Source organism: Volvox carteri, assembly GCF_000143455.1.
Source record: "Volvox carteri f. nagariensis unplaced genomic scaffold VOLCAscaffold_63, whole genome shotgun sequence".
Lineage (NCBI taxonomy): Eukaryota > Viridiplantae > Chlorophyta > Chlorophyceae > Chlamydomonadales > Volvocaceae > Volvox > Volvox carteri.
The window spans coordinates 62,908-114,261 of NW_003307606.1; the positions used below are offsets into that span (position 1 = coordinate 62,908).

At 59.0% G+C, this 51,354-nt stretch overlaps 5 protein-coding genes across 5 annotated transcripts; 2 read left to right on the plus strand and 3 right to left on the minus strand.

Moving 5' to 3' along the window:
- Nucleotides 1-7,027: 7,027 nt before the first annotated feature.
- Nucleotides 7,028-30,958, minus strand: VOLCADRAFT_107323 (uncharacterized protein; the record flags this gene model as incomplete). Its single annotated transcript, XM_002956620.1, has 41 exons — nt 7,028-7,127; nt 7,427-7,464; nt 7,765-7,810; nt 7,960-8,009; nt 8,801-9,066; nt 9,494-9,590; nt 10,000-10,373; nt 10,825-10,878; nt 10,969-11,103; nt 11,304-11,427; nt 11,727-11,957; nt 12,126-12,196; nt 12,860-13,038; nt 13,469-13,566; nt 14,711-14,791; nt 15,333-15,719; nt 16,101-16,283; nt 16,895-18,334; nt 18,944-19,096; nt 19,513-19,694; nt 20,419-20,549; nt 21,090-21,215; nt 21,660-21,847; nt 22,218-22,427; nt 22,759-22,842; nt 23,151-23,243; nt 23,818-23,925; nt 24,143-24,283; nt 24,629-24,709; nt 24,989-25,114; nt 25,601-25,987; nt 26,331-26,375; nt 26,561-26,669; nt 27,523-27,695; nt 27,971-28,110; nt 28,658-28,737; nt 29,174-29,351; nt 29,719-29,829; nt 30,010-30,106; nt 30,566-30,657; nt 30,811-30,958. The coding sequence occupies 41 exons, from the start codon at nt 30,956-30,958 to the stop codon at nt 7,028-7,030; spliced, it is 7,137 nt and encodes a 2,378-aa protein (XP_002956666.1).
- Nucleotides 30,959-31,177: 219 nt separating this feature from the next.
- VOLCADRAFT_110022 (uncharacterized protein) lies at nt 31,178-34,581 on the plus strand. Its single transcript, XM_002956579.1, has 8 exons — nt 31,178-31,473; nt 31,565-31,763; nt 31,831-32,169; nt 32,284-32,401; nt 32,470-32,576; nt 32,696-32,953; nt 33,188-33,294; nt 33,494-34,581. Exons 1-8 carry the CDS (start codon nt 31,292-31,294, stop codon nt 33,999-34,001), a joined length of 1,818 nt encoding a protein of 605 aa, XP_002956625.1. The 5' UTR covers nt 31,178-31,291; the 3' UTR covers nt 34,002-34,581.
- Nucleotides 34,582-35,949: 1,368 nt separating this feature from the next.
- On the minus strand, nt 35,950-37,085 carry VOLCADRAFT_67197 (uncharacterized protein; the record flags this gene model as incomplete). The annotated part of the gene is made up of 2 exons (XM_002956621.1): nt 35,950-36,189; nt 36,687-37,085. The coding sequence occupies 2 exons, from the start codon at nt 37,083-37,085 to the stop codon at nt 35,950-35,952; spliced, it is 639 nt and encodes a 212-aa protein (XP_002956667.1).
- Nucleotides 37,086-37,397: 312 nt separating this feature from the next.
- VOLCADRAFT_119460 (uncharacterized protein) lies at nt 37,398-40,071 on the minus strand (the record flags this gene model as incomplete). Its single annotated transcript, XM_002956622.1, has 4 exons — nt 37,398-38,147; nt 39,129-39,201; nt 39,764-39,828; nt 39,934-40,071. Coding segments are annotated over 4 exons (1,026 nt in total), but the record flags the coding sequence as incomplete, so codon positions are not given.
- A 1,000-nt stretch (nt 40,072-41,071) lies between these two features.
- Nucleotides 41,072-50,402, plus strand: VOLCADRAFT_119461 (uncharacterized protein; the record flags this gene model as incomplete). The annotated part of the gene is made up of 20 exons (XM_002956580.1): nt 41,072-41,183; nt 41,444-41,474; nt 41,692-41,749; nt 41,897-41,986; nt 42,364-42,474; nt 42,860-42,949; nt 43,419-43,513; nt 43,654-43,898; nt 44,163-44,317; nt 44,595-44,843; nt 45,207-45,458; nt 45,713-45,953; nt 46,768-47,460; nt 47,842-48,041; nt 48,418-48,552; nt 48,669-48,958; nt 49,311-49,395; nt 49,441-49,533; nt 49,828-49,932; nt 50,223-50,402. 20 exons carry the CDS (start codon nt 41,072-41,074, stop codon nt 50,400-50,402), a joined length of 3,510 nt encoding a protein of 1,169 aa, XP_002956626.1.
- Between the last annotated feature and the right edge of the window lie 952 nt (nt 50,403-51,354).

The following is a 51,354-nucleotide window of genomic DNA, read 5'->3' on the forward strand; positions in this document are numbered from 1 at the left end:
GAGCTGGAGGAGGAGGAGGCGGCGGCGGGGGGTCCGCAACGGGGCGCTGCGGGGCTACAGCATGTGGGTGTGAGGCGCTGTGGGGAAGTGCTAGCGTGCGACTGGGGAGGGTCGGCTGCATCGGTGGGTGGGGGGCAGCAAATCAGGGTAGGTGGGTCCAGGGAAGGGAACTCTGCTCCTTGGCATCTAGCAAGATAAATTTGAAAGATTAGGGCAGGAAAGAGGGAGGAAGGGGGGAGAAATAAAGAGAGAAAGAGAGAGGGAGAGAGCATTTTCTGATACGACGCAGTGGACACGCAAGACGCTGCCGCTGACCGCCGTCGTGCACCTTGCCGCGCATTGCCGCACCGCACTTGTGCCGTTTTTCATTCTGTGGCCCGCTCTTCTCCATTTGCCATATTTCTTATCCTCTGGCCCGCTGACCGCTACTGTAGCGCAATGGCATGCAGTATGGGCGCAGTAGCCCTGATGCTGCCGCCGCCGCTGCCGCCGGCGGCACCAGTCCCCGCGCGGGGCCCCTTTCGAGCCTCTTCGGTTCCTGCTTTGGCCTTGGCGACAACGGCCCCTGCGGCGGCGGCAGCGGTTCGGGCTCCCAGCGCCGCAAGGACTCCAAGGGCTCAACGGTGTTGGAGCGCTTCAGCCCCGCGGAGCCGCCCTGTCGTGTCCCCGGCAACAGGGCCTCCGGGGACGGTGGACTGCCGTCCCCGTACTGCGGTACTGGCACCAGCAGGGCGTTGGAGGATTGCGAGGGGTTGGTGGTCGATGAGGCACAGGCGATGCAGGACGTGCGGGGTAAGGGAGAGGGTGAGACCGAGGGCACGGAGTTGGATCCCGAGTCGTTGACGGGGGTCGTGTCGGCCGCCGCTGCCCTGTCGGCCACTGGGCCTGTTGTCAGCGACGAAGGCGGCGGAGAGGTCGGCGAGCGTGAGGAAGTGGTAGGGAGGAAGCTGGGGAGCGACGGACGGAGGAGCAGGCAGCGCGCCGACGGCGGCGGCGCTGGTGCTGCCGGTGGTGGTGCTCACCACGGCGGCGGCGGTGGCGGCAAGGTTGATAGCGACGGTGATGGCGACGGCGGCGGCGGCGGCGGTGGGCGCGGGAGCAAGCTGTCGGCTGGCCGGAGTAGCCTTCGGGTCATACGCGGTAAGATCATTCGGGTCATTGGTCGGGCCAGCGGGCTCCGCCTGTTTGCTGTTTGTCGTCCACGGAAGAGAGCTCTTACCCACCCGCCCATGTCCGCTGATCCAGCACTGCAGTGTCGCACTGCCTTCTTTGATGCCTTCACCTCCCCAACTTGTCCCCTTATCTCTCCTCACACGACGCCGTACTCACCCCAACTCCCAACACCAAACCCTAACCAACATTAACCCCTCCCACTTCCCAACCCAAAACCGACACAGGGGTCGGTGCGCTACTTAATGGCACTCACGTTATGCTCAGCACGGGCGAGGAGCTCCCCGCGGATGTGGTTCTTCTGGTGCCACTGGGCGGCTTGGAGACCAGTCTGGCCTTTCTGGACGCGGGGGGCCCGCTGCGGGTCTCCCAGGCCGGCGGCAGCTCTGTGGGCGGCAGCTTCAAGCGCGCCGCTACCACCTCCTTGGCAGCAGCCTCGGCAAGCCTGGCATCCATGCCGGAAACCGTCTCCCGCCAGCTCGACGTGCTGTACAGGGATATCCTGTCCAACAGTCCTTTTGCGCCCAACTTTGCGCTCGTCGGCGTCGGCGCGCGTGCATGCCAGCACGATGCTCGTACTGCCGCCGTACAAGCAGCGTGGTTGTTAGCCACTTGGGGGGATGTGAAGGACGGCGGAGACGTGCCGCCGGAGGGTCGCGTGGGCCCTCAAAATCGACTTCATTGTGCTGGCCGTAGTGGTGGTGGTGGTGGCGGAGAGGGTTTCTGGGAACACGCCATGCCGTCGGGCGGCGGATTCCTACGCCAGGCTTCGCCCGTGGAAGTGGCGGCGGATGTGGCGTTGCGGCTGCGGTGGCGGCGTGAGGCGACGAAGCGAGGTGCTCCCCCGGACCTGTACCTGCGCCGCTACCTACAGCAGCTGCTGGCGGACTTGGGAGCCGTTGTGCGGGTAATTGGTGTGGAGGCGCGGTGTGAGGGTGTTGTTGTTGTTGTTGTTGTTGTTGTGTGGATGTGTAGGTCTGTCTGTCTGTCTGCGTGTGGGGGTAATTATATTACTTTTTCATCATGTCGAATAAGCATGTGCCGATGTCCATAATGTGGATGTCTGGGTGTTGGGTGAGTAGCGGGTTTGAGGGTTTTGTTTGGCTTGGTTTGGAATTGTACGAGGTGGGTGGATGGGTGGATAATGATGAGATGTGTCGGCATCAGCGTCGGTGTCGGCATCAGCGTCGGTGTCGGCATCAGCGTCGGTGTCGGTGTCGGGGAATTTCTTTTTATTTGGGCACCGATGATGTTTCCCCGGCTGCTCCTCAACAGTGCTCCGCTGTGTCGTCACCGCTGCGTTGACCCTCTCGTCCATATCACCCACGGCACCCATTTCACTGCCACCCGGTAATCGCTCTCCTTCCAACCCACATCCCCACTCTGTGTCGCGAGTATCATCCCGTCCTATACCATCGCCACCCTCACGCCCTCCCTCACACCCTCCCTCACGCCCACCTGGCTGCTCCCCACAGGGCCCGTCCAAATGGCGCTGCGGCGTCAGCATCGGCAGTGGTGGCGCCGTCGGCACCGCCCCCGCCCCCGAACAGCTCTCCCGCCAGCGCGTCGCTAAGCTGCTGGGCCTCAAACGCCTGCGTCGCGCTCAGCCAGCCGCTGAAGATGCCTTCAGACCGAGCCCTAAATCCTGCCTCGGCCTTGCGCTGGGTCTCAGTCTCAGCCAAAGCACCCGGGATAGCCCCAGCGCTGCGCACTTCTACAGCTGTAACGGCAGTGGAGCTTTTGCCACCGCACATGCCGCCGCCGCTGTGGCGGCGCTCGTGGGCGCCGACCGCGGCGACCGAGACCGTGGCAGCTTTGGCCCTCTGAGCCGCGAGACCTCCCGCTCCAGCCACCACGGCGGCGGAGTGTGTCTCACTCGGCACATGAGCGCCTCAGCTTCGCAGGCGATGGCTATAGGGATGCGGGAGCGCGGCGGCGGCGGCGGTGGCGGCGGCGGCGGTGGCAGCTTTGTTGATCTGACGCTGCGCTCCGACGGTAGCTTCCCTTGTACGGCATTTGCATCACAAGGCGGTGGCGGAGGCGGAGGCGGAGGCGGTGGCGGAGGCGGTGGCGGAGGCGGTGGCGGAGGCGGAGCCGGGGTTCAGGGTCCCCTGCCTTCATTGCAGCAGCTCGCAGACGGCTACCTTAGCACTTGCAGCTTCCAAGGCTCTCAGTACCAACAGTGCAACGGTAGCCAACAACATCACAGTCACAACAATAACAGCATCAATAACAATAACAACAGCAGCAATATCAACAATGTGTCGCTGTCCTTTGCGCTTGGGTCCAACCCTATGGTGGCTTCTCATGACTCGCAGCTGTATCGCGTCGCAGAGCACCCCGCAGAACACCTAGCTGAATCGCCCGGCGCGGCTGCTTCCACCGGGGACCTGCTGCTGCCTCCGCCCCCGGTATTCCTGCAGCAGCAGCAGCAGTATGTCCTGCCGTCTTGCTTATCGTCCAGTCCGAGCGTAGCCCTGGCAACGGCGGCAGTCCACAGCAGCGCCGGCAGCATTAGCGGCAGCATCGGCAGCATCCGCGCCCGCCTGCTGGGCGGCAGCGGTGCGTCCTTCTCCGCTGGTGCCGGCGGCGGAGCCGCAGCTGCGGCTGCCTCCGCCGCCGGATTGGCCAGCTCGGTCGCCACAACGCCCTGCGTTCTGACGGGGAATAGCGGTATCGTTGACGCCTTTGTCGCATCACCCGCCGCAGCGGCCCCGGGGGCTGCGGTTCAGGCGGCCCTGGGGCCGTCTGGTGTCGGCGCCGGCGCGTCCGACGAGTCAGCGGTGCAGCCTCTCAGCGGCTCTCAGCAGCGGCTTCGGTCGCAGCTGCTGCAGCGGCATCGTTCAACCAGCCGTTTGGCGGGGGTTTCGAACGCTTCGTCCATTCCGTCGGCCTCGGCCTCGCCGCCCCATGGCCTACAAGCCAGTGGCACTCTGTCCATGTTGTTTGGCCGCAAAGTGCCGGCGGTGTCCACGTCACAGGTAGGCCGGGATGTGGTACCCGTAGGGGCCCGTCATGCATCAAAAGCTGGGCCCCGGGGGGGCTGGTGGTGTTCAGGAAGGGGAAACACGGGGATTGTGCTGCGGGGAGGCGTGCTACTGCAATTGCGATTGCAGTGCTATTGCTACTACTAGTGTTACTGCTACTGCTACTGCTACTGCTACCAAGGTTTGTTGGCCTCCAGACCTCGTCCCGCTCATCCGACACCAGCCCGGTTGTGGTGTGATGCGGCCCAGGGGCAGGGGGATTCATTGGGCAGCTGGTGGGGTGGGGTGTGGTGGGGTGGGGTCTGATGCGGCCCCCCGGATGTCCTGTTTCACGAGGGGGGCAGTCCTGCGGACCAGCGGACTGACTCTCAGGGGCACGGGAGCCCGCACGGACTGTCAAGTGCCGTCGCGCTCCGCCGTCCACCTCACCCATGGCATGCGGTGTCACACGGCCGTGACTGTTGGCCACCACATGCCGTGCCCCCTTCCCACCTTCCTTCCCTCCCTCCTTTGGTTCCCTCGTCTCGTCGTCATGAACCCAGGTGAACTTGGACATCCCGCAGAGCTTTCTGACCGACCGCTGCTCACACAGCGGCCGCCCCTCTAACGCTAGCGGCAACCGGCGAGGCAACTACGGGAGTGGGGGAGGAGGAGGCGGAGGCAGCTGCAGCATCGGCAGCATCGGGCTTGTGGGTCGAGCCAACAGCTACGTGCGGCTGCAGCTACTCCTAGCCGCAGCCAGCTCCGCGTCGCGTCGCCGCACGGCCATGACGCCGGCGTCGCCGTCAACGGTGTCGTCTGGCGTGCACAGCTACAGCCCTGGCGGCAGCGGAGGTGGAGGCAGCGGCAAGGTACGGCTGCAGAAGGCCTACAGCGATGCGATGCGGCCGCTGCAATCTGCCACTGAGAGTGCGACGTACGGGAGTCGATATGCCGGGGGCCCCGGCGGCGCCATGGGGAAGCCAGCCGGCGGGCTGGCGACGTCAGTGGCCATTATCGCTCGCGCGCACCGCATCAGCAACGGCACCGCTAATGTTCATGGGAGCGTCAGCGAGCCCGTGGGGGGGGACCTGGTATCGCCCCTGGGATCCACACCCGACTCGCCGTCGCACTTGCACGCCAGGAGTGCGTACGCGAAGATCGCGGAGACGGTGTCGGCGCAGCTGCCCGCGGAGACTGGGCCGGCGACTGGGGTGGTGATGGGAGGCGAGGCGGTGGCGGTGGCGATGGCGCAGGCGAGCGGCAGCAGCAGCAGCGGCAATACGGACTACATGACTGGGGAGCAGCGGTGGGACGACGGCGAGCCGTCGTTCCAATTTGCGGGTGGCGGTAACCCCCGGGTGATGGCGGATGACAGCGTGGGCTGCATCGACGGTGGCGGCCCCGTCGGGCGGCGCCGCGCGCGGCGTCGGTCCATCACCTTGCCCGACCTGCGGTTCGGCGGTGCCCCTCTACAGCGCGAGCTCCCAGAACACTTTTTGCCCGAGGTCGACGGCGACGGCGATGATGGTGACGAGTTCTGTGAGGGCGACGCGCGCGTCAGCGGCGACGGTGAGGGCAGATTCTAAAAAGAAACATCGTGGTGACTGCGGGAAACAGCCACAGCCACAGTATAGACAGCCGACCGGGAGTTCCTGAAGTCCTTGCGGACCGAGGCACGGCTGGAATTTGAAGAGGTGTGTTCCTTGAGGATAGACCGCAGGTCTGCGCGCAGGTGGGCTGTGCTGTGGGAGGACGCGGCGGCCGCAGGGGCCGCTGAATAATGTGTGGATCGAGGATACATGTGGCCCCGTGATTTGCGGCTTTCTTGGTGCGTTTTACGCAACTGAGCCATGATGCGATGTTGGCACATGAGCACGTTTGAGCTCCTGAGGTGCGCGCTGACGGCTCACGTGGCTACTCAACGGCATGGTTACATCCACCTTCCACGACACGCGACACGGGTGGGTAGGCAGGTGGATAATGCGCTGCGAGGAGGTGCTTCGGGAGCGCCTGGCCCGCTCTGGAGTTATTCCGCTGGACCGGTGGGAATTTCTCGAGCTACGAATGCGTGTGGTGATGGTGCCGTGTATAGAGAGCCCCATCGGGACACAGGCCATACATAGCGTCTGGCTGTGTTTCTTTCCGGTTGTGTTGATTGCATCTGGCTGCGGCTGCTGCTGCAATTGCTGCTGCGCTGTATGAGGCGTGGTAGTGCCCCATGCAGCTGCCGCGGCAGGGTTGTGGTGTGGTGTGTGTTGGCCTGCAAGTGGCGGGCCGACGGCGCCCACGGTTTCGAGGAATGCGCGTGGAAGAGAATTTAAAGAAAGCTTCATCTGGAATTGGTTCGGAAGGGAGAGATCGGGCTCGGGAGGGCGAGGGAGGGCGAGGGAGGGCGAGGGAGGGGCGAGGGAGAGCGGAGAAGAAATCGCGAGAAAGGAAGAGCGTCGAGTGCAAAGCGTGCGCTCCCAACGAGCACACGCATGTCAGACATTATGCGTGTTTTTGATACGGTTGCTGTTTTCTTCTAATCCATATACATAAGATCCATATCTACACATAAATAGTAACACAATAATACATGCGCAAAAGAATGGTGTTGTTGCGGAGTACAGGTGTAATGCAACCAAGCAGCGGGGTCAATGTGCCCGTTGCAGTTGCGCGGTTGGAAGGGTTTGGTCGATATTGCTGTCGCGGAATGTGCGGAAGGCTCCACACACCTTCTCTGGTTCCACGTTGACTCATCATGTCCGGGCACACGCCTTTGAATGCAGTAGTAGTTCTGGTAGTACACAGTTCTGAAGTTACGCAGTTGGACAAGTACTGGTCGAACAAAAACAGCGGGATTGCGGGCTACCGGCCCATTGACCCGTGTGCCCCCCGTCACATCATCAGCGGTTTGGCTCGGTCGCCTTTGGTGCCGCCGCCAGGTCTCTTGACTCCTGCCCGATACCCTGGCCGCCAGGCAACACGCCGATGGCCAGCTCCGACCTGCCCCATGATGGGGACCCTGAACGGAGCGGTCCTAGCCACATAGAGCGGCTTTTGTTGGACATCTGCCGTCGCGAGGTCCTTGTCGCCTCTGAGAGGAGGGCCGTGGACCCACGTCTTCGGATGGGGATGAGGATGAGGCAAAACCACCCACCGTGTGTCGGTGTGTTAAGGCGTATAGCTCCGGCGTCTGCTATAGGGCAACAGGGCGACAGACGCTCAAGCAGTTATCGTTAGCCTTTCTCCACTGGCCTGACCCATCCGGGGCGTGGGGGTAGGTCCTCAGGTCGGCCACGAACCTGCGGATGTGGTTTGCGGCACCATGGGGGATGAGGGCCTGTGGCGGGCAGAGCTGGGCGTACAGTGTGCCGGGGGGTTCTTGTCGCCTAGCCTGGCATGAACGTAATGACTGGTGTATGATGCACTTCCTATGAAGTGACAGTTGGTTTAATGTATATGGTTAGGCGTGGTTTGGTGTGCGGTGCCCTTGGCGTGTTTCTGTGTGGTGGCGTGGGTGTACCCCCATCGGCACGGTCTTTCACAATGTCACAGATGCTGGGGTTCCTTCGATTGGCGATTCCGTTCCTCTGGTTGTTACTAATGCTGTTGTGTTGTCATTTCACCCTGGAAACCCCACCGCGCCGAACGTGGATGCCGACCAGTTAAAAGTGGACTGGCACGGGCTGGCTGGGGCGGGGACAAGTTCGGTGCTCAAGAACGGGGAGGCGGCCATGCCTTTGCTTCCCAAGGTATGAGGTTTTTGTTGTGTTGGCGTTCAAAAAAACTGGCGTATTGGGCAGTCGTTTTGATTGTCCTTGATTGACTGACTGACCGCGTTGGCAGGGGTTTGTTAGTAAAGGATAACAGGGACCACAGGCGGCGCTGCGGGAATCGGGAGGCGCAGGTGCAGGTCATCGCCAGGGTCGGGGAGGGCAGGCGTCCGAGGAAAAGTCCTTGGTCCAATGTGACAGCGCAGGAGGTGTGTAGCGAGGGGGACGGACGGCGACATGCAGGAAGGCTACATGCAGTGTTGCGGCAGAGCATGCGGGAGGGTGTGTGGCCCACGACGCGGCATATCGCCTGTATCGCATGTGGTGCGCAGATAGTGTTTTTCACTTTGATGGCCTGTTCACGCGCCTGGCAGCCACTACCGCATGCAGCGGCACCGGCAGCCAGGTATGTTCGACTGGGGCATAAGGGAGGTTGAGAGAGGGCTAATGCTTCGAATTTCTGCTTCCGTGGCGCTTGCCATGTTGGCACTCCAACGTAGTGTAATGGGCAATCTGTGATAACTAAAAGAGCACGCTATGGTATGTACGAGGTAACGGATCTCTCTGAGTTTGGCCTGCGTCGTCTCGTTGCGTCCGCTGATGTGCCATAGGGAGGTTCGTAATTCATCCAGACCCATAACTGTACGACGGTTTATGAAGAAAAATGAAGGCTGCAGGCGGACCGAAATGGCGCCGCCAGCTTGGCGACTGGTCTGCCGCCGGCATTATGGGAAGTTAATTCATGGAGGTGAACTGTTCCGCGTGCTGTGACTGCTGCTGGCATGAACATTGCAATACATGGGTCTGCGCACGACCAAATAAGAGTAAGTGTCGAGCAAATCCAGTTTCGTAAAGTTCTTTGGTCCTCTGCGTAGAGTGCGTGCGTAGATTTTGCGAGCGGACCTGTCCGTCGATCTTGTACCTGGCCCCCGTGAGACGTTGCGATGTGGATATGCGCAGACGTGCTCGGCTGTGTCTGGTTCCGTTCGTTGGCTGGCAGCGTGTGAACATGAGGTGTTTTAGCTTCCATAGACGGACCACTTGGCAATTACGAGTTAGGGACCTGTCGAACCTGTGAGCTAGATTCGAGTGAGTTGCTCTGAGATGCAAGCCACAAGCTCGCGTTGATTTCGAGTGCTCGACACATGGCTCCGCGAAGTTTGCCCCTGCTGCGGCACGGATAGCCATATCGAGGATGAGAAGCACATTTTGCTGGACTGCCCGGTGTACGACAGAGTCAGATCTGATATGGACTTCCCACGCTTCGCGCATATGAAGTGGACAATATGAAGTGGGAGCCTGAACGTTTGGCAAGGATGCTGGAATGTATATGGTCCCACCGCAACTCGATCGTTCCCTTTGGTCGTTGGTATCCTTTATCACTTGCTTTTGTCTGAAGTGCGAGGTAGGATGGCGCTTATAGGCGATCTGGCAGCGCTCGGCTCGTATTTGGGCGGTTTGCAGGTATGGGGAACGCACCCCACGACCATGTAACACACGCACACAAACACACACACACATGGCTCAGGTGGTTTCTCGGCCTGCAGAATTGGCGAGTTGTGTGGCGGTAGCCCTGATGCCCCGAGGGTTGCTTACTGACCCACAGCTCGCTCGTTCCCTCGCGGTTGCGCAGCAGCTGCGGCTGCTGCGGCCCAGTGGACCGGTCTTCCTTGTCCTTATGTGCAATTAGCGGCTGAACGGCGACATTAAAGCAAGCGACGACGGTAGCATACGCAAAAGCATGCGAGCCGCCTTTTACAGCACACCGTTAATTTGGACCAATGATCACGTGCAACCAAAATTCCAAAACAGCCGAGACTAGCAAAGAGAGTTCGTCGCCAATCGAAGTCGCCAAACGTGTGTTAATAGTAACCACTTACATGCAGCGATGCCGACGTCACGGGAAATCCGCCCTTCCAACCAACGTCACCAACGATCGACCGCCCGATACTGACGCGGCTGGACACAAGCGACCATCTTCCCGGCGCCCACATTCCTTCCGCCCATCTTACTATCCGGCGGCGCAGCACAACCGTTCCCAAAGCATCCCCCTACTGCGCTCCCGGTGCCCCCAACCCTAGCTGCTGCCGCACGAGCAACACCTGCTGGCGCTGTGCGGGCGGCAGCGCGTCGATCTGCGCCGGAGTTAAGCTGAGAACTTGTTGCAGCACCTGGGCCTGTTGTGGCGCCAGGTTGGCAGGCAGCTGCACGGTGGCCGGTGGCCCTGCGGCCGGGGCTGGCGCCGGTGCAGCAGGAGCCGTTTGCACTGGAGCAGGAGCAGGTGCCGGCACAGGCTGCGGTTGAGGCTCGGGCGCTGGTGCGGGCAAAGGCTGCGGCGGCGCTTGGGGCGGTGGTGGTGGCGCTGCTTGTAAGATGGGCTGCTGCGGCTGTGGCGCCGGCTGACCCGTTGGCACAATCACGGCACCCGGAGGCGCAGTGTACGGAAGGCCAGTGGCAGGATCGATGAGCATGGGGCCTGAAACAACAGAAGGGGTTGCCAAGGTCAGGGTTTCAAAGCAGCGAGGGTAGCACGAGCCGTAACACAGAAGAGCACGCATGTGGTAAGCACTTCCGACAAGCCTTCAATCGCGAATTCTATATCCAACACTCCCAAGGGCCTTCCCAGGGCGCCTTCCACGCCACTTGGAATGCAGGTCGGCGTGGGCTGCGTTGGACCCCCTATGTCAATGGTGGGCTCTTCCGCTAACGGAAACTGTATACAAAACGTTTTGCCGTCAACAACGCGCCCACATGTATTCAAGTAAAGCCACAAACCAGAACGCGAAACGATTATACCAGGCATGCGAATCCTGCACACAGAGCACAAACTTCCCTTGGGCCAGCAGTAGCACCACCAGCAGCCTGCTCCTATACCCATCACCCACCGCTCATCAGAGTTCTACTTCGATCCTCCCCTCCCGACTCACCCGGTGGCAAGCCGCTGACCACAGTGACCATCTGCTGCCCCGGCTGCCCGGGTACTGTGGTAGTGACAAAGGGACCTCCAGGCCCCGCGGCCACTCCAAACTGGGGCGGCAACCCTTGCGGGGGTTGCTGCACCGCAGTCCCACCTGCCGTCGATGCGGGAACACGCACACTCTCAAGGTCCTCAGTGCCCGCATTCTCATGGGCACCACAGGCAACAGGCGGCACAAAACACTCAAGAGTCACAGTCACAGTTAGCATAATGTGGCTGTAAACTCCATCTGAGAGCAATGTAAAGCACGCTCCGGCATTCGAGTGCCGGCCGAGATAGTCCAGTCGGTAAGGGTTGCCCTGGTCGGTTCCCAGCAGCAAAGTTAAGAGTCCAAGAACGTGAAGCAAGGCAACAGCACCCAGCAAGCCACAACTCAAGTCCATCCAGAGCGCCATCCTCATTTCCCCCCCCCTCGGGCTTAGCACTCACCGGGCGGTGGCGGTGCTATCGCGTGCGGTGGCGGCGGTCCCATCGGCCCACCGCTGGGCTGTGCCGGGGGTCCCATCTGCTGCTGCTGCGGTGGCGGCGGCTGTTGTGGCGGCGGCAGCTGCGCCTGCATGGGCGGAGGCGCCAAGGCCGCGATAGTGGACGGTGGCGGCGCACTCCCCTTCACCATCCCCAGGAGCACTTGCGCCTGTCATGTGGGAACGGAAACCCGGTGTTTTGGGGGGGCGCCCAGTCAATTCGCGTATGTGGCGAAGGGCTCATGTACAGCTCGCTGCAAACCCCCAGCACAACGTCCATCAGGAAAAAGCCACAGCCGCCACACCCCACAGCAGTCACATATTCCTCGGATCAACCACCTCCTGGGTTGCAGCGAGGCCACAGGAGCCCTGCGCGGACCGTCCCCACCTGGAATAGCGCCTTAGTCAGCTGCGGGTTCGCCACGAGGATAGATCGCGCAGCTGCGTGGTTCTGCTGACACAGCGTGCGCATCTGCGATAGAATCTCAAACAGCTGCATGGGCGTCATGCCCGCGATGACCGTGGAGATCTTCTCCTGGGAGGGCCCTGTGTATGGCGCGTTGCCGAGCAACGCGTTCATTTGGGCCGCGGCCGCGCCCGCTGCCTCACGTCCGATTGGCTACGTGCCCCGAGCGAGGAGAGCGCGCGGGTGTGGAAGTGTGTGGCCAGCGGCGGAAGGAAAAGGGTTTAGGGTAGGGAAGAAGGTAACCTAACATTCATCAGGCGAATTCTGCCCGTCCACCGCCGCCCAAACCTACTGTCCCCGTCAGCAGACAGGCTAGCTTACCCTCGTGCCCGGGGGCGGCCCCGGCGCGAGCGACTGCTCAGGTCCTCTCCTGCCCTCAGGTCCCCTGGGCTCTGTTGGAGGTGGGGGCAAAGGTGCACACAGGGGTCTCAGCGGCATAGCGCCGAGGAGCTGGTGGACCAGGAGGCATGTAGAACATGCATACGAACACAGGCACATCCGAATGCACGGGACACACATGCAGGCATGCAGATTTGAAGCTGCCATACAACGGTCCTGGCGTGTAGTAGGGGGTTCGTATCCCGCAGGCATGGCATACAAGACACCTGTAAGGATCCATGTTGGCTTGCTCACACACCCGAGATCCCGGAACCAGATCACCGCAGCTGCATGCCCTCTGTAACGTGCACCTGGCAAGGCTGCGTCACAACAAGCAGTGTCTACAGGCATGCAGTTTTCGCGCAAGCATGCAGTTTCGCGCAAGCATGCGCATGCACCGTATGCACACATGCGACTCGGGCATTGATCGTCTCAGGCTTAAAGCTGTGCATGACCCCGGTAGGTATCTCGTTGATTGTTGATTGTTGGTCCCCATGCCTGGTTATGGTTCAGTGCGCGGCCATCGGTGCACAAAGGCACTTGCCAAGTACACAACATATGTGGTGCACATTCCCTCTCACAAGCTTGGGCCTCAGTAAGATCTGCGATGGTGGTTCTACATTGATACCCTGCTCCCCCGGCTTAGGCGCCCACTCGCACCCCCGCCCCCACCCCACCTTTATCACGCTTGCCACGCGCGTCTTGCGTATGCTCATCCGCAAAATCCACGCGAAGCATCCGCCCATTTACTTCATATTTGTTTAGGTTGCGAACCGCTGACTGAGCTGTCTGGACATCATGAAACTCGCAAAACCCATAACCTTTCGGCTTGCCCGTGTCCTTGTCGGCTACTAGTCTGCAAGCAGCATGGCCGCTAGTCGACTTCCATGGGTGGGCGATCTATGTGCAAGCCGCCAAGGGACGCACCGGAGAGATTTGATCGGCCCTGCCTGGGCGAACGTATCCATAAGCATCTGCTCCGTGACATCGTAAGGTATATTGCCAACTGCATAAGATTAAAGCATCGACGCGATTGACAGCAATATGTCATAGATTGAGTGGCCTTGTAGTTCAGCTTACTGAAAACTGTCGCAGTAGGTGGCCGGTCCATCCCTATCTCGTTACAGTATTTCTTGTCGCGAAATAATGCACCTTTGTGGGAGGGGTGTTTGTTCGTTCAAGGTCTGTATGCAGTCTGCTGGTCAAATTAATCTGCACGTTAACAAATCCTTTTGTTTGATGACCTGATAAATCGGTTGCGCGAATATGCCTGTAGGCCCACTTACGCTTCTAGCTCGGTTTGGAAGTTGTACTTCAGTTGGTTGTGTCTAACGCACAACGCATCTGACCACCTGGCATTCTGGCGTAGACTCGTAGTGGCGTTCTGGCGCAGGGAGCCCAGGGTCACGAATAGAGCCCAAGGCTATTTATTCGTACCTTCTTACGCTCTTCAGTATGCCGTGCCGATTATGGCCGAATCAATATCGGATTATGACGTGAATGCCCTACTAAGGCTTGCATTTGCATATCCTCTCCTTACACGCTCTTTCCTTATGCAACTGTGGACACGCTTTGCGTCTAGAAGGTGGTGCAGGCTGACGAGGGTGAGAGGCCCCCTTTCAGCCCTACTGCTGTGGGGCTGGGTTGATGGGCTGGTCCATACGTGTTGTGTTACTTTGTGTGCAAGTCGTCCGTGCACGGCAGGGCAACAGATGAGGATACGGGAAAGGACGGAGGCAGGGCAGCCTTTCAAATCCATCGAAACAACATCATGCAATTTCAAGGCCTATCTCGGAGTGTCTTACGCCTCCTCCAAAGGGAAGGTCTGTGCCAAAGCCATGCTGGTAATCTTTTGCTAGGTGTACGACACCTGAGGTGGTTTCTGTGTCGTTCTCCCTGGCTGGGTATAGCTTACGGCACCCTTTATGCAAGCAATGCGGTGTTCCCCCTCTGCACAACTCGTGTTTGGTTCCATCTTCATGTGAACTGTATGGCCCACGCCCACATGCCCCGTGTCCTTCGATGCACACGCACAAACTCACACATGTGCACCCATACCAGTACCCCGACGTGTGCGACTATGGCAGCACAATAATGCATTGCAAGGTTGCACACGCGCCTTCCGTTCCTGGTCGTCAACTGCGGCTGTCAAGAACGCAGACAGACCTAAAGCAACGCCCTCAGTAAGAATCGTGCCCAGCACACCCAATTAGCTTGGGGAAGGTTGGCTCCGACATCACCGATTGATTGCCCAGGCACACAGGACAGGTTCCTTAATCCAGAGCCCAAGACCCTTAACCCCCTTCACGGGTGCATTAGCACCCAGGAAAGTGCCACGGTTTGCACTCTTAAGCAAGCCCAACACATTATGTGAAGGCAAAGCTTGCCGCCACCACTACCATTGCTATTGCCACAGCAAGTTCCTGTTATAGCTCCTGCCGCTGCCGCTGCAGCCGCAGCCGCGGCTGCTGCCTGTTCTGTTCCAGTCAGCTCTCCACTCGGAAGCACAGCGGCTCCCCACGCTGCACCTCCACGGCGCCTGTAGACTCCATGTATGCTGTGCAGCGGTAGCCTGTGACGCAGTAGGCACCAGGCCTGAACACGGCCACCTGGTTGGAAGGGTGGAGAGTGGGAAAAAAATTTAATTTCCAGTATATACCGATTGAAGAGGGGGGCCAGTCCCATGATAACCATCGGCCCAGTCAGCCGTGGGATGCTGCCGTCGCAATTTCTTGTCAAGAGGCCTCGTACTTGTACAAAGGCGAACGACGCGCCTCGTTCTCAGTAGCCTACTGGGATGGGTGCACCGTGCAACGCGTTGTTTAGATGTCCTTCTGCGCCATGTAATTAGCACTCCTCATAGGTTTGAGGCGATGCATACTTCTCTGTTGGAAGACACTCGGAAGGCACGAAAGGCGGAAACCTTTCGAGGCCCCTTGCAAGCTGGAACGGTTGACTCCCTTGCAGCTTGCACCCTTTTTCGACCCCCTTCGACTTCTCCCCCTCGCTTACAGTACTGCACAATGAACCAACGATATCCAGGAGGGTTGCACCCCGCGTACATGGCGGTAAGTGGCGTCCAGATGACACATTTGCAGGCCCATGGTCCCCAAGCCCCTATCACAACATTCCCCATACTCGCCCACTCACCGCCAGCGGCACCTCCACCTCGCCGCCCGGCTCCACCCGCGGCACCGCCACACAGGTCGGCCCCACCCAGCAGAACTCCGGACAGGGCGGCAGACCCGCCTGATACGTGATGGGCATCACGCTGCCACCCAGGCTCAGGCCCGAGGAGAGGCCACCGCCCGGCGCGTTGCTGCCGCCCGTGGGCCCAGCACTCGCAGGGCCGGCCGGCAAGCTGCCGCCCGTAGGGCCCGCGTGGATGGTGCCAGCAGCGCTGGCTGCGGTGGCGCCGCTGCCTCCCAGGCCCATCTGGGCTGCTGGTCCTAGGCTGGTGCTGGTGCTGGAGCCCAATATGGAGGTGGAGGCCTGCCAGCTGTTGGGAGCGTCGGCGGACTGCCAGCCATCGCCCACCTGGCGCATGTGGCGTGAGGGATGACGGACAAGGTGCATGGGGAGCTGTGTGGCGAATTGTGTGCGAAACTGGAAAAGCGGAGGACAGGGCTGAGATAGTTGCGGCGGAGGTGAGCAGGGGCGCTCCAAGTCAACGCGAGGCGAGGTGAGTCGAGGCAGTGCGGCGTGTCCTATCGAGTTGAGTGCGGGGTGGGACAGGATACTTGGTTGATCCGCGTGCAGGCCTGCCTATTGCGCACGCGCACACACAGATACATGCATACACACAAATGTGGACGTTCACTGGCGGTGAGCACAAGTCAACAGAACGCAGTTCCTGCCGTCTCCAAACAGCCCCACCAGGCCCCCCGGCCTCTCCTCGGCGGCCCCTCTTTTGCTCACCTCGACTTGCAGCCTAGCCTCCACACCCATATTGTTCCGCACCACCAGCCGCAGCGGTACCACCGCCAGCGAACTGCGCCGGAAGTCATGTCGTACCACCGGTCCCGCGCTGCCGCCGTTGCTAGCTGCGCTGCTGGCCCCGTTGGGCCCCGTCAGCAGCATCCGAATAGGGTTCGTCTGGGCCTGCGAAAGCGAAAGCGGAAGTGAATAGGCATCAAGCGCTTCCCTTTTTTCCTTTTCCCCCCAAGCTTGCAAGAGCAACAGCAGCAGCGGCAGTAGAAGAAGAAGCGCGGTGATGGTGACAGCGATCGGCCAAAGGAAACGTCGCACCGGACGCATCTTAATGGACAAAACAAGTTAAGCAGTGGGCCAGCTACGCAGTGAAACTGATAGGAGGTTTATCAGGTCACCACTGGTGCTGCATCGCTTGGAATTCCTTCCAGAAACAGGCATTTTTAAAAAGCCAGGCCAGGCCAGGCCGGCCTGGCTACCCAACGTTACCCACACCTATTCGAGAATGCCTGCTCTAACGCAAGACGCCTACCTTGCCCGAGCCGCACGCTAGGCGCACGCCATCACATCCATGGCCATGGGTGCACGGCTAAGCGCCTACCTGTCCCCTTGAAATCATGCACTTATCAACACGCCGCTCCTGTGCGAACCCTCGCAAACTCCAGATGTTGTAGATTATATCCCCTCCGCGGTCCCCCAGTCCTGCAGTCCAGCGCCCCGGTCCCACCGACACTTCCATCTCCATCAACCCAACCCGAGCTGATGCCTGCTCGCGGCCTCACCTGCAAGCAGCCGGAGAGGTCGCGCGCCGTCTGTTGGTCGTAGGGCCTGCACAGCCCAATCCGCTGTTGACCCTGGTGGTGGCCCGTCCTTGTGCTCGATGCCACGTGCCACAGCACCAACAGGTCCAAGGGGGGATCGGCCAGGGGAACCACCTGCCCCGGCCGGCCCGGGCCAGAGCTTCCCAGCACCGTGCCTTGGGCCAGAGTCCCAGTTGCCACGCCAGACGCAGTAGGGGTCCCTGCGGGAGCCAATGACCGTCCCATGCCCGCGCCGCCAGCCCCGAAGACCCCTTGCGGCGTGCCTTGCGTGTTGGTTAAATTGACGGGGCCTAGAGGTACCATGCCTCCTGTGACGCCGCCGTAAGGCGGCCCGCGCGGTAGGTTGCCGTCTAGCTGCTGCTGCGGGTGCGGGTGCGAGTGCGGGTGCGGGTGGGAATGGGCATGGCCGTGGGCATGCGCGTGGAATTGGGGGTGCGGGTGATGCGCGGCGCCGTGCGGGCCCAGGCCAGGTCCTAGCATTCCACCGCCGCCAGCACCGGGCTGAAGGTGTGGCAGACCTCCAGGACCCGCGGGAGATGGCGACAGCGGGGACGGAGGAGCGTGTGGTGGTGGTGCAGAGGCGCCGCGAGACGGGGGCGGCACCGTGCTCAACAGGCCGGAGCCGGCAGGAGCTGCTGCCACCGCCGTCGCGGCGGCCGCAGCGCCAATGGTCGCCATCATACTTCTCCGGCCGCGCCGGTAGAAGTGTGCCAACACGCCAGGTCCGAACAAATTCAGCCGCTGAAGGCCCGTGTCGGAGCCGTCAACGTACGGCGGGCGACCGCTGGACCCCGCCACGCCGCTGTCAGCAATTGCGAGCGATTGCACAGCCTCCTCTGCCTGTGTCACAGAGAACTTGGCAGAAGGCGCCGCCGCGGCAGCAGCAGCGGCAGTAGCAGTAGACGTATCCTCCTGCCACGCCGGTGCCGCCAGACCACTCCCGGATGGAGCCGGAGCCGCTCCGGAACCTGCAGCCACCGTCCGTGAGCCCGCAGAATCTGCGGTTCCCGCCTCCCCGGTCCCTGCTGCCGCTGGCAATGGCACCGTCGGGTGTTTGGGTAGCGCCGGCGGCGCGACAAGCTGCAGGAACAGGCTGGCAGACTCGCCAGGCTGCAAGGGTACAGCCAGCGGTAGGCTCCGCAGCAACGTCATCATGGCCGCTGCGCCGGCGGCAGCACTTTCTTCGGCCGTCGACGGCGATGTTGACGCCGGCGTCGACGTCGGCATCTGCTCCGCAGCCGCGCCTACCGTCGACGAGCTCTGGCTGCCCAGGAGGGAGATGGACCAATCAGAGGCACCCAGGCCCGAGGCCAAGGTCGGCTCAGCGCCGTTGCTGGCGCCGCCGTTCAGCGGTGGCGCCGTGACTGCTGCCACCTGCTGCAGGACGACGCGCTCCCCCTCCTGCGCACAGCGCCATCCGCCAAAGGGGGCTTACCAAACAAAAGGGACACCCGCCGACTCGAGACTCGACATGGTGGGGGGAGCATTTGGGTCTCCTACATGCTATACGCTGGGATCGATTTGCTCGTATGGCTCTCGCGTCACGCTAAGGATGCGTCACAGCCATTGGGGATCGTCGAGTAGATGGTAGTTTTAATGCCAGGGAGGCCGAAGACTTCTCAGCTGCACCATATGCCAGGGCTCGCCCTGGCCAACCGTGGTGTAGAGAGCTGAGTTGCTATGCTGTTCATGCGACTGCAGGTGCGTCAGACAGAAATGTACAAGCCCACAGCGCGCAATGCACCAGCCACATGTGTGGGGCTGGCGACTGCAGCTGGTAACGACTAGAAGTTTCCGGGCGGCCGGGTGCGGGTGGGCCCCCTGAGTTGGCATCATACCGCCAAGGTAGTTTGTCTAGTACTGTAGTTTTAACGTAGATCTCAACTTCGCAGTATTATATTGGGTTAACCAACTGGGGCTGTGCGGCTCGCGCGGCTACCGTTGCAGCTGCGGTTGCAGTTGCAGTGGCTTCTGTGGCGGTGTGGGTGCGCGGCGGGCTCAGCTGCTTACCTTGCTGTTGTCAATGCCCAGGCGCAGCAGGTAGTGGGAGAGCTGCGTGGGCGAAGGCCACACTGTGGGGCGAGCCGCCAGCAGCGGCTGCACTGAAACGCTGCCGCAGATGCGCAAGGTGCGGTGGCGCATGCCGCCCTTGGGGCCCGAAACCTGGTGTGGACAGAGCAAGGTTGGGCACAGCGGAGGCAGCGACAGAAGGGGCTGGCACCAGTAACAACTCCAGTTCAGACTGCTTTCCACTGTTGGTCCGCGCTTTACAGAAAGAACGGTATGGATGAGACCTAAGCCGGAGGGCTGCAGGGGGCAGCCTTCGCGTAAAAACATACGAGGAGTGCAGAGCAGCAAAGAGCACGTCCGTGCCATGGCAAGATATCACAAAACACGCCGAGCCATGCCACCCCGCACTTCGCGACGTGCGTGAACCTGTGAGCAGCGCCCATCAATCCCACTTACTCCCACCACACCCATCTCTCTCCCGTGATGGCGCGAGAAGGAATTACTTTACCCCTCCTTTTCTCATCCTCCACGACTTCATTCGCGTGTACCGGCACAAGCACTCCACTCACCGCGGGCTCGCCGTACCACACCAACGGCAGCTTAAGAGTGCCGACGCCGCGTGGGTGGAGCCACAGCGGCCACTCAAGCACCTCGCCCGGGGCCAGCTCTCGACCCGGCCACAGGCGGTAGAGCTGGAAGTTGCCGCGCACGGAAGACGGCACCTTGCTGAGCTGGACCACCTCACGCGGATCTGCGGGACCGGGACGTAGGGGGACCAAGCACGAGGGTCGAGCACACAGGGTTCGAGCTAGGGTCGGAGCGCAAGAGAGCAGGGTGGCAAGAGCCAGGAAGGCGAATGGTTACCCCGGCGATGTCTTAGATTGCTTCTGCGGCACGTGGAATCAGGGGCACCCCTGAAGTTTTCCAGGCGACCGCACGAGCCCATGCCCCGGACGCCTGGGTGCAGATCCGACATATGTACGCATGAAAAGGGTCGTCTGGGCCCGCGGCTCCTCTGAAAACACCGTCAGCCCGTGCATACATGCATGCATGCACGCGCCAACAAGTCGCAGCCAAGCTCTTCACATCAGGACTCGCGTCCTCGCCCTTAGCAGGTTGCCGAGTCGCTGACCCGAGGGCTAGCGGGCCTCCAACTGCGCTATCCCCGGGTGCCTAAGGGGCAAGAAGGACAGGGAAGCGTTGACACTGCTACAACCACCCTCCCGCTCACCCACCCGGCGCTGAGGCAGCTTCCGTGCGTCCACAGATTGGACGATCTCCCTGGAAGCCCCACTGTGTCAGATCCAACCCCTCTTGGAAAAACCCCACACGCGCGTCAGATGCAACCTGTTGAGCCCAGATTCAGCTTCCTTTCCTAACCTCATTGCTCCCTTATTAGGCGTCGGCAGGTGACCCTTCGCTTCTTGGATCTTAAGATTTCCCCCCTCCTCCTCCTCCCTTCGTCCTCCCCCTACCCGTCAGGCTTTCCAGTGGCGGCTTGTTCCTGTTGGCGTCCGTCGCGGGACACACCGCCTCCTGGTGCCCCACCACCAGCGCCAGAGACCGCAGTGGCAGCCCGCCCCCGTTCCGGATGCGCATTATGACCCTGACAGTCGTGGGAGCGGAACAAGACGGACAGCGGAGAAGCGCCACGTGAGAGTCACTCACCATACACACTGATAGGAAAAAACAAAACATGCCGCTACAGCAGCACACTGCATGCACCACGGGGCGCGCAAGGGCGCGCAGCGTGCGGCAATAAGCGCTGGCGGCACGAATCAAAGCAGGACGTATGAGTCAGGGTAAGGCAGGACAGGGGACGTGTGAAAAGGCCGGGTGAGGGGCAGGGCAGGCACGTATCGAACCGGGCAACCGCGCCTCTGGGGACCGCTCCGCTCCAGGAACCAGCCAGTGGGCTGCGTCTATATGGCCAAGGCCAGCCGAACCGCACGAGACCAGAAACTGTGAGTGGCAGGAGAGACCTCGATGGAAAGGGAGCTGGAAAGGCTGCAGCTGGCAGCAGTCGCCCAGGGTGCTGGTGTCTCCCTCTCCCTCAACCTTCAAACTGTGTGCGTGAAAGCTTGTCAAGCCGCCAGGAGAGTCATTTCTGCTTTGCCCTGCCCGGTCGGTTGACGCCTGGCCTCACCTGCACAACTCCCCCGAGTACAGCGCGGGTGGCAGCGGGTCCGATAGGAGCTCCAAACGGGGCATGGTGGGCAGCACCTGGAACAGCAGCCGCCGGTGGGGCGGGTAATGCTTCAGCTGGCCCGGCCTGCAGAATGGAGGGAAGGCGACCACATGATGCAAGGATAAACCAACCGCTGACTTCTTAGATAGAAATGGCAAGTGTGGGGGGGCATTTGGGGCAGAGGCCAGGACAGGGAATGAGGGCGAGGGTGAGGGCGAAATCAGCCGCGGAGGAAGGCGACCCGCAGTACGAGAACAGTGAACGTATTCGGCAGCCACAGTAGCAGGCTCGAGCGGCAGCGGGGGGAAGCCTGCGGAGAAATGCAAAAAAGGTTTTCTAGTCCATCATGCAACGCTGCTGCAGAATGTCTTGGCAACATGACCTTGGCCGCCCCAGCCACCCCTGGTTTCCCGGTGCCGTGTCGTGAATGTCGTGAATATGCGCAACACGCAGACAGGTACGTGGTGGTGCGCGCAGCTCACAAGCAGTTTCATCGCAGGCCAAACCGCACCTCGTACCCCAACCTACCTTGTGCCCTTGGGTCGCTTCCGGCGGCGGCCCTTGACGTCGAAGGTGATGCGGCCATGCGCCACGCCGTTGAGTGTCCACGTCACCCCTGTGATCCTCAGCCACCCGGGTGTGTGCGGCAGCACTCTCAGCACCTCAACCATGGCCTCGCCGGGATGCAACGTGAGCTGCGCCTCGGAGACGGTTATCTGTGGAGGCGATGAGCGGGGGGAGGGGGGAAAAGACGAATCACGAGCAAGTGAAGATGATGCCAAGGGGGGATTGTGAGTCGTGGCGCGCTGAAAAAGAAGGAGAAAGAGACAGAAGGGGGAGGGAAACGGAAGACGGCGCGGCTCATGAGGGGATAGACGACCATCGCCTATGCGTTATTTTATGGCAGGCGAGCTGGCCAGATGGATGAAAGCGCACCGTCACAAAAGCAAGACAGCGCAATCCACCAGAGGTATCGCAGGGCGAGGCAATGCCGCAGCTCGGCCCAGCAAAACACCTGAGCCTGCAGTCACGCCCTTCCCCTCCCCTCCGGCCCGCCGCTCCACCCACGCCGCGCCCTCTACTCACAAACTCGCTGCCCGGCTGAGCTGTGAGCTCCGCCGGCGATTGGCCAGGAAGCAGCGGATGCACGCCGGCCGTCAGCAACACGCTGCTGCCGCCGCTGCTGCTGCTGCGCTCCGCTGTGCTCGTTGCCTGGCCCCCCGCTCCTGCTCCTGCCCCTGCCGCCGCTGTATCGCCCTCGGGTGTGAACGAGCAGATGAGCCGAACATTCGACACCTAACACGGGAACCATGGGGTACACAACATCGGAATCAGCCACCAGCCAGGTTGCACGTGCGCCGTGCTTAAGCAAGTACCGTGTCTCAGGCCCTCAGCCAGTCTGCGGGCAGTCGGGCGAGTACCCGCGCTTGAGCTATACCCGGATACGAACCCGCAGGTGTAGCCTCCCCGCTGCGGCCCCACGCTAGCTCCCTTCGGAAGGCACCTCACGTACGAGGTGACCCGCCGACCCACCGACCGAGCAAGCCTTGCTCACTACCACGACCACTTCCGCCAACAACAAGAGCAGAAGGAAAATCACCAGCACCAACACCGCACCACCCCGCACCTTGAGTTTCAGCGCCAGCGGGTTCCTGAACTCCACTTGCACACCCACTTCCTCACCGCATACGCACATCGTGTACTCCTCGTGCTGGGGGGAGAGGTAGCAGACGAGAACGAGGGCGACACAGGGCGAGTTGCGCTTATACTGTGAAGGACTGGACCCGCGGGCAATGTCCGCACGCGGATTGGGTTGAGAGGCTGAGCGGGTGCGGGATTGGAGATGGAGCGACGCAGGACAAGGATCGCCGCTGGCCGTACTGTGGCAGAATGTGCTGGCGGTGTCAGCAGCACGGCCGGACTTGCACGGCCCGACCAACGAGACATGGAGCCATGGCCGTCAACACCATTTTCTTCATCAGCAATATGGACATCGCGGCGGCTCCATGCGGCACTTACGTCGCGTTCTTGCTTGACGCCGCCATCCACGAGCCAGTTGTTGGAGCCGCTAGTGCAACACGCCTCCATCTTAATCCACGTGCTGTCAGGTACCTGATGTCAAAGAAAAGACACACGCGAAAGAAGAGGACGCAGATCGCACAGATAGATAGACCGCTTTGACGGGTTCCATCACACGCGCGCACACATACGCACATACACATACACGCGCGCACACACATACACATATACATACACATGCGCGCGCGCGAAAAGAAACGCACACATCGCCTGGCACACGCGCGCAATATGCAAAAAATCACCTCAACGAGTGCGGTGTGTTGCGTTAGTGCAATACTACTGCTGTTGTCGAGCAGGCAGCAGAAGTATACTTGCCTAAAACGCCGCGGCGGAGGGGCTCCCCGACGTCCTCCGCCTCATCCACCTCGCGCACCCGTCATGAGGCGACCCGCCCTCACAGCCGACAAGGCCAGGTCCAATTATCCTTGGCAACCGGGAAACGACTTTTCCTACCAACCACGGCCCCGGCCACCACCACCTAACTCTCCCCTCGCACCTATGCGCTTCAGCACCAACGGCGCCGCCATCCCCCCTCGACTCGCGCCACCACAAAGGGGAAGAAGAAGGGGTTCCCCTTTGGTTTTTTACAAACCCAAAGTGTACTCACCGTCCGCGCAGCCGGACCTGCATAGCAGGCGCTGTCGCTGCACAGCACCCGCACCTCGTGGCGGTTCACGACCGGGAGCGGGAGGCGGTCTACGAGGCTCGCGCCATCCTGTCGAACGGAGGAACGGAGAGGAAAGGCGCGGCAGCGAATAAAAGAAAGGCTCTGTTGAAACAAGAGATTAGTACTTGCTCATCATAGTAACCTCCCGATGCAGAGTACCTAACACATAAGCACACCATTGTAGAACTCTTCCCATACCTCCTACTTCAACGTAATCTCAGTGCCTTCATAATAGCGGTGGTTGTGCAGCGTCGTGTCTATTTACCTGCGTAATGGCGAGCTGGTCGCGGATGCCGGCTAGCAGGTTCAGGAACTGCGCCACGTTGCTGTTCTGTTGGGCTGGCGGCCGATGTGCACAATCCAGAAGGGAACTGAAGTGCCAGAGCGCCCGTTCCTTGTCGCCGTACTGAAGGCCAGGAGGGGGACAGGGGGACCATGAAAACGAGAGGGCAGCGTGTCATGCTGTGGGGGCGCGAGACCAGGCCGGTGTGTTGGGTGTTGGCTGGAAATGACGGACAAGATGCTGCCTGCCTCCATCAGGTTTCCCTCTGGGATTCCGTGTGACCAACCCAACACAAATTACACTTGCATGCGTGCACATGGCAAACCCCCTGGTAGGGTGGGTGTCGACGGCGGAGCCTCGTCTCCCCTTCCTGGCGTGGCGCATGAACACCAGCCCCAAACCCCACAGTCCACAACATCAACACCACACCCCCAGGTTTCCTGCCCCCGAGCCAACGCATCCCCATACCTCGACGCACTGGGCTCCCAACACCGCGTGAAGGTGCTCCTCGAGGTACTTCCATTTCTTCCCGACGTATAGCGACAACACCTGGAAGGGACGGACGAAGAAACACACGCGCGAAACACACAAACACACATACACAAACACCGTGCTTCGTCCGTTTCAGTAGTTTGCCAGCTTCAAACCTCCCGTTGAAGCTTATCATCGTGAAACCTTGCACATCAGTGTCAACCAGTGCTTCTCTGTTGGAACTACGGGACACATGCGCGGAGTTGTAGCTGCTAGCGTGTAACATGGAGCTAGGGGGCACTACTGCACCACATGACCAGGCCCGGCCCGGCCGCGCAACACACACCAGCCCCGTACCTGTCGGTAGGCATGTATGGCGATGCGCTTCTGGCCACAGCAGATGTAACGTATGCCAGCCAACACCATTTGGAACGCAAATTTGCGAACGAGCGGTGGCCTCACGTACAGCATTGAGTAAGCTGACTGACGGTCGGTGCGTTGCGTAGAGAAGAAAGGGGGAACAATGACAATAAGGGTAGGAAGTGAGCGGGTGATAGGGAAGGCTTCGGCGGGCCGGAGCGGGTGCCAGACGCTGCATGGGGGCCGAGGAGGCGCAGCCGCAGCAACTGGTAAATACACGTAGGGTGGAGAAGGCCTGTATTTTTAGCGCCCTGCTGTACGACTGGAGAGCACCGTCCCCCAAGGGATGCTGCCTGACCTTTCACAACTATTTCGCATACGAATGCATCCATCATCGCGACGCAAAGCAATCCAAACCGCACACACACACACACATACGCATACACACACACCAGCAGGTCGCACCTGCAAACCCGGTGGCGTGCACAGCGCGGAACACCCATGGCTTCTTGCTCGGCTGTGCTGCCTACCGTACTATCCGCTCCGTTCTTCACTGCGGGTCGTGCAGCCTGCAGCCCATTACCCCCCCTCCACTCGGCCTCTCCTTACCTGCTCTAGTAGAAGCCCAGCGCGCGCATTCTCCTCCTCCGATTGCGCCCGCATCAGCGCATCACTGGTGGCGCGGTGCCGTCCCGCCGCGCTTTGCACCGCCGCGCCCAACAAGATCACCCGCGTCGCCAGCATGCGGCCAATCTTTCCGGCCGCCACGGCCGCAGGACGCGGCTGCGCCGCTGCTGCTGCCGCCCCCGTCGCCGAGACGCCAGCCGGGCCGTTGGCGGACGCCACGACCGCTGCCGTGGCAACGAGCACCGCCGCGGGTGGCTTGATGTAATTCTCGTAGGCACGCATGAAGTACTTCATGGGGTCGTTTTGGAGCAGCACCGCCGCGATGGGATCCGCGGGCTCACCGAGGACGGTGCACAGGCCGATCATCTCCTGTGGCGGTGAGGTTTAAACTTTTGAAAAAGCTGAGGAAAAAGACAAACAATCGCAGATACCAGCCGAAGGATGAAAGGGCAGGCCGGCGTGGGCCGCGTGGGTGGGCGCGTTGGCCAAGGCAGCATTTACGTACGCATCCTCGGCCGGGTTATTGGTGGCCAGGACACAAACCATCCAATCGGACCGGCTCATATACGTGTGCGGGTCTCTCTCTCTCTCTCCCTCTCTCATTCTCACACACACGAACACTTTCATGCTGTAACTCCCTCCCAGCAAACACATCCGCCTCGCTCCTTCTCCCTCCTCCTGCTTCTTCCATGCCCATTCCCGCTTCACCCACCTCCACTCCAGCGTACCACTTGCTGTTGCCCTCCCCCAAGTAATCCTGCGACCGCGTGCAAAGGGCGTACGAGGACAAAAAGCTCATTCAGTAGTTTGGGATGTAAACGACCTCTGTGGCCCCGAGGGGCCTGGTGCGCTGGACGGAAAGGACGAGAGCCCCCTAGGAGCCCGAGCGCCGCACGCAGGACTTGCGCCCACTGTTTCCGTTTCCAGCACAGCAGTGCCCACCTGCGCAGCCAGGCGGTAGGTTGACTCCGCAAAAGCATACTGACGCAAGAGAAATGCCAGGTCGCCCAGCTGCCGCATCTGGCCCTCCACGCTGTGCCAAGGATATGGCCTACGATGGGGGAAAGGCTATGTGCAGTTGCGATGAGGAGAAACCGGCGAAACCGGCGAGCCAGCTTCCAGCGTGTGTACCGTGCTTTCAGTGCCTTCGTGACAGCATCCGTGGTGCACTGTGGCAGATGCGCCGTGATGGAACTGCGGTTTCGATCGATGCGGGGACGCTTTCGCTGGTGCAAGGACCGATTCGCAGGCAGGCCGATGGGCCCGGCAAGCATGAACCCGAGAACAGTTCGCTTGCTTCCTAACAAATGCAGGCCAGCAAAGCCAGTTGTCTTGGCAACCTGTTGGTTAACTGGACGACTTGGGTCCTACCACGTGCCCTGGCGGTGGGCACACATGTATGATGTGTGGGACAGGGGGGTCATATCTTCACCCTGCGGCCGCTACCTGGCGAAACCCTGGCTTCCCCGGTATTTCGGGCCACCCTCATCTAGTCACACAGTCACCTTCTCAGTGGATCGCTTAGGTTCCGCACCCACCACCGGCATCCAACGTAATCTGCCGTATCAATGGCGGCTCAACTCCATTCCTGGTCAGCTCGCAAGTCAACTTTATCCCAGGTCTCCACCGCCCATCGACTAGGGGCACTTTACCTCCCACCATCGGAAGGATTTTTGACCTTGGCAGGTCTCGATCCCGGGATCTCCCGGGAGTATGTTATGTATGCTGAAGCACGTGCACATAACTTCACCCATGCATTTATGCATCCACGCATGTGTGCACGCATATGCTTTCGTCAGGGGACTGAAAGCCACGCTGCCGCAGCCGATGACAATGACGACGACGGTGGTAATTACGACGAAAGGACGCCTTACCCACTCCCCCCTGATTGGTTGCCTGCTTACCGGTCCGTCTGTCGGTCCTCCGTCGTGCCCTTCCAGAAGCGGTTGAGCCGGTTGCGCAGGCCGCGGCGGGCAGCGGTGATGGACGCGTTCAGCCGCGCGATACGATCTTCCAGCTTCGGCAGCACCGTCTTCGACACGAAATCCCGCACGAAAGCGCCAACGCCATCCAAGTCCTGCATCCATCATGACCCGTGCACTGTCAGGAACGGCTTCTTCGTGTCTTCTAGTGTACGCAGAGCAGGGGCCAATACGGTGAGACTGCAAGCACCGCAGCAGCTGCCATCTCGCGATACTGCCAAAGCGCTACAAGTCGACAAGGGCCATGGCAGCAGTCCCCAAGCCATGGCGGCGGTGGTCGGGCCCCAACCCTTTTATCTAGCCTTTCACACCTAGAGCAGGCGAATTGGATGCCCGAGGTCTCCGCTCAACCGTCTGCCGCCATCCCCACCTGCACCGTTAGGTACGCGCCAACACCTCCGGGTGGCGCCGGTGGCCGCGCCATAGGCTCCCCCGCACCGCCGCTGGGCAGGCAGGCGTGCTGGTAGCGTGCGAAGAAGTCCACAGGCGCGCCACTGTGGGTCCTGTCGCCTGAGGATGAACCGTCCCACAGTGATCCGACCACAGGCAAACATAACCCTTCTTCAGCTCTTTACTTTTTAATTATCCTTATGGTAACATCCAGCTGCTCCTGATACTGTTCAGCGATATGCAGCGCTAAGGAACTTGCAACGCATATGGACTTTACCGGGCGCGGTGCGATAGGCAAGGCAAGGGCAGGAAGCTCGGTTAGTGCGTAGTACTGCTTGCTTTGTCCGTGCGGGCCCCGCCCTGCCGGGCACAAACAGCATCGTGACAGGAGATGACATGATTGAAGGGAAGCTGCTGCCATTTCGCAGTCAAGTGAAATGACACGCAGCTTGCTGGGCTGTTCACACAAGCTGGTGCAGAACAAATACAGCAACGTGCCCCTTTAAAAACCCAAACCCATGTTTTTGCTTTCCTGCTGAACCTTATTACCCTTTTTGATCTAGTGCCAACCAGCGTCTTTCTTTCCAACGCGCAGGCCCCCAAATCCGTCTTTCCCTTTCCCCAATCAATGCCATGAAGATCACAAGTTGCTCCCGTTCCCACCCACCATTGCCAGAGTTGATTCGCAAAAGCGAGCAATGCGCTTCACCGTACAGCCTCCGTATCGCAGCTAGGTTCTCCTGAGCCCTGTCCGCAGCGGGTCCCAGCCAGTGCAGCCAGGTTCAGCGAAGCTTGGCACGGATTGGCGTGCTTCTTGAGAGCAGGCAGCAGCTCGTGTTACCACCACACCAGGGCCCCCACCCTCGTGTGTTCGAAAAGCTTATGACTGTTTGCAAGACGTGTGTCCGGCTATTCTCCGTCCTCGGCCCCGGTCCGTATCACCCGACATGTGTCGTGCGGTCCCCTTCCATTCCGCTTCCCCCTGCTTCCTCAAAACCATTCTCTGCGCCGCAGCAGCTCGAGTCCGATCCAGGCGCGAGCAATTAAGAGTCTTACACAGACATGAGCCCTACGCAAAGACACACACCCCTGGAGCTCCTTGCAATCTGGCTTCATGAGATGTTGCAGTTGCAGATCCTTATGAACATCTCTCTGTTCCTTCCGCCATCCACCCGCCACCCACCGCTTCTCACTCATGCCAGCTGCCACATCCAGCAGCAGCAGGTAGTGACGCGGGAAGTCCTTATCACGCACAGTATACATGACGTCCTGCTGCATCAGCGGCGGCATCACTAGCTGCGCAACCAGCGTGTCGAAGTGGGAGGCGGGGTTGACCACGTCGGCGGGGATGGCGTACACACCTGATCGGGTTGGAGTTTGCGGGAAAGGAACGTTGCGTGCTTGCGCCACGCACTGGTATTTTAGGCCCTCGAGTGTTTCTGGTTTAATGCGACTGTCTCTCATAGTCTCCTGCCCGCTTTCCAATTCCGCGCGGCGTTTCTTCCCAGTGTCGTGAAATACTCGAGACAAATGTTATAGCCTTATCCCCGTTAATCAGTGTTGCGTGGCCTTTTGCCATTATCCCCGCCTGGGAAGGCATGTGTCCCAAAAGCGAGACGCGCCGCCTTCGGCCTTCGTTACCCGAGACATATGCATACGCGCACGCTTGGACCACTCTCAGACAGGTCCACAATCCCATATGCTGGTAACCCTTCGCGAACGCCTCACATGCAACAGGGTAGTCCAACGTCTCGTGGTCCCCGAGCCGCAGCAGCCGCAGGAACTCCGAGCGGTACGCCGTGAACCACGGTGTCAGCTCCCGCATGTCCGGAGGGTTGCCTGCCAAAGGGCGGGGAAGGGAAGAAGGTGTAGTTAAAAAAAGATTCACGGGCGGCACGTATTGACCGGCCACCAGCATCGCCGCAACTCCAAATGTACAATATGCGCCGACGCAGGGATCCCTTTTTCCCGCCCTCCCGTTCGCAATCCGCAATCCGGGTTGGTCGACACCTGATATACCTGACATGAAGCGCTGGAGCAGGTCGGGAACTGGCTCCAGTCGGGCATGGCGCTGGGCCGCTGCTTTGAGCACCTCCTGAAGGTGCTCCTCCATGACCTGGCGGCAGAACAACATGCGGCCGTTACAGCAGTGCCGGTTGTGCCCCACTCCATACGGCGACATGAGGCATAGCATTGTGGCGAGTTTGCGGCAATGGAAAAAGGGTGCTGTCCCAGGAGACGCAGTTTGCCTAGCACCACGGAGACGGGCGGAGGTAGGTACGCGAAAACAAAATCCCAATTAAGGTGAGAAGCAAGATGTCTGTGTGTGTATGTGCATGTTCGGCATGCGCTTTCCAACTGCCTGTGATTGTACGGGCTTATGGAGGGTGCCAGGATTACTGGCGTTACTGCTGTGGAGGTCTGCGCCCTGTGACACAAATCACCTGTTCCTAAGCCTATGAAGAATGGCAGCGGGAACACAGCCATGCACAGGCAGCTGTGCAGGACGCGCGGGCAAGCAGCGCGGTTAACGCTTCTGCCTGCGCGGCGTCGTATTGAGTGCGCATGACCGCACCTCCGGTGGCGGTTGATACAAGGTAGCGGCATCGTAGAAGCGGATGCGGAGATCCTGGACGCGCACTGACGCCTCTCCAACGCGCACAGGTACTGCACCACAGGGGCATTGTGAGGTAGGGTGGGGGAATCGTGCTTTTCGCAAATACCCGCGGCGGGGTTTGCGGTAGCTTAGGTAGGTCCAGGGCGACGTCGAATGCAAACCCATGCGGTCGCGACAGGATTGCGCTAGGCCTGAATACTTACCATTAAGTTGGTAAACGCTACTGTATGGGCGCAGCAGGTCAACAAGGCTTAACCCATTCTTGACCTGCACCGCTGCCTCCGCCGCTGGGGTCGCGGCCACCAGGATTGAAGGCGCATATAAATCCTGGAGCCAAGGTCTGATGTCCATGCCTAGTTTCGACCTGACGTACTAGGCTTTGTTAAGACGCAGACCCCGGACTGAAAAGCCATACCAGCATTCTTCTGCTACTTGGCACACGATAGAAACAAAAAAATATTGTTGCTGTACAGTGCTTCGGTGGAGGTTGAGCGGGGAAACTACTTTTTGTCGTGCAGAGTACATCTCGCTCAATTTTCATGCCAACGTGCCAGACTCGCTCAGTCATCGTGTTGTGTTGCTTTCCATTAGACTATAACTCTTGGGTTGCATCTATGCTGCAATACGTGTCCTGAGCAGCTGCGATCTCTGTGACCTGCACAGCGGCCTGGTGCAGTCACTACCATGAATCGGCTAGTCCCCTTTGCATTGTTAGTGCTATTGCAGCTAGCTGCTGCAGTCCGCATTCCGGCAGTCACCGAGGCAGCTGTGGGACGCGAGCTATTGAGCGAAAAGGACCATACGTATAAGGTTGATGACCCTGTACCTTTGTGGGCCAGCAAGGTTGGGCCATTTACCAACCCAAGGTGAGGAGGACACGGCCCTGCTGGAGTGAAGGAAATGGGCCAGCGGCACAACAGCCAGGCGACTGACTGGTCTGCGTACTGGTGTATGCAGCGAGACTTATGAGTACTACAGCTTGCCATACTGCCAGCCCAAGGACGGGGTCAAGCACAAGCTCCTGGGTATGGGCGAGGTCGTAGACGCAAACCGGATGGCGAGCACGCCCTACCAGTTGCAGTTCCGCAAGAACCGCAACCGGGAGCTGATTTGCGAGCAGCTTTTAGACGGTGACCGCCTAGCAAAATTCCGCAAGGTATGATTACGCCTCTGCGCGGGCTTTGGGACATGACATCTAATTGGAGCTTGGTCATGACGTTCAGGCAGTCAAGGAGGACTGGTATTTCCAAATGTACTACGATGATCTGCCCGTCTGGGGATTCATTGGCAAGATGGAAAAGCTTTTCAAGCCGGGTGGTGTGACTGAGTACAAGTATTACCTGTTTACGCACATCGACTTCGATATCAAATACAACGACGACTCCGTCATTGAGATCAACGTTTCGACAGATCCCCAGGAAGCTGTCGACATATCAGATGGTATTACGGATACTGTGAAGGCGCGCTTCACTTACTCGGTGAAGTGGACTCCCACGGCAACCATGTTTGAGCAGCGTCTCCAGCGCTATGAGCGTTTTCCACTCAACCCTGTCCACCTGGAGGTATGTGCCCATAAGGGGGCCCCGGGGAAAGGGGAAACTGATTGGCGGGTTTGGATGTAAATACTAGGAGTCGCTGCTCCCTTCACAATCCTTATTTCTCCGTCGTCCGTGCAGATCCACTGGTTTTCCATTATCAACTCCTGCGTCACCGTGCTGCTGCTCACGGGCTTCCTGGCTACTATCTTGATGCGAGTGCTCAAGGCGGACTTCATAAAGTACAACAAGGACGATCGTAAGTGCAGATGCATATCTTTTGCTTTTGCCTAAGCGGGAGATGACCCTCTGCTTCACGTTGTGTAGCTGCCATGGACGAGGAGGAGTCTGGCTGGAAGTATGTGCACGGCGATGTTTTCCGCTTCCCACCCCAGAAGAACCTGTTCTGTGCGTTCGTCGGCACAGGCACCCAGGTATGCATCATGGAGAACGTCCGCCTTACCTATCCCCCGTATGCAATAGTGTGCAGGCTTTGCGTCCCATGTGCATTGGATCAGATCTGCCCTTCCTGTGCCAACCATACCGCCTGCAGCTCTTCTACCTGGCCCTCTTCATCTTCGTGTTGGCGCTCGTGGGTGTCTTCTACCCCTACAACCGTGGTGCGCTCTACACGGCGCTGATTGTACTGTATGCGCTGACAGCTTGCATTGCGGGCTTCGCAGCATCATCGTATTATAAGCAGATGGAGGGCGAGCTGTGGGTCCGCAACATCCTGCTGACTTGCTTCGTCTACTGTGGGCCGTTCCTCATTATGTTTGCCTTCCTGAACACCGTGGCCATTGTGTACCGGGTGAGCACGGGACGGTGGTAACTTCTTTCACCGGGCAAGCCAGATCACACCGGTTGGATAACGTTTGTATGCAAGGGTTAAGGGGATACACATACTACACGGAGTGCGAATTTCGTTGTGAAGTTGCGCCTTGCTGCCAGGTTGCGCGAACTCAATGATACATTTAAAGCAGGCAGTTCTCCAAAAAGAGTTGTGTGTGTGTACTGTGTGCCATGGCTGCTTTCCTCGTGGCAGTCGACTGCGGCGCTGCCTTTCGGTACCATCGTTATCATGTGCTTGATCTGGAGCTTGGTGACAATTCCGCTGACTGTCTTTGGTGGTATTGCGGGCAAGAACAACCGGTGAGTGGCAGCCGCTTATTACTGAAGACTGCTGACGGAATTCTACATTACACCTGCTTTGAGCGCTGCGTTGACTGGCTCTGTTGGGAAATTAGGGCCAAGAATTTGAGATCTGACAGCTTGGACTTGCATCTACATGGATCGACATTGCTGCATGCTTGCTCGTGATTTTGTTCTGACAACCTTTACCCTTCCACAGTGCGGAGTTCTTTGCGCCTTGCCGGACGAACAAGTACCCACGCGAGATCCCGCAGCTTCCGTGGTACCGCACAACACTTCCTCAAATGATTATGGCTGGCTTCCTGCCATTCTCTGCAATCTACGTGGAGTTGTACTACATTTTTGCAAGCGTGTGGGGCCACAAGGTCTACATCATCTGGTCTATCCTGGCCATCGTGTATGTCATCCTCATCATTGTCACCGCATTCATCACCATTGCCCTGACATACTTCCAGTTAGCAGTTGAGGACCACCAGTGGTGGTGGCGCTCGTTCCTGTGCGGTGGCTCCACCGGCATCTTTGTGTATGGCTATTGCTTCTACTACTACTACGCGCGTTCCGACATGAGCGGCTTCATGCAGACTTCGTTTTTCTTTGGCTACATGTTGATGGTCTGCTACGGCTTCTTCTTGATGCTGGGCACCGTTGGCTGGCGCGCCTCACTGATGTTTGTCCGTCATATCTACCGCGCCATTAAGTGCGAGTAAGACGATTTGGACATGTTCGAGCCAATAATGGTGCTAGTGGAGTTTTAAGATGATCAGTCGACTTTGTGGGAGGTTATGGGAAGCTGGCGAAGCTGGGCTTTCGGCATGGGTCCCATTTGCTGTTCTGTACCATGATGCATGGTGTGTGCATGTTGGACTATCTGCGTATTGGCATCCGGCCCTTACTGCTAGGACCTTGTAGTAGCAGAAAGTATTCAAGGTTCCAGCATGCATCCAGAACGAGGTGCACGCGGCACGTTCGGACTAACAGAGAAGGTTAAAGATTGCTGTCACGAGTCTGTATCCAGCTATAGAAATGAGAGGTGATGGAAGGAATGGATGCGACTGGCGTCAACCAAATCTTTTGGGGATCATTGTGTGGTCCCAGCAGGGGTGTCTGTGAGACTGTAACTTCTGCGCATGGCTGTGTAATTCATGGTGACGTGATAACGGCGTGTGAATGTTTTGACCATGAACACTCCAATTTATGCAAAAAAAACTCCGCATGGTTATAAAGGGTTGTAGTGTTAGGAGAATGCATGCCCACCGGCTCTCGTCTTGAATTATTTTTGGTAGGCATTTCCCTCCATGCCGGCATGTTAGAATGCGTTACTGTTCAGAAAGCTTGTGCTAGTCATGGCCATAATCATGCCGTGCTTACTGTCCCTTTTAGACCTCTTCAGCAAGCTAAGGTCGATGGATCCCTAAGTTTTTGGGGCCGTCGGCCGGTGCCTTCACAAGTGGAAGGAAAGTCCATCTTCGGCCGCATGGAAAACATGAAACCATTTATGCCTCCGCGATCGCACACACATGAACAACCTCGTGCTTATCCAAGCATGTGAAAGGCACCGCTCTGGGATCCACATCCGCATCTACCTAGACCTCAGGGCAGGACGGAGGAAGCGGCCGGATGAGGAGCAGTTTGCAACCCTAATTGGTATATGGCCAGCGCGATAGATGCACCACCATCACAACCACAACTTGTCGCCCGCCTTACACCGCACAAGAGTCCCCCACTCCATCTGCCTCATCCAAGAAAAGGGGATCTAATCTAGCCCATCATGCCCTCTCCCGGGCCATTGTCCGCCTCTTGTCCTCTCTTTGCATGTCCCGTCTTTGCCACCCCCACCCACGATCAGACCCAGTCGCCACCTTAACAATACTACACCCTGGGAGGGTGTCGCCAGAGCGCACACATTGGCACGCAGGCAGGCATGGGGACCAATGGAACCTGCACACACCAATGACCCCCACAATGTATGCCCCTGCGCCCCTTAACAGGCGCTTGCACTTCTCTTGGATGGCTCAACTGGTAGAGGATGATGTTTTGTGTTGTCCAGATTTCGCGAACACCGCATCTAAACACACATTACTGCCAGCCCCCAACGCACATATATACATACATACGTAAGCACATACATACGACACCCAAACCGTCAATGCACCGGACCCGAGGGGGAGATAGACGGGAGAAACACCTGCATGCCTAGCCTCTCTCTACCGTGCCCCGCTGCCCTGCACCTGCAAACCCTCTCATGCTGCGTTAAAAGAGCTAAGCCAGCCATCGCTGCTGCAACCCGAGCCACTCACTGATTATAATATTACTAGCAGCACACAACATACATACGTCCACACCGCATTTTCCCGTGCACCCAACCATTAGCTTGGCCGCACGCCCATGAACTGGACAGTACCGGCCATAAGACAGCAGTGGGGCTATGACCCAGAACAGGCTTTCGGCTACACCACGCCAAGATAGCACCGGACCAATCGGGGGGCACCCGTCCTCCAAGCCACGCCCTCCGCCTGTGGCTGCAGCTTCTCACTGCCATCCCAAACCGCCGCTACTACACCGCCAACTCCATGTCTATCAGCTCCACAATGGCGCCCATCCTCATCCGTAGCCACATCCCCACCCACGTCCGCACCCACGCCCTCACCCTTACCCTCATCGCAGATCCAGGACCTCGTGGTGTGTCCGCGGGTTGAGAAACACGTGGCTACACAGCTCGTACAGCTCCTGGCCCGTGTCCGTGGGCGGGTGCACGTGGAAGCCGCGCTGGGGGCACTTCTGCACGAGACCCAGTCCGCCCGGGGTGCTCAGTCGGAAGATGCCGCACTTCTTGGAAACGTCCGACGGCGCCATGACGATGGCCACAGCCTCATCCAACATGGTCTGATAGCCGCACTGAGCACAAGCAAGGGGAGGGGTAAGACGAGCCACGGACGGGTGAAGCAGATACCAGATATAGACGGATACTCATGGAATAGATAGATACTGCACGTAGGTTTTAGAGGTTACCGACCAGTAGCGACTAGGGTAGTAGTCATTGCGGGAACGTGGCCAGATAGATAAAAACAGGAGCAACTAGCTGTCTACTCCAAAGGAGAAAAAGTGAAACAGCGGAATGACCACCTAGCCGCTGAGATGAAGGAGAAAAGTATCGGAAAAGCAAGTTAAGCGTAATAGCAAAAAGTCAGGCTACCAAAGCGCAGAGCATAGGCGCAGAGCATAGGCTACCGAAAGGTATACGCAAGGGGAGGGGAAGCAAGGAGGGCATGCGGACGACAGGGGACATCACGGAAGGAGGAGAAGGGCATCATACGATGCGCGAAAGCCGGTTGAAAGAGTCAACCGGAGGGGTCGGTGTGGAGGTAATGGAAAGCGCACCCCAGCAGACGCACCTGGGTGTGCACATCTACCGACGAAAGGAAGCACGTCTGTGTGGGGTGCGTGTGGATCCACCCCAGGGGATATAGCTCCCGGGAGAACTGCGCCTCGAAAACCTCCTCCTCATTCAGCGCCGTCACCGTATCCGTGGTGCCCTCCTGCTTAGGGATGATGAGCGTGGTGATGGCAAACGTAGAGTCCCCCGCCAACAACCTCCCCGCCAAGATGCCGCACGACTCGATACCACGGGACGTGTTGGACCGTGCGTAAGCCAGGAACTCCTCCATGAGGGCGACGCTGACGTGGACGTCACGCAGCTGCGCGCGCTTTCGAAGCTCCTTAGGGCCTCCGGATGCGGGGCCAGTGGCAGGAGCAGGTGTGGAAGAGATGTCCGTTGGCGGCGGCGGCGGCATGAGAAGCCCAGGAGCGCCGTGCTGCGTACGGCAGGTGTCCGGCAGGCCGTGCGTTGAAGCGGGCAAGTACGTAACCTGGGAAGGAGGAGGAGGGGAGAGGGAAGGAGCAGTTTGCCTTCAGCAGGTTCAAGGTGAGGGGGGTTGGGGGGCATACACGTTCGCATCGTTATGTCACGTCATATTTCGATGTGTTGGCGCGCCGTACCCTTCCAATAGGCACACAGACACGCCAGGACACGTCCCCAGCGGCGTAAGGTGACCCAGCTCCGCTCGACCACCCGCCCAGCTAGGCAGTCAGACACACAGACTCACCGAGACCTCCTGCGGCCCTAGAGATGGTCCCGCGGAAGGATGAGGTACCGCCGCCATCGCCAGTGCCATTTGTTGTTGCTGCTGCTCCATCACTGCCGGCGTCAGAGACAGGTGTGTAACCTCGCCAGCCACTGGTGCTGGCCACGCTGATGAGGAGGCGGAGGGACCTCTGTCAAGCACTGGATAACGCGGCATCGCTCCGGCATCGCCCGAACTGCCCCTCTGGAGCTGAAGCTGTTGTTGCTGTTGCTGCTGATGAAGCTGAGGCTGTGACGTCGCCCCGAACAGCGCATGCCGGGTGCTATTGGTGGAGGCAGCATAGCTGAGCGCGTACTTGGGCTGCGGGATGTCCCCAAGGCCGCCGGTGGAGAGAGCTGCCAGGGATGCCGCCGCTTCCGCCGCCAGTGCGTAGGGGTCCGCCGGCGGCGGAGCCACTGCCGCCGCCGCTGCCGCGGCGGCGGCCGGCACTGGAGGCGCCATCGGAACCGTTGTCCCCAGCACCTCCAGCAGGTCGTCCACTTTGAAGGGCACCTGGCCATCTAGGTTTACGTCCGCAGCAGCAGCAGCCGGTGGTGGTGGTGTTGGTGCGCCCGAGGACGCCCAGTCAAGCTGAGGCAGGGCAGACACGCTCAGCTGGACGGCATCCGCGGGGCGATTGCGTGAAGCGGCGGCTGGGGGCTCGGGCCTATCCTTAAGTCGGAGAGAGGCTTTCAGCCGTTCCAATTCCGGCAAGAAGGATACTAACAGATCCTGGACAGGTGCACCATGCAGCGGCATGCGGAGCAGCATCAGAGGGGCAGGTTAGGGGGTGCGGGTGCGGGCAGGGTCCCTGGCATTGACATAGTATTAGCACTTTTCGCACTAGGAGCATCTAAGAGGTTAGGTAGTATACTTAAGTAGCGCCTGTAAGCAAAACTGTGTTTTTGGCATTACTACATACAGCACACTGTAACAACCACACATACAGCTATACATAGGCCGTTACTAGATAGCTAGGTGGTATTGTTTGGTATAAAAAGTTCATTACATCCAGAAGTTCTTTTTCATAATTGTAGGCTTTGAAATCCTTCCTAGGTTGGTAAATATGTCAATAAATACTCTTAGGCTTATATTCGATTGAGCATGGTTTGAACGCAGGTTATCATTGTTTGCTACTACATTACAGGCTAATAAATAATATCTATGTATACAGAGATATATTATACAGTATTATAATACACATAACGGATGATTGCGGTTTACATTTATAGTTTTATAGTTTTGTATGAGGCCTTATTGCAAGTATAGATATTCTCTATGCGGTACCTCAGACATGGATCGTTCATACCATGTTGAACACTGCCCATCCCATCAGCACTGGGCACATAAGCAACATTGGGCCAGATCAGTAGTACGGTGGGGGACCACGTGCGAACCCCTGGTGACGATCTGTTTTGCCATGTTTGTTGTCTAATAGTTTCAAGTATGTAATATGGCCCTTCTGCAATCGCTTTTTAAAAAGGATAACCCAAGGAAATCCCCGGGCTAGCAGGCTCTTTACGCATGAAAATGCCGCCTAAAAAAAACTAAAAGAACCAAGGAGGGCGTTGCAAGATGCCAGCGACCATGAGCAGCAGCAACCCATCCAAGCTCCGCCCTCTCAACGATTTTTCAGATCTTCGCAGGTTCTCATCCCACCGCTTACAGACAGGGGCCCCCTGCGTGCCCCGGATGGCCGCCCGCAGTAAGTACCTTTTTTAAACCTCTGTAGGTGGCGTTGCCGTCCCGGAAATCCCGGTGGGTTGGAATGGTCTCAACCACAAGACTGCACACGGCATGAAGGTAGGAAGTAGGTATGTAGGAAGGCAGGAAGGCAGGCAGAGAGGCGCTCAAAGAGTAAGAAAAGACTTTGAGGCCTTGGGCTGACCAGCTTCTGACAACGGATTTGCAAGCGGTTTGGAAAATGAGCGAACGGGACCAGGATTTGGGAGGCGCGGGCTCTAAGGCGTGGAGAGTCCCGGAGGCGAGGCGGGCCGATGGGTCCCCAGGTGAGGCACGGCAACCTCAGGAAAGCCGAGACGAAGTGCGACACGGCGAGACCAGGCAAATCGAAGCAGGTATTTCTCCCTCCCTCCTTTTCCCATCACTGACGCTCATTACCGCATGACATGCTCAACTGAAGCAGCTGATGAAAGGGTCCCCGTAGGGCGCCTTTACTAAACGGCACGAACACGCAGGGCTGTTTTTGGGGGGGGGAAGCGCGGTGTTTTATGTGGTGCGGTCACCCAGGACCTCTTCCCTTTCGAGCCTCGAGCAGGTGCGAGGCAACCGGTAACAGCAGGCAACCCAGCGGAACAGGGAAGAACAAGACGAGGCATTGGGTTTACCTTGCGAATCTGAGTAGCATTACATACAGCTGCTCCTCATCTCCAATAAGCCGATAATCCGCTGCCTGTCGGGAAATGACATGGGGGCGATGCCATATCACAGCTTCAGGCCGGATGGCCAGGAACGCAGCACGTTCGTCGTGCCCGCGAATCTTCGACCCGTGACCTACCTGTTTCAGTAGCAGCTGAGCAGACATCAAGTACCTGTCGAGGCTAACGATCTCATTGACAGGTCGTTTGGGTGCTTGCTCGCTGAGATGTTCAACCAGCGACTTAGGCTTTGTAGCGCTGCGGCCCACCGCTGGCATTTTGGACCCAAACTTTTGTTGTTCGCAAGCGCGTTCCTATAATCCAGGCTACACGGTGTGCCCACAAGACCCTCGGTCCATTCGCCAAGAGGACCCAACGGAAGCTGCTATTGTACTAAAGACTGTTCATTTAGTTACAGCAACGACAGCCCATGTCAAAGGTTTCTGCAGAGCACAAAAATATCCAAAAGATTTGGGAGCTTCTGAGACTATGACGAGAGGAGCTACCGAAAGTGATGTCTTGATGACTTCAGGAAAAGTGAGATTTCTGACATACTGTGGCAGGGTGCACCCAGCATGCTTTGCTTCGTGGAAACCTTGCGGAGGTAACTGTAGGCGTTGGAAACAGTTAGTACGGAGAAAACCATTTATCATAGTACGGGCATGCGCTTGACAAACAGTCCTGTCCGTGAAGTGAAGTGACGTTTAGGAAAAGATAACTTGGGTGGATTTGGCGAACAATCTGGTGGTTGTCAAATATGGACCTTCTTTCATTTAAGGCCACGCCGCTTTCAAGCCTTAAATGACAAAGATAATTCTAAATCATGTGTATGGCTGAAACATGATTCATCAAAGCGCGCTGCTAAGAATCCACACGCTTGCTTTCGGCCACACGCGGCTCTTGACCGCTGCTGAGGTACTCACTTACGCTTTAAGCTTTGTGACCAAATAAAGAATGTAAGCCGTTATATCCTCCTTTGGGGGGAACATGGTCCTTGGCGACAGAGCTACTGCACGGCTTGCGCAGTAGCCGCAACATCGCACCACCACACTTAACTCTGCACATTACAAGCCTCAACTTTCCATAGCCCCACGTGAATCACCCGACCCACATGACGACTCTAAATTTCCGGTCCACCCTGCATCTGTAGATTGGCCGCCGCCGCATCCTCTACCATGGCGCCCTTCCCCGCACTTAGGCAACCGGTAGCCCTTTCCCGCTCAGCTGCTACCCCTGCCGCAACCCCATTCCTCTGGAGCCTAAACTCAATTACTTGCAATGCTGGACTTAGCCAAAATAGGAGTCTCAGTATTCGCACCAGCAACAGCCTCCATAACAACAGCCCTGTCAGCAGCTGCTGTGGCGGCGGCTGTGGCTGCGGGAGCAGCAGGTGCAATGGCAGTTACAGCTACTGGCGGCTGGGTAATGTGCGTTGGGCGTCTTTGCCGCGACGACGCGGCTATGCATCCCAGTGTCGCGGCTCGGACATCCCAGCCGGCTTTTCTTCACCACCATTATCTTTCGCAAGAGCAGCCGCCGCCGCCGCAGCAGCAGCAGTAGCAGGTTCAGCTGCTACTGCCACTGATCCGCCCACTCCTGTGGCGGCCTCGCGACCCCAGTCCCCCTCCCTCCCCCTGGTTGACCCGGCAGTGCTCAGCATTGCGGACGGTTTGCCAATCCGGTAAGAAGGGGCCCTCGGGACGTTTTGTTGGTCTGCTGCGGGAGAGGCCGGGGAAAGGTGACGCAGTAGTGGTGGGGATGTTTTGTTTTGACCAGGAGGGCGGGCTGTTTGATGGGGGTGGGGGGTGGGGGGGAGTGGGTATTCATGTAATGGGTTAAAAAACACATTTTCCCACTTGCCGCCCCGTTTTCCTTCCCCCCCTCTTCCCTTCCCTCAGTGAATGCTTGGAGGACGTTCTGACGGGCTTGGACCGCAGCAATGGCCTGGTGCTGCAGGTTGGCAGGGAGGGGGTGCCTCTGTGTGTGTGTGTGCCTTTGCCTCCCCTTTCCCCCATGTTTCCCCCTTAATACTTCACTTCTTTCCACCCCGCTACCTAAATAACCCCCTCCCTCCCGCCCTCCCTTCCACCCCCCTTCTTTCAGGCCCCCCCTGGAGCGGGCAAGACCACGGTTGTCCCGCTGGCCCTCCTCCGACACGCACCCGCCTATCTGGGGGGGGAACAGAAGATACTGGTGGGGGGTTGCGCCTTAGAAGGAAGGGGGGGCCTTAAAGTTGATGCGAGTGGGAGGTGGGGGGAAATCAGTGTGACGATGAGGGGGGAGGAAGCTAAGGGTCGCCGACGTGGGGGGGGATGGGGGGAAAGATGAACCACGACGTGGGAGGGATGGGGGGGGGAGAAGGAGGAGAGGTTAGGAGGGGAGAGATCTTGGGGACCAGGTACTGTTGGTAAAGCCAGGTGATGGGGTGTCCTGTTTGGGTTCAATTAGCAATACTGGCGAGTATTGACACGGAGATGGTGGGTGCAAGTGTCATGAACATGATGACGATGGTCGTAGCGATGGTGATGGTGGTGGTTGTGATGGCCGTTGTGTTAATCCGTGTCGTACAGGTTTTGGAGCCCCGGCGTGTGGCTGCCAAGGGCGCTGCTCGCCGCATGGCCTCCTCCCTCCGGGAGCCGGTGGGGGCCCGAGTGGGGTATCGCGTGCGGCTGGACAGCAAGGTGAGAGGGGGCGGGGAGGGGGGTGGGGTTGTTCATCGTCAATGCATCAATCAGTTGTGTCCCACTGCAGCCGCCACCACCACCAGTACCGACGGCGCTACTGGTGGTGTGTACCATGTCCCTGCGGCGGCAGGGCGTCCGCGGGTGCCTGCTTTTGGCCTGTGGCTGCTGCCCAACCAGACCCTGCCATCTCACCCCCCAAAACACACACACACACACAGAGCCTCCTCTTCTCCTCTCTTCACCCAGATTGTGCCTTTTTGCAAATCGTTACGGAAAATGTATTTCGGGAGAGCTCCGGAAGAGGTTTGAAGTGGGAGAAAAGTCAAATCCGGCCCTGATTCCCCCCCTCCCCCTCCCCTTAACCCCTTATACCCCCCCCCAGGTGGGGCCCTCCACCCGGATAGAGGTGGTGACGGAGGGGGTGTTGTTGAGACGGCTTCAGCGGGACCCGGAGCTAGCTGGCGTGGGTGCGGTGAGGGGGTGGGGGGGTTATGCCTAGGAGGAGTGTATGCAAAGAGCAGGGAGAGGGGGAAGGGAGGTGGCGGGGGAGATGTATGAAAAATACGAGGAAGGGGAGAGGGGAGGGGAGAGGGGAAGGTGTGGGGGGAAGGGCGACACAAGTGACCCCCCTCTAAGCGTCCTCCATTTTGCACATTGGCGGCCACACACACCCGCCCTCCAGCCCCATGTCAGCTGCCGCCCCGTGCCGCAGTCGCCGTGGGGCCCCACTCGTGTCACAGTCACGCTGTCGTCAGCTGTGCGGGTGATGTCGAACCCGGCGATGCAGCACGGTGCCGACCACCCCGGCCATTCGTACGGCCACGTCCTTCCCCATGTCCGTACACTACATGTTCCTCGACCCTCGTATTATCCCCCCCCCATCCCCCTCTACCCCCACCCCACCCCCAACCCCCAACCCCCAACCCCCACCCAACCGCCAGGTGGTGTTTGACGAGTTCCACGAGCGGAATCTGGATGCCGACCTGGCGCTCACGTTGTGTCTGGACATTCAGAGACTGGCAAGACCCGACTTGAGGTAGGCGGTTAGGTAGGTAGGTAGGTAGATGTGTATGTATGTATGTATGTATGTATGTATGTATGTATGTCAAACCAAAGACAAACCCTAAACCCGCTCCCACCCCCGCTCCGGTCTCCGCCGCCCCGGCCCCGGGGCAGGCTGGTCGTAATGTCCGCTACGCTGGGGGGGGGCCTGGGCGACAGAGTACGACATCTCATGGCGACGGCGGCAGCGGAGGGGGGAGATGAAGGCTCTTCTGGCGCTGACGGCGGCAGCTCACACAGCGGCAAGTCGTCATCGTCATCCGTACCATCATCCGTACCAGCGTCAGCATCCGTACCGTTGGTAGTTAGCGAGGGCCGGTCATTCCCGGTGAAGACGATCTACCTGGGGCGGCCGGAAGGTAGGGTCGGGGGCGGGAAGGGGGGACGAGGGGGATACGACATATGTGTATGCTCTTGACCCAATTCCAGGTCGCTCGTCCACCGTACGGCGTGTACGACGGATTGCATGAGGGATTTTGGTACATGGGGTATTTCCCCCTCCTTTCTCTCGACCCGTTCGACTCTCCGTCCTGACAAGTCCTGCCCACATCCCCCTCCCCGCCCTCACACGCCCCTCTAATCTCCCCCCCCACCTTGCCGGGCCCCCACCCCCATCTCCCCAGTCGGGGAGCGGAATGCCCTGGAGAGCGCGGTGGCGGCTGCTGTCGGGGTGGCGCTCCGGGAGGCTGGATCTGGATCTGGATCTGGAGGGGGTGGAGATGTGTTGGTGTTCCTGCCGGGGGTGGGGGAGATCCGCACCGTGGAGAGATTGCTGCAGGTGCGTATGTATACACGTATGTCTGTATGCATGTATATCGCATATGTGGTTATGTGGGGTGCGGATCCTCTGCTGTAGCTGGTGCCACATGCACCCACCAAACCCTCTCTCTTCCTCTCCGGACTGCCCCAGTCAGGAAAAGCAGTTGGTGCTTTTGCGGCATCGGCATCACCCTCTTGCGATTCCTCTCCTCCGCCCCCATCCTTCCCGCCAACTCACAGACCCATTCCACCACCCCTGGGACTCGACTCGACTCTCCTTCACCTCCCTTCGACAGGAGGACGGCATCCCCCGAAAGTACGGCGTCCGTGTACTGCAGCTGCACGGCAATATGGCCCCGGATGAACAAGACGAGGTGCTACGGCCGCTGCCGGCGGGGGCGACTGGTCGTCGTCGGCGGGTTATCCTGGCAACCCCCCTCGCGGAGTCGTCCGTTACCATCGACGGCGTGACGGCGGTGGTGGACTCGGGGCTGCGGCGGGCGCCGCGGTACGACCCAGCAACCGCCGTCAACCGACTCGTAACGGTGAGGATCATTTTTGGTGGGGAACTTGTAAATACACACATTTGAAAGGCACGGTTGGTTGTGTGTGACAGCGTGTGGTTGTGTGTCAGCGTGTTTTGTGTGACTTTTCATGCGGGTGCAAATCCCCTCCTGCGTTTTTCGTTGCTTTCCCCCTCCACCCCTGCTGCATAGTTCCTTCCGCTGCTGGGCTCCTTTTCCTTCCTTCCCCTGTAACCCTCCCCCCCTCCAAGGGGACAATAAAATACCGCCCGCCCACCCCCCTATCCCCCATCCCACCCCACCTCGGCAATCATCCCTCTAACTCGCCTCTCCGCCTTTCCGTCGTACACATCTCTCCCCCCACCTCTCCCCCGCCGGCACCAGATGCGCATCAGCGAGGCCTCCGCGGACCAGCGACGAGGTCGTGCAGGTCGTACGGCCCCCGGCACGTGCTACCGCCTGTGGGCCGAGCGGGAGGCCCTGCCGTACGCGGTTTCGGAGCCCGAGATCCTAACTGCGGACCTGGCACCCGCGGCTCTGGAGCTGGCGCTGTGGGGCAGTCCGGACGGCGCGGGGCTACCCTGGCTGGACCCGCCCCCCCAGGAGCTGCTTACAGCGGGGAGGGAGCTCCTGCAAGTACGGACAAATGACGCGATACCGTACCACCACGCCCGCGACACCACCTTCTTCCCCCCGCCCGCAATTTCCCCGAGCGCCCTGCGTGTCGCCGCATTGCCAAACCTTCATAAAACCCTTCCCCCCTCCGCCGCCGCTCTTTAAGGCATCATAGGACTTCGACAGTAGTTTCTTTGACTTTCGCATCATCAAGTAATTCCTCCTCCCTCACGCCGCTCGATTCCCTCGGCCTCCGGCTGGGATCCCACGCACAGGACCTGGGTGCTGTGCATTCGGTGACTGGGCGACCCACGGGTCATGGCCGCATGCTGGCCCGATTGGGGGTTCATCCCCGCTGGGGCCATGCGGCGCTGCGCGGCGCCCAGTTGGGTTGCGCCGAGTTGGCGGCGGTGGTGGCCACCATGCTGGGCTCCGAGCGGGACATCCTGCGGGGGGCTGCTGGCGGTGGTAGGAGTGCGGACCTCATGATGAGGCTGGAGGCCCTGGCGAGGGACGGTGAGAGATTAGGATTGGGGTGGAGGAGGAGGTGCTGCCATGTGCGGTTTACGATGGGGTGGTGGTGGCGCAATGCAGACGTACTATATGAGCTTTGTTGTATTTTCAGCAGGATTGCAAAGTGAAGACTGAAAAAGAAGTTGTAAGGTGCAGATTGAGGGCGATTAGAAAGGGATTATGTCGACCCACCATCGCTCTGGAGATGTGCGCGGGATATTGGTCCTGGGGTAGGGTGTCTACCGGAACCATTGTTATGTATCTTTGCGCTTGGGGCAATGTCGCAGCCTATGAGATCTAATCGAGGCGCGACTATTGCTGGTTGAAAACTTATTCCTTCCCCGTCGGTCGTGTCCTTCGGGACCTTCCGCAATATTTGGCGGTCTTCGGACCCACCTAATTAAGGTCTACTGCTCATTTAGGTATTGTTACATGCATAAATTTGTTCGCCCATATGTATATACAGATGAAAATAAAATGCATAATAGGAACGTAGCCATAGTTAACCGTAAGAGATAAACTGTCGATTCATGCCGTACGAGTTTTGTCAGAGGTGCCGGCAAATGCAAGAATGTTGTGGAGGGTAGGATATGGGGGAATGAAAACTGGAAGGGTGGGGAACCCCTGTGGCAGGGGTATTGACGAACAGAGGAGTGAAGCAGGGGATGGAGCAGGAGATAAGGCTTGTTTGTTTCCGCGTCTTGTCCACGTCGCGTCGTCATCGCGAGAACTTATATGGACCCAATTGTATATGGCCTGCGTATTCGTTCCCTCCCTCCCTCTTTTGGTCGCTGTCGCTGTCGCTGCTATGTACCAGATGCCGCACTCGACCGAGCCGCCGCCAGTCGCATATTCCAGGGAGCCCGATCTGTGGCGGCGATGGTAACGACAATGGTACGGCGGACCTCCACTGGCGCGTCGGGCTCCAAATCGTCATCGCCCACACCATCCGCGGCAAGTACCGCAAGAGCCGTCGATGGCGATGACGAGGGTGGCGATGACGAGGATACCGCGATGGCGGCGGCGCTACGTGAGGCCGGTGTGGGTCCCCTGGAGTCAGCGGACGCATCGGAGGCTGAGGAGGATGATAATGACGGCGACCTCACCTCAACCGTTGGTGTCGGGTTTGACGCTGACGCGGAAGCAGCCAGCCCGCTAGGCTTAGCCCCCGGCCTAGACGTCTCCGGGCAGCCCCACCCGGGCCCGGCTGCGGCTGCTGCGGTTGCTGCGGAAACCAGCACCAGCAACGCTGCTGGTAGCAGGGGGGGCAGCCGCGGCACCACAGGAAGCGGTACCAGAAGCATCAGTAGCAGTAGCATGAGCATCAGAGGCGGAGGAGATGGTGGTGATGGTGGGCGGCTGTTGTCTCAGTCGTCATTCGAAGCCCTGTGGCGCGAGCAGATGTTGCGGGAGGGTCTGGTGGGGGCGCTGGTGGCGGCGGCCTACCCTGATCGAATTGCGGAGCGGCGGCAGCGGCCCAACAGCCGACCTGCCTTCACACTCTCCACTGGTGGGCATTAGCAGCAGCAGCAGCAGCAGCAGCACCCCCTTGCTCCTAATACAAAATTTCCTTCCTTCACCGGGTTGAGGTCGAAGAAGGCGAAACGTGTGCCACGGGAGAGGCCGCAGCTCTCACAGCAGTACCAGCAGGGACGTTTACCTTCCAGGTTTCCTCCCGGCGGCTGCTGCTGCTGCTGCTGCTGAAAAATACTCCTACTCATTACATTGCTTGCACTGCACAAGTATGACCTCTTAACGCAGATACGACCTGTTCTGTACAGCTCTCGGTGCGGTTTGTTGAGCAACTATGTTTGTCCCCACCTCTTGAGGGTGAGGTTGACCCTAAGTACTTTCCTTCCCCCGGGTAAATACAAATGTGGCTGGTGAGTAGGTCAGGTAGTACGACTGCCCTCAGAAGACGACCCGCTGGGGCAGTTTGAATACTTGGCGGTAGCGGAGATCGGCGGCAAGGGCCCGGCGCAGTCGTGGCGTAGCAGCGGCGGTGCTGGTGGTGGTACCAACGACACGGTTCGATCGGCGGCTGGGCTCAGTCCTGCGGCTATTGAGCGGTACTTGAGCGATATGGTGCAGGTGCGGGAAGGGGTGGGGTATGGTTGGTTGTTGGTTGCGAGAAGGTTGTGTTTCCTTGACAGACAACCTCACCGTGAACCAGTTTTGGCCGGCTGTTGCTGCTGTTGCTGTTGCTGTTGCTGCTCCCGATCATCTGCTGTTGTCCTTGCTGCCGCATCTGCTACATTTGTTAGGTACGTAGAAGCAGCTAATAATGTGCAGGTTTACACGTCGTGCTCGCCAACACACATCCACACACGTGGGCACATAGCTATCTTCACATAGTCTCCTATATATCGCCCATGTCTTTCTGCTCGCGGCTGGCGCGTTGTACGATGTACCCGTCTGCTCACAACATCGCCCATACGGACATATGTACATGCATACACACGCACAGGATCGCGAGGTTGTGTTTTGGGCCAGCGGCAGTAAGTCGGTGTTGGCGCGGCGGCAGAAACGGCTGGGTTGTTTGGTTCTATCGGAGCGGCAGGTGCCGGTCTCAGATGCGGCAGCGCTGCCGGCGCTGCTCCAGGTGAGCAGGCTTTCGATGGTGGGTCCAATGTGCTCTATGCTTGATTTTTGTGTGTGAAACTTAACCTCAACCTCGACCTCAACTTCGACCTCAAACTCCCCGCTATGTCCCGCTAGGGATTCAAGGAGATGGGCGGGGTGCGCGGTGTGGGGCTGAATAGGAATCTGGAGGCCTGGCGGCAGCGGGTGGTATGGCTGCGGGCCCAGGCAGCTGGCAGCGGCAGCGGTGGAGAGGCAGCTGCGTCCGGGTCCCAGCGTCTGAAGCCATCCTCGCTGCGACTGGCGTCTCTGCCGGACTTGTCAGATTCTGGGTTGTTGTCGTGCGCGTCTCGGTGGCTGGGGCCCCACCTGGCCGGTGTGCGCAGCAAGGCGGACCTCTTGAAACTTGACTGGAACGGGATCATCATGTGAGTGAGTTGCGACACTGCTGCAGTATGTGTGTGTTATGTGTTTTCATGATCGGAGCTGAGATGAGGGCAATGGTGATGGTGAGACGCTGGTGTCCTGACGCTGGTGTCCTGGTGTCATTTGCGTGTGCACAATTATGTTTATGTGTATTCGAGCGGGGCCCAGATAGGGGGCAGTTTGAGGAGGTGGGACGAGGGGAGAAAGGGACGATGTGAGTCTATGCGTGGATGGAGTACGGTATCGTAGGGGGATGTGTCGATAAGCACGGCATTTTCCATACGACACCGCTAGTACACCGCTCATCATTTACCCACCAAAATCACGTCTCCGTTTCCCCCGCCCCTGGGTCAGGTCGCTAGTCCCCTGGGAGCTCCAACAGCTGGTGGAGTCTGAGGCGCCCTCGCACCTGCTACTGCCCACCGGTAGCCGTGTGCTGGTGGACTACAGCGCCGACCAGCCCACGGTGCGCTGCCGGCTGCAGGAGCTCTTCGGGCTGCCGGCCACACCGCTACTGGCGGGAGGCCGGGTGCCGCTTACCCTGGAGCTATTGAGCCCAGCGGGCAGGCCGGTGGCGGTGAGGGAGAGTGTGTATTTGAGGGGGGGAATGATGTGGCGTGTGCGGAGGGTGTGTGAGGGACGGGGCCTGCGCGTAACGGATGTTGTGGGTCTTTCAGAAACCTCCAAAGTCCACTTCTTGGGCGCCAATGGCGGCATTGCCGGGCCTGGGCCTCCGCAATAAGTGTACTGCACGGCTGCTCAACTGCTTATTGGCCGTGTTCCCGTGTTTTGTTTCTCCCTCACCTGTGCCGTTTTGTGTATTGGCTGTGCTGGTGGCTGTGTGGCTGCCGCGGGTGCTATGGCGCCGCAGGTGACCTCTGACCTGGCCAGCTTTTGGCACAACAGCTATCCAGATGTGAGGCGGGAGCTGCGGGGCCGCTACCCCAAGCACGTGTGGCCTGAAGACCCGCTGCAGGTGCGGAAGAAGGCTTTGTGTGGTGGCGGGTGGAGGAGAGATCGCCCTTTTGTCATGAAAGCACGAACTGAATTACGGGGGCGCTGCTGTGCGGATGTGCGGATGTGGCTACGGGTGAAGCTTATACCCCTACTCATATATCCAACCATAAATCTTCAAAGGCTTGGCCAATTGTATCTAACCTCATCTTATTTATGCTATCATTACGTTGGTGGACCTCCTGAAATAGATCCCGTGAATTGCGTCCTCATCGTCGTGGCTGATTCTTGGGTGTCACGGCACACGTACAGGCGGAGGCTACCAGGCTGACTAAGAAGCAGCTTGAGGCTGCAGCGGCTCAAACCACATCATCATCATCATCATCATCATCATCGTCATCATCATCGTCTGGTGGAAAGGGCAATGTCGGCGGCGGCAGCAACAAAGGCGCAGGCAGTGGCGGTGGCAGCGGCCGCGGCAAGAAGAAGTAGGCCCACATGTGTGTATGTGGTGACGTGTCCTCCACATCAGGGAGGGCTTCGGTCGGAGGAGTCCATTTGTGCATCCGTCTGCCGCCACACCACCTTGCGCTTCCCACGGTGTGCAGCCTGGGTTCCCCCTCTCTGTAACATGACACCCGAAACTCCTCTCTGTCTGGTTGAGCCTCAGAGTACTAATATGTATTCCACGCAAGTGGGGGGTATCCGAAGCCGAACAGTTGACCTCTAGCCGTCCGTGTCTGGAAACCCAGGCAAATGAAATGCCACCACCCACCTGTTAGTGGGGTACAGCCCACTTGCCCACCTGGCCATTCCTTACATACCGGCCGGTATCAACCTCCAAACACCAGCCACCAGTGCGACATCTCGGGGCTTCTGTACGGCACACCATTCAAGTGCTTCCCTACACATACATACATATGTACACGTGTATACAGGTACGCCATCCTCGTCAGTTTTTGCCCGTATCTTAGACATTTCAGCACACACACACGCACACACTCTTGATTTTCTCCATCCGATGTGCGAATATGCCCATACATTCCTTAGCCTGCGTGCGTGCGTGGCCCGCAGTAGATCAGTTTTACTGTCAGCCGTCATGGTGAAGAGAAAACAACATTGCCATCGAGAAACAAAAAACACCCAACACCCGCGTTTTGTCTAATAGGTTTAGCACTGACAATCCTCAGGTTTTTGTCTATTATAATGTTCATTCATTCATTCATTTGAACAGCTTTCGCCGTCATCATGCGCGAGAGTTGTGTCAACCAGCCGCCTAACACAACACCGCCAACACTCAAAGAAGTGGGGAGGAGGAAAATGATTTGGAACCCTCTTCCTACACACCTTTTAGTCATCATTTAACACATCCGGGTACACTTTGCCTTCGATAAAACATGAAAGAGCGACGCTTCCTTCTCCGACGCACAAAGACACACACACA

Excerpts from the sequence above, each read along its gene's own strand:
- VOLCADRAFT_110022 (XM_002956579.1), top strand. The coding sequence starts at position 31,292 with ATGAATCGGCTAGTCCCCTTTGCATTGTTAGTGCTATTGCAGCTAGCT. Across the intron at positions 31,474-31,564 it reads GGGCCATTTACCAACCCAAG|CGAGACTTATGAGTACTACA; the intron begins GTGAGGAGGACA and ends TGGTGTATGCAG. Across the intron at positions 32,577-32,695 it reads TCGTCGGCACAGGCACCCAG|CTCTTCTACCTGGCCCTCTT; the intron begins GTATGCATCATG and ends TACCGCCTGCAG.